This window comes from Podarcis raffonei, chromosome 5, assembly GCF_027172205.1.
Source record: "Podarcis raffonei isolate rPodRaf1 chromosome 5, rPodRaf1.pri, whole genome shotgun sequence".
NCBI lineage: Eukaryota > Metazoa > Chordata > Lepidosauria > Squamata > Lacertidae > Podarcis > Podarcis raffonei.
Window position 1 is genome coordinate 67,670,672 of NC_070606.1, and position 71,809 is coordinate 67,742,480.

General features: G+C 43.9%; 2 protein-coding genes and 1 pseudogene across 3 annotated transcripts in view; 2 read left to right on the forward strand and 1 right to left on the reverse strand.

Annotated features, from left to right (window-relative positions):
• The first annotated feature begins 11,733 nt into the window (after window positions 1-11,733).
• ST6GAL1 (ST6 beta-galactoside alpha-2,6-sialyltransferase 1) lies at window positions 11,734-40,077 on the forward strand. Of its 2 annotated transcripts, none has more exons than XM_053389948.1 (6): window positions 11,734-11,860; window positions 21,876-22,569; window positions 24,213-24,310; window positions 31,625-31,726; window positions 32,607-32,781; window positions 36,012-40,077. In XM_053389948.1, exons 2-6 carry the CDS (start codon window positions 21,927-21,929, stop codon window positions 36,251-36,253), a joined length of 1,260 nt encoding a protein of 419 aa, XP_053245923.1. In that variant the 5' UTR covers window positions 11,734-11,860; window positions 21,876-21,926; the 3' UTR covers window positions 36,254-40,077. The 2 variants fall into 2 exon arrangements, with proteins under 2 accessions (XP_053245923.1, XP_053245925.1); XM_053389950.1 differs by lacking the exon at window positions 11,734-11,860 and adding an exon at window positions 17,358-17,411.
• A 4,391-nt stretch (window positions 40,078-44,468) lies between these two features.
• LOC128414536 (ATP synthase subunit e, mitochondrial-like) lies at window positions 44,469-44,877 on the forward strand (annotated as a pseudogene).
• A 21,573-nt stretch (window positions 44,878-66,450) lies between these two features.
• Window positions 66,451-71,809, reverse strand: part of LOC128414538 (vertebrate ancient opsin-like) — a 99,881-nt gene continuing 94,522 nt past the window's right edge. Inside the window, exon 4 of the mRNA XM_053389957.1 lies at window positions 66,451-71,491. Within this exon, the coding sequence (XP_053245932.1) occupies window positions 71,231-71,491 (261 nt within the window). The 3' untranslated portion in view covers window positions 66,451-71,230. The remainder of the gene's footprint in view (window positions 71,492-71,809) is intronic.

Consider the following 71,809-nt stretch of genomic DNA (forward strand, 5'->3'; position numbering starts at 1 on the left):
GGTCATACACTCTGCGTAGAGGCATCATTGCAGTCCCACCCTTTTTCTGTGCCTTATGGGACTTATGGAGGGACGCCCTGGTTGCTGCTTCCATTCCTTCTGCCATTTCTTCCCTTGTGTTGGGGAACATCCTGCTGCTGCCAACAAATGGGAAATAACATCCACTTCTTTCGCATAGGGTTGTACATACTGTTGCAATCTCAATTGTCTGATACTGTGTCCACATTTTTCCTTTCTTTGCTAACTCAATTAGTCCCTTCATAAACTCCTCATCATCCTCTTCCTCTTCTCTCTAATTCATCAACCTTGGAGGGTTCAGGCTGAGGGCCGGCTCCTCCCTGGTCCTGGGGCCCTGGGCCTCGGGGATTCGCTAGAGGGGCAGTTGGTGGAGCATAGGGTGGCGGCGGTTTAATGACTTCCCCCTCTTCTCCTTCCTCTCCTTCCGGCTCTGATATCACCGGAGGCTTTTCTGACTTCCCTGCCGGTCAGACTGCACAAATTGTATTTTGTGGGGCGTCGCCTCGGCAGGCTTTCAGCCACGGTGGATTCTTTTCTACCAGGTAGAAATATAAGGGATCTGGTCTGGGTGGACGTTCAAGATATTTTGATATAGTGGGTTGATTAGTTGCAAATTAAATCTGCCCTCCAAGGGCCAATTAGTTCCTTGGGTGGGCCAATCAACCTCACATAATGTCCTCATCCTCTCTCTTCTCAATTTGAACCCAATCATCATGCTTCGTAGCTGCTTTCCAGTTGGTTAAAAAACATTTCAGAGGACTACGTTAGCTTGCCCCAGACCCCATTTTTTTTTTTTTTTTCAGATACTCCGCTCCTAACCGGGCTTAAGATCCTTTCACACACCAACCACTACAGACTGTGACTTGGCGAACTCGCGTTGCTAAGAAATGCACAGCCCTGCAATCGCTCGGCCAAGGGGACGCTAAGCCCCGGCCCACACTTGACAATTAAGCCACTGGAGTATCTGACATGCAACACACAAAACACACCCCAATATAATTCCAACATGCAACACACAAAACACACCAAAATAATTTTCCCTCTGTTTCCCCTTTCCCCAACCTTACTGGCGGCACTCTACTGCCACCTCTGTTTCCCCTTTTCCCTTTTCCCGTCTGGCGGGGCGGCACCTTATTGCCACGGCCAGTTCCTTTGTTCCTTTTCTGGCGGCACTCTACTGCTCACAGCCAGACCCTTTATCCCTTTTCTGGCGGCACTCTACTGCTCACAGCCAGACCCTTTATCCCTTTTCTGGCGGCACTCTACTGCTCACGGCCAGGGGAAGCTGATCAGGCTTCCTACCACGCCCTTTCCCTTGGGCTTACCTGTTCCGCTGCGGACCCCTCCTTCGGCCGTCCTCTTTTCTCTCCCGACTGGGTGTCTCGGCTCAGGCACAGCGTGGCGATCTCCCCCTACGAACTGGCAGGGTGCGCGCTGGAGATTGCGAGCGCTGGTCCCGGTTGCTCACCCGGTCGAGTCTGGCCCCTCGGTCCACCTTTCGTGGGGTGGGGACCCATCCCGGACACGAGCCCCCAAAATGAAGCCTTAGATTAGCAGTACCCGGAGGTCCAGCGGTCCGCCAACCCCGTGGCCAGAGGGGAAAAACAATTCCAGAGACTTCTTGGTCAGAGAAAAGAGATTTATTGAGATCTGCGCAGAGGCAGCCAGTGGAGTCCTCTCCAAAGACTGGCTACGCCCAATTTCACATTTGCAAACTTTCTTATACCTTGAAAACACCCTTCCCTCCCCCAAGCTTCCCCAAAACCTTCTCCAATCAGCTGGCAAGTTTTAGCTTACTCCCTAATACGGCATATGGCTAGCTAAGCGCCCCTCCTTCCCTTGTTCGTGTGTTCTTCTCTTGCGTTACTGCATCAGAGAGCATGTGCAGAACGCAACTGCAGTTTCTGCTTAGCTGAGAGAAAAAAGAGGAAGTGGGCTTCCCTGCTAGCCAGCAGAAAGAGGAAGCTGGCCTTTCTGCAAAGCCGCTGCTCGCTGTCTGCTAGCCGGCAGAAAGAGGAAGTGGGCCTCTTCCCAATTCAGCAAAGCAGGATAGTATGCAATTTTAACAGAGCAATTTATCAGAGCAGAGCAATTTACTTTAGAAAACAATTTATCAGAGCAATTTACTTAAATATAAAATACAGGGAATACCTTCCCTGTCCCTTCAATTTTGGTTTACACCATGCCCCCATAGCAGCTATTTTGTGACTGGCAGCACCCTCTCAACATTCAACATGTGCCTACTGGTCCAAAAAGGTTAAGTGCCCCCCTGCCCAAAGTGCTTGGTTGATCGTTGTTTGCAAATGCTATGGCTAGTTGATTCCCACAGGTACATGGTGGTCTGCACTGGCAAAGCAATGTGGTCTCTTCTGGCTGCCCATTTCTGCATTGTGCATGTAGGGAGCATATATACTGGGTACACTAGCATCAATGTGACATTAATATTGTTGCCACACATTGGCTGATGAGGTCCATGCATGGCTGATGTGTATTACCATTAGTTAGCAACCTCAGGATTGCTGGGTGGTGGCAAAGTTTGCAGGGATGCTGTGGGCATTTCAGTTAGTGCAGCAATTGCGCTTTTTGCTCCTGGCGAGTCTAACTATGTTATGGTAACCTTGGCGGAACCGTAGGGTTGACCTGCCAGTTTTTGTACAACAAAAAGAAAAAAGACATTTGTGATTTGATTTATTCTTCTTCTAGGCCTCTTTCCATTCAGATGAACCCCAAAAGGGCATGCAAACAATGGCACAACAGTATACAGTGGTACCTCGGTTTAAGAACAGTCCGGTTTAAGAACGATTTCGTTTACAAACTCCCCAAAACTGGAAATAGTGTCCCGGTTTGAGAACTTTACCTCAGTCTAAGAACAGAATCTGAACGGTGGAAGGGCACCAGCGGCGGGAGGCCTCATTAGGGAAAGCGTGCCTCGGTTTAAGAACAGTTTTGGTTTAAGAACGGACTTCTGGAACGGATTAAGTTCGTAAACCAAGGTACCACTGTTTGTCTACATTAGCCCTGCCAAGCATACCTATCAGTGGTAGTTAGGCTTTGGTTGAAAAACTGTCATTGTAGCATTCTAGACAATACTCCTTTTTTATTGTTTGTTTATGCACTTTCAAGTTACAATTGGTTAAATTTGTTCCAGTTACATACACCATCTCCTATCCCATCTCGCCTAGACTTCCCAACCTATCTTTCCTTGACATCCTAGCCCAATCCCTTTGGTTTGCTGCAACTCCTAAAGTCCTCCACTCTTTCCCATCTCTATCTTTCGCTCTTTGTTTTGTTTGCTGGTGTTCATGTCTTTAACCCTACTTGTAGGGTAGGGTTATACTACTTCTTCTTAGATACTCTTCTAGTTGTTCCCCCTTGCTTAAGACTATATTTCTCTTTGTATTTCTTATTTTGGCCGTCATAGTGGCCCAATTCTACATATTCTGTTAGTTTAAGCAACCACTGTTTTTTGTCAGGATTTCCCTCTCCTTCCACATTTTAGCGTTTTGCTGCTGTTGCGTAAAGGAAAAGGTTTTTTTTACTTTATCTGGAATTTCCTGTCCTATTACAGCTAACAGGAATGCTTCTGGCTTCTTGGGAAAGGAATATTGAAGCATCTTCTTTAGTTCTTCATAAATCATTCCCCAGAATTGTTTTTTTGGGGGGGCAAGTTTGCATTGCCGCTACATAAGGATTAACGAACCCTCCTTATCTCAACATTTCCAACATATTGGATCCTTCTAGACAGTACTTCTGTAGCTGTAAGTCCTGACATTCTCCTTGGCTATTAAACTGGGATATCACTGCAAACTGCTGCGTTATCCATGGGAAGAAACCTCTTGAAATTTTAGAGAAGCTGTGGAGGGTAGCTACTGATGGGGGCAGCTGTGTATTACTAGCATCTAAAATAAACAGCAATGCAGCCTCTGCAACCACTGCAGAGCTCACATTCCTTGTACCTATTCAATGGATGGAAGGATAATCTGTAGGTGAAGTGCTAAATTTCCCAAATGCTGAAGCCATTGCGGGGATGAGGAGAGAACCGTAATTTTGGGGAGAAGCCGTAATTTTGGGGAGAAGCAATCATATGCATGTAAGGCTGTCTGTTTAGTGGTGCTTCCCTGCCCCGCCCTCCAGCTAAGTGTGCATAGGATTGCTGCCTGAAAAACTATAAATGCCTCTGTATAATCCTATACATTGCAAGCCCAGGTGAGTTCAGTGGAAATGGCTTTCAGATAAGTATGAATAGTCTGTGCAAGGAAAAGGAAACCAGATACAGGACATTTGCTTCTAGTATCTCCATACTAGATCAGAATTCACCAGAAAAATATATGGAACAATTCACAGGAAAAAGGACTCTGTGCACTCCTCTCATGCAAATGGCAGCAACCTCTAGTTGCAGAAATTTTACATTTGAATGATGAACATGTCTACAATATACACAGGAACTGTCCTTTTCTAATGTAGCAGAAGGGGACGCGGGTGGCGTTGTGGGTTAAACCACAGAGCCTAGGACTTGCCGATCAGAAGGTCAGCAGTTCGAATCCCCGCGACGGGGTGAGCTCCCGTTGTTCTGTCCCAGCTCCTGCCAACCTAGCAGTTTGAAAGCACGTCAAAGTGCAAGTAGATAAATAGGTACCGCTCCGGTGGGAAGGTAAACGGCATTTCCATGCACTGCTCTGGTTCGCCAGAAGTGGCTTAGTCATGCTGGCCACATGACCCGTAAGCTGTACGCCGGCTCCCTTGGCCAATAAAGCGAGATGAGTGCCGCAACCCCAGAGTCGGCCACTACTGGACCTAATGGTCAGGGGTCCCTTTACCTTTTAATGTGGTAGAACTCAGGGGGAGCTAATGTGATGCAGAGCTAGCTGGATGGGACAAAGGCCAGTGATGGGCTGATCCTGCATTATAGGGGGTTGGACTAGATGACCCTCTAGTCCCTTCCAACTCTACAATTCTGTGCTTAAGACTGCCAGGCAAAGGGAAGTGGGGCCCCTTCTTTGCTGGGTGCTAGTGGGTGGAGGCAGAGACAAGGTTTAGGGTCTCAACTTTGAATGACGTAGGTGGCGGAGAGGTCCTTGGAGTGGGTTATCAGCAAGAAGGAAGGGCAGAACTGCATGTGAGCTGGGAATGACAGCCCAAACGTCATGTTGCAAAACAAAATAGTGGGCCACCCTAGCAAGTGAATATGAACTTGTGAGTCCCCATATCAAAACAAAACCTGGGAACTGCCGCTGTAGACCATACTGATCTAGATGGCTCAGTGGTCTACCTCAGTTTAAGGCAGCTTCCTGCAGAGTTGGATTGCAGACATTTGAAAACAGCGAGATTGATGACGCTGATTCTACAGGGCCCATGCGGTTTTTCTTATCATTTGCTTAGGCTGGTTGCCGCTTCTTTGCTTTTCACTTGAGAGGTTTCTTGTTGCTTCTGTTCTGCTGAGCAGCTGCCTTTCAGCTGTGACATTTTGTCACCTCTCGGATGGCACCTGTTCTATCCCCACCCATCCCTTTTCTGAGTTTTATGCAAAGCTCATGGACCGTTTTCTCCTCCTAAGAGTAAAATAGATAAACCACCACCATCAGCCAGATGAATCACAGAACAAGCCTGCAATTTAAATTTAGAGACACAAACTAAGGAACCCAACTTTTTTCCTCTTCTCGGTTCACATTTAGTTATATATAGTTAGTAAAAGTAAAGGTACCCCTGCCCGTACGGGCCAGTCGTGTCCGACTCTAGGGTTGTGCGCCCATCTCACTTAAGAGGCCGGGGGCCAGCGCTGTCCGGAGACACTTCTGGGTCACGTGGCCAGCGTGACGAAGCTGCTCTGGCGAGCCAGCACCAGCGCAGCACACGGAAACGCCGTTTATATATATAGTTATTAGAAACACTTAAATTGAGCTGCTCTGCAGCTGTTTGTTTCCATGCAAGTTGAATTCAGAAAAAGCCCACCAAGCAACTATTCCTATAGCCTCAGTTCCCCAGTTGTAAAATGGCAGAAAGGTAGTTGATTGTTATTGAGCTAATGTTACCTAGTGAGAGCTGGGACTAAAAAAAGAGGAAGATGAAAAATATAAATTTAGAATAGGGCTAGAAGTTTTTGCAGTCTGTAATTTTGGAAACACAGGGCTGCATCTGCTCTCTGCACTGTATATATCATACCCCTTTAAACAGTCTTAGGTAAAGGGACCCCTGACCATTAGGTCCAGTCGTGTCTGACTCTGGGGTTGCGGCGCTCATCTCGCTTTATTGGCCGAGGGAGCCGGCACACAGCTTCCGGGTCATGTGGCCAGCATGACTAAGCCGCTTCTGGCGAAACCAGAGCAGCGCACGGAAGTACCATTTACCTTCCTGCCGCAGCGGTACGTATTTATCTACTTGCACTTTGAGGTGCTTTTGAACTGCTAGGTTAGCAGGAGCTGGGACCGAGCAACGGGAGCTCACCCCGTCGTGGGGATTCGAACCACCCACCTTCTGATCGGCAAGCCCTAGCTCTGTGGTTTAGACCACAGTGCCACCCGCGTCCCTTTAAACAGTCTTGGCTTCCCTCAAATAATCTTGGGAACTGTAAAGGGTGCTGAGAGTACCCTTTCTCACAGCTATCATTACAGAGTTCCCCAGGAAGAAGGATTGCCTGTTAAACCACTTTGGGAATTGTAGCTCTGCGATGGGGCCTTCATTACCTGTACCAGTGTGATTTATTTCTGAGGTATATATATATATACATAGTAAGATTCATGACAATAGCCCAGTTACTTTTGGGGTCCAGGATAATAGAATGTAATTCTTCAAGATGTGGCAGTGAGCAATAATATCAGCAATAGAAGTTTGGCAGTAGTTTTAGGTAAAACGAATAGAACTGCTGGAGCAGGCCAGTTGCTTTTTTAGTGATGCCTTCTGTGAGACCTGAGGATAAAGGAAAACAAGTCCAAAAAATGATTTTGACTGTGTGGCAGATTCCCAATTTCCAGTAGCAAGCCTGTTCTGACACTGCAGTGCCAGTTTGACTTGGTGGGTAGTATGCTGCACTCTTCCTGTATTTCTGTTGAATTTTATGTCTTAATGTATTATATATTCAGAGGTTAGCCGTCCTGAGACCGGTTCTGGCCGGGGAGGGCAGGATATAAATAACATTTATTATTATTATTATTATTATTATTATTATTATTATTCCTGCAAAGATCTGAATATACCTTCCGAGTAGCATAGGAAGCTTCCTTAAGCTGATTTAGACCATTGGTCCATATATGCCAATACTGTTGACACGGACTGGCAGCAGCTCTCTAAAGTTTCAGGCAGGAGTTTCTTCCAGTCTAGTACGTTACACATGTATTGCTATTTTTTCCTCCGCTTCCTGAAGATTATAATCCCAAAGATGCTTATGAAATCTAAATTATTTAACCACATTATTAAGTATCATTCCATACCTATGAATCACAGCCTTTTCAGCACTTTGCAGTGGAGTCAGATAACATCAGACCCATAGGCATAGCTTTCAACCTTCCCTTTTTTTGCGGGAAGTTCCTTTATTCCAGTGCCGTTTCCCGCTGCTATCCCGGATTGTTAGATATCCCGTAGAATGTCCCCGGGACAGGTGAGGCTGCTGATCCCTTATTTTTGAATCTGAAAGTTGACAGCTATGCCCATAGGTACAGAACATGCTGCCAAGGGCTATCCCTTGCATATGTTGGCCAAGAAGGGATTGTTAGTGACCTCGTGGTATTTTCCATATACCTATGGGTCAAGGGAAGTCTTCTTCAGGAGAGATTGCCCCAAAATATTGTGTGGTTACATAATATTTCTCTTCCTACAGAGCTTTCTGTCTCAGGATCGCAGCCTTGTCCTATAAGAAATATATATATATATATATAAAAGGAGACCTAGGAGGAAGGGCTAATAGAACTTAAAAGGAAGATCTGCTTAAATAATTTCATTCCTGTAACAATAAGTTCTGTAACTATTATCTTTCAGGTTTGTAAGGGAAACTCTTTCTCCTTACAATCTACCTTTCTTTTTTCAAGTAAAAAGGGTGGGGATTATACATGAAGATCTTAAATGAAATCCATGACTTGGAGCGATTGTTCAATTATTGTTTTTAATTGCATCCCCTGCCAGAAGTGAGTGAGATTATCTCGGAGCACTGATGAGATCTGTAAAGGTTATTTTAATTGCAGAGAATCTGCGTCGGAGACACTTGAGCATTCCAAAATGTTACGCTTAAAAGCAAATTACGAACCTACTATTAATTACAGCCCAGTGCAAAATGACAGCGGAATAGGAATGGAAGGAAGACGATTGGTGAGCTTGAGCAGGTTTGGGGAAACTTCTGTGGAAATAGTGGACTGATGGGAAGAATGCTGTTTCCTAGACTGGAATGTCGGTTACATTAAGGTTATTGCCCCTCAAAAAAGGATACTGTTGAGCTGAAAAAGCAGTAGAAAGGGGGCAACCAACAGGCCAAAGAGCTGGAGAAACTCTCTTGCAATGTTTGTGGCTTTTTAGTTTAGGAAATATTTAGAATGGGAAATATTCTTCATTAAGAATATGCTCATTGTGCTTTGCAGGTAAAATCTAGGCATATTTACTCAGAAATAAGCATCATGGAAGGGACGCGGATGGCGCTGTGGTCTAAACCACTGAGCCTAGGGCTTGCCAATCAGAAGGTCAGCGGTTCGAATCCCCGTGACGGGGTGAGTTCCCGTTGCTCGGTCCCTGCTCCTGCCCACCTAGCAGTTCAAAAGCACGTCAAATAGGTACCGCTGTGGCGGGAAGGTAAATGGCGTTTCCATGCGCTGCTCTGGTTTCGCCAGAAGCGGCTTAGTCATACTGGCCACATGACCTGGAAAAACTGTTTGCAGTCAAACGTTGGCTCCCTCGGCCTGTAAAGCGAGATGAGCGCCGCAACCCCAGAGTTGTTTGCGACTGGACTTAACTGTCAGGGGTCTTTTACCTTTAGCTTTTAAGCATCACGGAACTCAATGGCACTTCCAGGTAAATATGCACATGATTATAGTCTTATGCAGTGGAGGGGTTTTTGTGTAAAATATAAGGTAAAAGCGCTGAGTGCCAATACAAAATGGCAGCAAAAGAAAAGATGTGGTCGTACTCTGTGCTGGTGAGTACCATTGTTTCAAGTGTTGTTAATGATCACTAAGGATCAGGCAGGAGTAGTATAAAACAAAGACATTATTTAAACCTGCTTTCTTTAATTCCTAACTCTCTCTGGCTCTCATGCACGTGCTCTCTCCCTCCCTCTCCTTTCTGTGCTGAATCACTTCCCGGTAGCTGTCCCTTAAGTTGTGCCTCCCTCTCTGCGTTTCAAATTCCTTTCCCTAACTGCTCTCCAAGCCTCTTACAATGGTACCTCTGGTTGCAAATGGGATCCGTTCCGGAGCCCCGTTCGCAGCCTGAGCAGAACGCAACCCACGTCTGCGCGTGCGCGGGTCACGGTTCGCCGCTTCTGTGCATTCGTGTGATGTCATTTTGAGCGTCTGCGCAAGCGGCGAAACCTGGAAGTAACCCTTTCCAGTACTTCTGGGTCGCCGCGGGATGCAACCTGAAAAGATTTAACCCAAAGCGTCTTTAACCCGAGGCATGACTGTACTTAGTTCAGCATGCATTGATACAGCCACGACACATGCAAAAAGCACTGGTCTTAGAAGAATGTGCGGAAGAATCAAGTTTTGTAGTAAGGAAGCATCAAACATCAGGGGCAAATGACCATTGAGACTCGCTCCTCACGAGCCACGCTTCATACCCTTCTTGAGTATGTTTTCCTTTCCTGGCTAGAAACTTAGAGGGGGATATGCAAGTAAGAGCTGTTCAACCATGGAACTGTGTCCCTCGGGAGGTTGTGAAGGTTTTTAAGCAGAGGTTGGGTGGCCATCTGTCATGGATGCTTGAGCTGAGATTCCTGTCTTGCAGGGGGTTGGACTAGATGACCCTGGGGTCCCTTTCCAACACAATTCTATGATTCTTTGTGAGTGCGTGTAGAAAATAGTCTATTGTACAAAGGTAAAATGTACACTTGCTGCTTTGCACATTTTTGCCTCTGGTCCTGCCTACCAGTGGTGAGAGCCAGTGTGGTATAGTGGTTAAGAGCGGTGGACTCGTACTCTGGTGAACCGGGTTCGCTTCCCTGCTCCTCCACATGCAGCTGCTGGGTGGGTGACCTTGGGCTAGTCACACTTCTCTGAAGTATCTCAGCCCCACTCACCTCACAGAGTGTTTGTTGTGGGGGAGGAAGGGAAAGGAGATTGTGAGCTACTTTGAGACTCCTTTGGGTAGTGATAAAGCAGGATATCAAATTCAAACTCTTCTTCTTCTTCTTCTTCTACCACTGGGATGTAGACCCTTGGAAGATCACCCAGGTGGAAATGTGACCCTCAGCCTGAAAAACCCTGCTCTAGGCCCATTCAGGTGTTATTTAAATAGGTACCTCATCACACCTGGGTTGGGTGAAAGTGCTAGCCCCATTCTTCCTTCTGTTGCCTTCCAAGAGTTTACAGGTCCATATCGGATCCCCATATATTTTGGAACGCTAAAGCAAAAACGGACACCAAGGAGGCAGCAGAGTTAACTCATTTGTCCCTGCAAGAGCATCCCCAAATGTGATATTTTCCCCATTTAATGAATGCCCAGATAGGGTGCCCCTCAAACCACCTTCACCTGCCAATCCATCCATTCATTGTTACACACTGTTTGATTGTTTAAAAAACCCAAATGTAGTTTATAGAAGATCAAATAGTAAAATCAAGAAAAATGTACAGCCCTATTTCAAACACCCAAAGTTAAAATTACCTCAACTCACTAAGCACCTGGGTAGGCTTGTCTAAACAGGAATGTTTTTAGCGGGCGCCAAAAAGGGTATAGTGAGCAGATGCCTGCTTGATCTCAATAGGCAGGGAGTTCCAAAGTGCACTAATCAACCAAGTTCTTACAAATGTGAAATGGGCATTATGTAGCACCCAGCGTAGTGCCAGTTCTGCCGATCAAAGCAGTTGAATGAGCATGTGTAGGATAAGGTGATTTTGTGGGGATACTGTTCCCCAGTGGTTAAGGGCTAAAGATATCAATAAAAAGTATATCTTACTCCCCCCAGCTTTGCTGCCATTGAGGAAATGTAGTTCCTTCCTTCTTATGACTTCACACTGTCAAGTTCGGGTGTTCCAATTTCCCTCAGCTATGTCTCATCAGCCTCAAAAGTGGCTCCAGATGCCAGATTAGGCTTGTTCTTCTTTTCTGAGTTGTCTCAATTCCAAAAAGCAGTACATCAAAATAGAATATAGGTTGGGCGTGGGCTCTTTATACCTGCAGGAGATGAGCAGCGGGAGGTTTCTGGTTTCGTTGAGAAGTTGGAAGACAAAACGACAGATGAGGCTCCGCACAGTTTCTCCACATGAGAAGTAGTCTAATGTTCTTGGAAGGGCATTTGAATGTATTGTTGGAAGGGAGCTTTTAGTGATTTGGTTTGAATGAAATTGGATCCATGGATTTGTTTCAGGATAAGCCACTTTACGTAGCAGCGACCGGCAGTTGTTTGCATTTGTTTCTTTCAGGCCTCTCGGAAGGCTGTTAGCATGCTTTCCTTCATGCTTAAAAGGCTTGGCTCAGGCATCAGAAGTCTGTGTCTTTCACTTTCATCTCTGTATACTAAAAGCATGACGACTCCTGTGCTGTTGGTATTTTTTCTCTAATAAACTGTTTTTCATTTCACAGGTGGCCTTCAGCCTTCTCACTGCTTTGAGTGGCTGGGTCTCTAGGACAGCAAGAGCATTATGAGCAGCCCTGAAATCTTCTAACACCCTGCCGTGTCTGTTGCAACTTCAGTTTTCATCGACATCAGGTAACCAATCTGTCGTCAGATTAGCAAATGAAATTTAGGGACGCAGTAGCTGAAATAAGATTTCATTGGCTTGATTAGACGGATTGTCCCTAGTAATCACGCTTTCACAACTGTAAGGCTGTAGGATAGAGTGTTAAATCCTGAACCCATTTGTTTTATTGAATGCAGGGTGCTAGGCTCATGCTATTATCAGGCTGCTGTTGAGCATCTTTCTTGTTCGTCTCTGTGTTGGTGGTTTTTCACCAACATCAGTAATTTGTTCATAGCTGCAGTCCAAATGTCTTTTTATTCTGGGGTTTAATATCATGGTGGTTATACCAAGGATGTTATACAATTAAAGGGATGAGAGTGTATGCAAAAAGAGAGAATGGATATGGAAGCATTGCCAACTAAAAGCAGTGCTGTTTCAGTGGGCGTAGCCAAAATGCTTTTACCTCATGCCTGCTTTTATTACTGCTTTAAGCCATCATTTCTGGTGGTTTGCTGTTTCTTTTAATGTTTAAGCAAAACTTATAAGGTGCTTTGACTACATATTAATGTAGAAAAGTAGAGAATAAATTCTGTGCATACAGAAATATTATTGTTCAGAAGTACCTCACACCTGTGCTTGACATTAAAGCAAAATGTTTAGTTTGGAAGGTGTCACCCCCCAGTTTTGTTTAGTTTCAATCATTCTGGCATCTGCTTTGCATACAGGATCCTTACATTGTTGCAAACATTACATTTTTGCAAACATTATAAACAGTTTTTAAATGGTGTCTGGTTAGTTTGCTTTTTGTTTCTTCAGGAAAGCAAACTCTATTTTGCATGTACAGGGGAACTTGTAGCTTTTCAAATGCTGGAGAGGCACAAATTTCCCATCCCTGCTGTCATATTTTTAAAAAGCAAGTTAATAAGAATGTTATCCTGGAATCCTATACCCACTTATATGGCAGTAAATTCCATTAAAGTCAGTGGGAATTACTTTATGTATGGAATTGCACTGTCCTTACCAGAGTTACACTGTCAAAGGACTGCCTGAAACAGGAGGACTTAATCTGGTTATCTAGGACTTTTGGTTGATCAAGTATTCTATTTTAAATGTTTTGTAGCTGAAATGTACAAATAATCTGGACTGTCGTGTTTCAGATCTTATTTTCTCCCACAGCTCCATGATTATGATAATAACTTTAAATGTGCTGTCATATGCTTAGTGGAAAACAGAGGAGAAACAGCATTAAAGTTACAGGTCAGACATCTGCTGATGCCAGTCGTAGAGAGAAACTGCAACATTAAATTATGAGATGACTCTCTTGGATTTTAGCCAATTTTACATTGAATAAAATCTGCATTTGAGGGCAAAAGAACTGTTCGCACCATGTTCTATTACATTCCTTATGAGGCTTCCCCTCTGCATAAAGTGCAGATACGACATTGAAAATTAACTATTTCAATGCTTTTTTATGTCTCATACCTTCATATCTCTTTTACTGTAAGCTTGCATAGCTAGCTTGCATTCACTAGTCTTTGGCTAGAAACTATAAGGATCTTTATGGCTGCTCATCTGGATAGACAGATGCACTGCAGTTTTGAGCTAAACAATGATCGCCAAAAAATTTAAAAAATGGTTTTGTGCCATATGGAATTGAAGGCCTGACTGGTTTATTTTTTTATTTTTATTTTTATTAAAGATTTCTTAGTTTACAAAAATGCGTGTGTTGTCTTTTTTCAAGTTGTGTTTTCTACAAATCAGTTTCATTTGTTGTGAGGCAACAGTGTTGCATGCAATATTAGGTTGAGAAGAAAATAGGGGGAGGGGTAGTAATGCTTCTATTCTTTTACTTAGTATATGTGTGTGTTTTTGTGTCAGCATCACTTGTATGGGTTCTCTTACTATTTGCTTGTTGTATTTCTTTGGTGGCGAGAGAGGTTGGGGTAGCCTAGGGTGTGGTTGGTATTATTATTATTATTATTATTTATTTATCTGGCTGGGTTTCCCCAGCCACTCTGGGCAGCTTCCAGCAAAACATTAAAATACAATAATACATCAAATATTAAAAGCTTCCCTAAACAGGGCTGCCTTCAAATATCTTCTAAAAGCCAGATAGTTGCTTATTTCCTTGACATCTGGTGGGAGGGCGTTCCACAGGGCAGGCATCACTACCGAGAAGGCCCTCTGCCTGGTTCCCTGTAACCTCACTTCTCGCAATGAGGGAACCGCCCAAAGGGCCTCGGCACTGGACCTCAGTGCTTGGGCAGAATGATGGGGGTGGAGACGCTCCTTCAGGTATACTGGGCCGAGGCCGTTTAGGGCTTTAAAGGTCAGCACCAACACTTTGAATTGTACTCAGAAACAAACTGGGAGCCAATGCAGGTCTCTCAGGACCTGTGTTACAGTATATAGTCCCGGCGGCCGCTCCTAGTTACCAGTCTGGCTGCCGCATTCTGGATTAATTGCAGTTTCCAAGTCACCTTCAAACGTAGGCCCACGTAGAGCGCATTGCAGTAGTCCAAGCGGGAGATAACTAGAGCATGCACCAATCTGATGAGGCAGTCCACGGGCAGGTAGGGTCTCAGCCTGCATACCAGATGGAGCTGGTAAACAGCTGCCCTGGACACAGAATTGACCTGAGCCTCCATGAACAGCTGTGAGTCCAAAATGACTCCCAGACTGTGCACCTGGTCCTTCAGGGGCACTATTACCCCATTCAGGACCAGGGAGTCCCCCTAACCAGCCCACCCCCTGTCTTTGGTTGTCTTTGGTTGGCTGTAGTGAGATTGGTTTATGTGTGTGAAGGGGTAGATTTTTGGGACAGGTTAGCCAGATTGATTCATATCCTGTTGGTGGATTCTTCTTGTTGTCTTGTTGGGCTATGTATGTGTTAAAGGGAATCCATACTGGAGTGGAGGTGTCTTCTTCTATTTGTCCCCGACTGGTTTCTAAGAATTTCCAGTTGTTACTTTAAGAGCTAGATAGTCGTAAGGTGATGGCTCATGATGGGCCTTCATCAATACACAGATACTGTATGCCTGCTTACCCCTTTTGGTAATGAACGTTTTAAGTACATTTCCGTGCAAAGAGTGGGATGACAGCATATTTGCATTCAGAGCAAAAATGCAGCAAAACTGTCACACCAGCAAAGCTCTTGTCCATGGAAGTTTATGCAAAAGTAATACTAATTTATGGGACTCTTTTTGGTTAAATGATGTGCCTTTTCATGTCAGATGAGCCGGTGGAGTTGATGTATGTGCAGTTCCCAGGGGAGTTGTCTTCTCCTCTTTTTTGTTTCTGCATGCATGTGATGTTTTCAGTTCTAATGTTTTCTTCTGATGTATCCAAAAAGTTTAAAAACCACCCTTGAAGGAGAATTTCTGTGTACTGCCAGCTTTTTTTAATGAAGAGGGTATAAGCACTGTCTGTCCCTGTTGTAGATTTCCTATGATCTCACTGAGGTTGCCATAACCTTGCCTTCAGGCTTTCTTGGTGGTTTATGAAATCACCTTTTCCACAGCTTCTTATAAACAGTTGCAATTTTTAAAATGGCTGTCATCATCCTGGAAAAGCATAGGAAGTGACTCAAACAGTGAATACAGTCATACCTTGGTTCTCAAATGGCTTAGTTGTCGAACAAATCTTGAACGCCGAAAATCCGGAAGTAAGTGTTCTGGTTTTCAAACGTTTTTTGGAAGCCAAACATCTGACATGGCTTCTGCTTGAGTGCAGGAAGCTTCTGCAGCCAATCGGAAGCCGCACCTTGGTTTTTGAATGGTTTCAGGAGTTGAACGGACTTCCGGAATGGATTAAGTTCCAGAACCAAGGTATGACTGTATCTGTTTTGGTTACTGATGTTATCTGCCTCAAATGATCTCATATTTGATACCTTGATATCTGAGATCCTCTGATGAGGTGGGATTCAGCTGCATTTACGAGGGACTAACCCTTTAATGTATCAGTCCCTGTCCTGCGGAGCTCACTGTTTGTGGAGGTTCAGCAGCAACCAACCCTGCCTTCTTTCATCTTCTGAAAACTGTTTAGACAGGCCTTCACGATATGATTTTGTTTTCTTGCAACCAACCAGTGTCTACTGATGCTTAAAATTATGTTTCCTAGATATTTACAGACTGGTTTTATTGAATTTTATATACTGTACGCTGTCTTGATATATTTGATGTAAATACAAATTCTAAATTTTCAAATCTGGCAAGCAAGAATACTAACATTTGAAAAAGCAGTGCAGAGCAAGGAGATCTACAATCTCACCAAAAGGACATGATAATTCATGAGACAGGAAAGGGAAAAATGGTCATGCTTTTCATCTATTAATAGGCTTGTGGTTGTGGGTAACTCCACACCAGACGAGGAAGTGCCCACAGATAAGGTGCATGCGCATTAATGCCAATCTCTCTTATGCAACCAGCATCCCATTTGAAGTAGAGGCTTGCATGCATCTCCACAGCAAGAGCTGGAGGATGTGGGTATACTGCTAGAAGCTGCCTCTTGGTGATGCCTTAAATCCTATTGGCATTGCCAACCCAGCTGCCAGAGGAATAGCAGCAGTCTGGAACTCAGGGTTTCTACTTCCAGCTTTTGCCTATTTGTCCTTGGTCTGCACACACAAACCACTTTGCCACAATGGAGATTGCAGACTTCCCTCTTGGGATGAATGACTGGATAGCCAAGGCTGGAGATGGGGCTCTTGGCAGCCACAGGCAAAGTTAGAGCAAAGTAGGCAGCAGTGATTTGTGCAGGCTCCTCCAAGTGACCCCTTTCTTGAGCACGCAAGAGTAGTTTTCTGATTGTGGATATTTGTACGGTTGCCACATGCGTCTCTCCTCATACTTTGGTTAGCCCTATCAAATAGACTCATTTTTATTGGCTGATCCAGCCTTTTGGCAGGAAAGTTATCCGGGGCTTCTGTCGCAGTAGGTGAGGGAGCCCACACAGGTCTGAAGGAGCCTAGTAGGAATGTCCTCCATCCCTGTTTGGCAAAAATGGAATTTTCTGCTTCCTGTGAGTTTCTATTTTACTATAGGGATGAAGGGCATCTCTCCCACTTCTGCTTCACTGTCTATTTTCCACCTGGAGTGTGATTGGTGGCTTAGGGCTTCTGCTGGTGACCTACATGTCCCAGACTATTTGCCCTGTTTGTCGTCTTCATTTTCTTGTCTTTTTCATTATTGGTTCCTTGTTTGGAGTTGCCATTCCCAGTTGTCAAATTTGGGGTTTGAGGAGTTGTCTTCACTCTGCCAGTCTGGAAGGTGGAATGATTCCTCCCCCTGGAGAGCTTCTGAAGGACTTGCTTGCTGTAGCCAGCAAGAGGAGTCACTCCTGCCAGGAACATCCCATCACCAAGCAGACATTCGCTATAGCTAGACATTTCCACTCCCTCCCTCTGTGCAGCTGCAGCCCAAGCCCATGCAAGTTTCTTGGGACGTGAATTGCACTGCAGCAGGTTGATTGACAGTGCTGTGTGAAGTCACTGTGAATGACAGGTTGTAGAGTGTTGAGAGTGGCAGTTGAGGGAGTTGGAGGAGGTGTTGAGACGGAGTGAGAAGGAAGGCGATTGTATGTGTATGTTTTGGATACTTCTATCCTGCTTTATAGGGACGCGGGTGGCACTGTGGGTTAAACCACAGAGCCTAGGGCTTGCTGATCAGAAGGTTGGTGGTTCGAATCCCCACGACGGGGTGAGCTCCCATTGCTCGGTCCCTGCTCCTGCCAACCTAGCAGTTCGAAAGCACAAAGTGCAAGCAGATAAATAGGTACCGCTCCGGCGAGAAGGTAAACGGTGTTTCCGTGCGCTGCTCTGGTTCTCCAGAAGTGGCTTAGTCATGCTGGCCACATGACCCGTAAGCTGTACGCTGGCTTCCTCGGCCAATAAAGCGAGATGAGCACCGCAACCCCAGAGTTGGCCACGACTGGACCTAATGGTCAGGGGTCCTTTTATCCTGCTTTATAACCCCAAGTGCCCTTTGAAAGAAACTTACAGAAGATTTTCACAATAAAAAACCATGTCTAAGCCTGGTATCGGGAACAAAGATGAGAGAGGGGGGAAAAACATGAGCAACTAGGGGTAAGAGTTTGGGTAGCAATCAAAGAGGAGAGTTGCGTACTCCAGGCTGGGGTAGTAAAACTACTTATTGTTCTTTAGTTCTTTTTAAAAAAATAAATAAGTAAATAATGTTTAATATTCATCAGTTAATGAAGCTGTTTTGCTCTGTGTGGATTCTAGGAACAGCCTACTGGACTGCACGTGCCCTGTATTGATATACACAACTGCATAGATAGCATGCCTCACCCCACGTGCCTTTTATTGATATACACAGTTAAACATAGAGAGGGAGAGGCCCACTGCTATCTATCTGTCATTAAGGGAAATCTGGATCTATGGGACCAACTGAGTGACTGGTCCGGTGACTTGTGTAGGACAGAGCCTCACAAGAGACCCCCTGGAGCACCACAGACTGATTTTTGTGCAGTGTGCAGAGTACCGCGGGCTTTCCTGTTTTTCTCTTGCTTCTGTGCCCTGTTCTTCCTTACTTGCTTTTGTGTTTCATTGTCCACTCGCACTCCTCGTTTCCCCTTAATTTTAGTTCTGATGTTAGCCACCTTAAGCATAGTAAGGCAGCTTATAAATGAAAGGGGCACAATTGTGTATTTCTCTTTCCCTTCCATGCACTCCTCCTTGGATGTCACTCTCGGGTTCATGCTTCTTGTGTTGTCTCACAATCTCTCCCTCCAAAGATTGTGGCTGGAGAAGGAAGGCATAATTTTATTAATTTTATATATTAATTTCTATACAGCTCTATATTTTTAAGAAAAATCTCAAAGCGGTTTACAGCATATTAAATCAATAAAACATAAATAAAACATCCTGAAGAAAGTCAAATACAGTGGTACCTCGGGTTAAGTACTTAATTCATTCCGGAGGTCTGTTTTTAACCTGAAACTGTTCTTAACCTGAAGCACCACTTTTGCTAATGGGGCCTCCTGCTGCCGCGCTGCCAGAGCATGATTTCTGTTCTCATCCTGAATCAAAGTTCTTAACCCGAGGTACTATTTCTGGGTTAGCGGAGTCTGTAACCTGAAGCGTATGTAACCTGAAGCGTAACCCAAGGTACCACTGTATAGAGTATACAGTCAAAGCAACATAATAGAGAACTAAAGTATTATCTTAAAGATTTCAAAATAAAACATTACAAAGGAGGTCAACTACAGAATACATATTTAATATGTATAATGTTCCCTTCCAAGCATGCTGTGGTCTTGATGACATTCACCACCACCCTGACACAGGGATTTTATTTTATTTTTTGGTCTCTTATTTTTAAAGACCAACAATGAAGTTGCCAATCACAGTGTTAACATCACTTGTAGTTTGGTCCTTAGATATAAAAAGCATTGCTTGAAACTGTGTTAAAACAAGGACCCCTTCTAAGAGATTGCTGGTGCTGTTGTGGAACGTCCCTGCATCGAGTGCCAGAATGTTAAAATAGTGCAGGCTTCCTCAGCCTCAGCCCTCCAGATGTTTTGAGACTACAATTGCCATCATCCCTGTCCACTGTTCCTGCTAGCTAGGGATCATGGGAGTTGTAGGCCAAAAACATCTGGAGGGCTGAGGTTGAGGAAGCCTGAAATAGTGCATAGCAGACATGGTGGCTACAGTGAGGACAGGCGTGCCAGCTTGGCCCTACGACTGTGGCTGCCATGCAGCATGCATGTCCCTGGCACTGAAATTTGGGGTGCCCGGTCCCTTCATGAGGAATTTTGTGGGTGCTCAGACACCCAGGGCCCCAGAGAGTTGGCACCTATGAGCAAAGAGATATTATCACACCGTTTCCAGCAATAGCACCTGCTGTAGCTCTTAAGATGTACAAGTTCCAGATGAATACAGGGTGCAAAAATCTCACATTGGGGGGAGATGCATTGGAGGGGGCCAGAGCAATCCAAACTATAGGAAGACAGCGTAATTTATGCCAGGGTAAATTATGCTGGTGTAATTTCACCTACTCCTTTCAGGAGAAGGTTACTGCTAGCCGAGCTGGCTGAAGCCTGGCAGAGGGAAATCAAGCCCTTAAAATAGAATTGGACTTACAAACCTTCCTTTTTGCCGGTGTAACTTCTACTGGGTTGCTAGGTCATGTGACTGAGTTAAAAGGAGTTTCAAACAAGGGTAGGTTTTCCCCTACTCCACGCTTTTGGGGGGACTTACTCTGGCCTCAGCCAAACCAGTATGAAGGAACTTAACACTGAGATGGGGGACTTCAGCCACCTGAGTCTAGCTGATCCCAGGCCCAGCTACAGATCTGACTGTTCCCAATCCCCCTCATCTTGATGGGTCTTAGGTTTGGCTAAGGTTCTGCTTAGTGTCTCAGGTGTGCTGGAGGATGCTCTGCTTCCTGTGTATGAAGAGCAAGAAAGTGTAGCTCCATTAAGAGCTGTGCTAATAGTGTCACTTAAAGGTAGCAACGTCCATATGGGAAGCACTTTTGGAAAAGCATCTTTCTCTTAGCTGAGGTTGTGTTGCAAGCAAAGGTTCTCAGTCTGGTCTGTGGGTCACTGGTGATCTGCCAGTTTCATTCATGCGGTGTGCAGAAAAGTTGCAGAACAGTTGAGAATATCACTGCTTGACCTTGCACATTATTTTCTTTTCTTTTCTGGTGACTGAAATTGAGGCCATTTTGACCAAGTGCTGGATCAATAGATCAGGCTAAAAAGGCCCTGACCTATGGCCCATGGCCATCATAATACAACACTGGTTTTGATTATTATGTCAGCACAGAAGGAAAAAGGGTATTGAAATGTGAGTTACACGTGTGCTTTGATTTGTATAACAAGAAAACTTTATTAAGTGGTTGTTCAAGACTTGTAGCAATTTTCAAGTTTTGAGGGAGGAAGGTGGAGTTGTTGTCATCTTTGTTGTTGTTAATTAAATTTATATGCCACCGTTCATCCGAAGATCACAGGGCAGTTTACAATATACCGTATTTTTCGCCCTATAGGATGCACTTTTTCCCCTCCAAAAATGAAGGGGAAATGTGTGTGCATCCTATGGGGCGAATGCAGGCTTTCGCTGAAGCCTGGAGAGCGAGAGGGGTCGGTGCACACCGACCCCTCTCGCTCTCCAGGCTTCGCGGACCTTTCCGCAAGCAGCGGGAGCGCTCCCGCTGCTTGTGGAGAGTTGCCTGCATGCTGAAGCCTGCGCGCGCTGAGCTCAGCATGTCCAGGCTTCGCGGACCTCTCAGCAAGCAGCAGGAGCCAGCGCTGGGCTCCCACGGCTTGCAGAGAGCTGCCTGTTTGGGGGCTGGGATTGGGGGAAGCTCGGGCAGGCCTCCCCTGCCCCAGCCCCGCGCCTGGGGGGGGAAAAATATTTTTCCCCCTTTATTTCCCCCCCAAAAAACTAGGTGCGCCTTATGGGACGGTGCGTCCTATAGGGCGAAAAATACGGTAGAAGCACAAAAATACACACCATAATAACAAACAAAAATATACTCCCCACAGTTTAAAAGGCCAAAGATGGTTTAAATATTAGCCAAAGACCAGGAACAAGAGGGACTTTGTGTAACGGGCTGTTTATTTTGGTGATTTCAAATGATTAAAGGTAAAGGTAAAGGTACCCCTGCCCGTACGGGCCAGTCTTGCCAGACTCTAGGGTTGTGCGCTCATCTCACTCTATAGGCCGGGAGCCAGCGCTGTCCGCAGACACTTCCGGGTCACGTGGCCAGCGTGACAAGCTGCATCTGGCGAGCCAGCGCAGCACATGGAACGCCGTTTACCTTCCCGCTGGTAAGCGGTCCCTATTTATCTACTTGCACCCGGGGGTGCTTTCAAACTGCTAGGTTGGCAGGCGCTGGGACCGAACGACGGGAGCGCACCCCGCTGCGGGGATTCGAACCGCCGACCTTTCGATCGGCAAGTCCTAGGCGCTGAGGCTTTAACCCACAGCGCCACCCGCGTCCCTATGATTACACACCTTGAATTCTTTCCTCTCCCCATCCTGATTTTAAAAATGCATTTTTAATGCTTTTTTTTTAGGTACAACTTCCAACCTGAAGTTGATCTTCCTAACCTGATGCATCGTACATTATGGTTCATGTCAACTTTGTTAGAAAATGGATATACGTCCTCCTGGCATTTATTTTGGTTCTGACCATTTGTTTGTGGAAGGAATCGCGGAGAGGATTTTATGTTTCGTTTAAAACAGAAGACCAAGCCAATCATGGACCGTTGAGGCTGTGGAGGTGGAATAGCCTAAGACAAGAAACTGTCCAGGATGAAGCCGTCAATGGCACAGGCAAGCTCCATTTGCCCATCAACACATCTCAAGTTCATGTTGCCGTCACTACAGTGCCAGCAAGAAGTAAGTTAGTCATAAAACCTGTGAAATTGCCAAGTCCCATCAAAGTGTGGAACAAGGACAGTTTGTCCAGAAACCTCAACGCTAGACTGCAAAAGGTGAGGAAGAATTATTTGTATATGAACAAATACCGTGTGAAGTACAGTGGGCCAAAGTATGCTGCTAAATCTAGCCCCCAAAAAGTGTTGTGCCAGCTCCGGAAGCAACTGAACTTTGGGATGATCACCACATCAGATGGGCCCTTCAATACATCAGAATGGGAGACCTACCTGCCAAGGAAGAACATCAGCATGGAAGTGGGGCAGATGGGCCGGTGTGCAGTTGTGTCCTCTGCAGGATCCATGAAGTCATCTCATTTGGGGGAAGAAATAGGTTTGCATTATTCCTCTGCCATTTATTAAGCAACAAAATACAGTTTGAACTCTTTGACTTGGGGGTGGGGGGAGTTCAGTGTAACGGGGCTGGAAAAACATTTAATTTTGAATATAATCTGAAGAAGTATGCATGCACACAAAAGCATATACCCAGAACCAGCTTAGTTGGTCTCTAAGGTGCTACTGGACAATTTTTTACTTCATTTATTTATTTAATTTTGAATTTATTGAATTTGCCGGTAGGACTTTTCTCTTCTCTCTTCCTGCCTTTCATTGCTCAGTGACCACAGATGTCTCGTAGGAAGTGAGCATGGGATCCTGGAACATTAAAACTGGGTATTGAGTATTATATTTGAAATTTGTTGTTGTTTAGTCGTTTAGTCGTGTCCGACTCTTCGTGACCCCATGGACCAGAGCACGCCAGGCACCTCTGTCCTCCACTACCTCCCGCAGTTTGGTCAGACTCATATTTGAAATTAGGGCAAGGCATTGCTAGAATTGGCATAGTAACATGTTAAAAGTACTTGTGTGTTAAAACCTTGGGCTAGCTCAGGTCTAGCTCTAGAGCAGGTGTAATATTGCAGGCCTAAGTCTAAACCAGGCATCCCCAAACTTTGGCCCTCCAGGTGTTTTGGACTATAATTCCCATCATCCCTGACCACTGGTCCTGTTAGCTAGGGATCATGGGAGTTGTAGGCCAAAACATCTGGAGGGCTGCAGGTTGGGGATGCCTGGTCTAAACCTTGCATTGTAATCTCACTTCAGCCATGAAGTCACAAGGAGAGCTTAGAACAAGGGTAGCTAACATGACGCTCTCCATATGTTATCCCTGACCATTGGCCATACCAGCTGGGCTGATTGGAGGCATCTGGAAAGGATTATGTTTGTTACCCCTGCCTTACAGTATTTCAGCTTCTGCGGACATCCCCATCTGTAATTTGGAGATAATAATACTGATCTATCCTACAGGGTTGTTGTAAGGATGATTGAGATAATGTACATGCAACATTCTGAACTCAGCTTGAATGATTTTAAATACAATTATTCACCTGTCCAATAGGGATCCCCAGTGGTGATAGACAGTGTAAAAGAAAATCAATACAATACGTCAGCCTTATAAAAATCCATAAAATATAAACTAAGCCTGTCCAAAACAGACTCAGTACCTGCTCCCGCTTTTTCAGTACCCACAACCAATATTACCTCTGTCTGTGTTAAGCCTCAGTGTCTCATCCACTCCAAAACTCTTAAGCCGCTTCCATTCCAAAATGGCTGCCAGACATCAGCTTGAGAGCTCTCTCCTTCCTTTGGAAATGGAAGTGAAACAGCTGGTGCCCCCTTTCACAGCTTTCACATGTCCGCCTTTGCTGAAATTTTGTGTTCACAGTTCTCTGTTAACAGTGGATTTCTTTCAAATGGCATAAGAATTTCAGGAGCTAATTGGGATGTGGCAGGGCTGATGGAAAGTTTTCACATTCACAGTGGAGAGTTTGATTGTAGTAAGGCTAACGCTCCTCACTGTCTTCTTCCGAAGCAGTGGCACAGTTGGGTTCCAGAGCTCGAAACAGAAACTTTTGAGACTTCGGGGCTTTTGCTCGAGCAGGTGCCTTTCAATTTATATTTCCTCCTCGCTGCTTTCAGATCACCACGATGCAGTGCTGCGGTTTAATGGAGCCCCTACCAGAGGGTACCAGGCTGATGTAGGGCAGAAAACCACAATACGCCTTGTTAATTCCCAGGTAAGTTTGCATGGTATGCGCTGTGCTAAGGGAGCAACAGAAAGGAGTGCGTATTGAGGGCTTTAATGAGAGCTCCTTCAGCTCGTTTTTCTGCCTGAAAAGATTTGCAAGTAAGAATAGCAGCAAAAAGTAGAAGAATCACTTACGTCAGCTCTTTATGTTGCCATTGCTCAAGAACACAGCCGATGAACATAAAAGGCCTGCCTCTAAACCTTTCTTAGTGATATCTGAAAAGTGTCTTTTCACTGTGGAAAGGACAGCAGATTTTTTTAAAAAGCACCACCTGACAGTGTGTGGGGAGGAGGGTGAGAGGGAGAGAGAGAGAGAGAATAATAATTTTGTGCCCATGTTCTACAGAACATTTATTTACTCTACAGAACATTTATCTATTGAAACTTGAAAAACAAAGGGAAAAAATGATACATAAACGTTAACATCAAATGCCAAGCATCTTTTTAAACAACATGTATTACTATTAAAACAAAATAGTGGACATGCTTTTTAATGATGCTGTTTGCATCACAGCTAGTTTGATCTTAAGTGACTCTATATATTTCCCTCCCCATTGCTGCACCTTCACCACCATTGTGGCCTTCAGACTATTAAGATTTTACACTTGTGCACAGATTCTTCTTCTTTTTTAAGTTTTAAGGTATCTTTTTATGTTCCCTTTTGCAAAAGGGGAAAAAATTCAAGGTAGTGATGCCATTTTGGTGACACAAAGGTGATAAAAGGCCCAGGCCACATCAGAGGATTTCCTGCTGTGGCTTCTCCTCATACCAGCAATCCTTTGTTGGAGCATTGCTCTCCTTCACTTTGCTAGACTTCCTATATTGCCCATGCGCTGCACGAAAAATTTGTGCTGCAGCGGCTCACACACTGCAAAAGCAAGAAAGACCTTCAGAGTAGGCCACAGGGAAATGAGCAGTGCAGCATGATCCCTTTGCGTGTTTATTTAAAAGCAAACAACATGTGTTCAATAGGATTTACTCTAAGGAAAGTGCTCACTCATTCAAGAATGACTAGAATTGGAACTGGATGCTTTTAGGTGTTCTGAATGGGATTTCTGAATTCTCTGCCCAAGAATAAGACCAAGGGAGTTTATATAGGACTGAAATATTAAGAGAGATCACAGATTTTCCAGGTCCTTGTACAATCCTTAAGGGCACAATTGGAAGGAAAGCAGTAATTTATTGGTAAATAAATACCATTGCTCTTTTGTGATGATTTTAAACGGTGTCCCTGGCCAGTGATAAAAGGCAAGGAGAAAGAATGCAGACACACACTCTTGTCATTCATAGCACAGCATGGATTTTGCTTCACTTGCCCATCTAAAATACCTTTATCTTGGAAAGCTCAGTGGTAAAGCATCTGTTCTGAATGCAGAATGTCCCAGGTTCAGTCCCATGCATCTCCAGATAGGGCTCGATATGTCCCCTTGTCTGAAACCCTAGGCAGCCACTGCTGGTCAGTTTAAACAATGCTGGGTTAGATGGACCAGTGGTTTGACCAAGTATGAAATAGCATATTGTATTCCTATGCATCTATCACCATTTGAAAGTGTTATAAGAAAAACTGTTCCCTTTCCCTTATGGCAGGCATGTCCAAAATCTGTTTTGGGGGCCTAATCCGGCCTGTAGGTCAATTTAATCTGGCTTCCATGGCAGTATATGTCCTGGGGTAAAATCCTCTTTGAAAAAAGTTTGGGCACCCCTGTCTTACGGGGTATTCCGGAGCACATATAGCGTCCTTAAGTGGGTTCCCTATTGGTAGGAGAAAACAGAGGCCAAGCAGGGTATATTGAGAAGCAAAGCAGCTAGTAAGCCTGATCTTTATTAAAGGAGCTGTTGCAGCAGGGTCCCCACACACAGGAGGGAGGAGAACCCTGAACAATGGTGTGCAAGCCCTTACATACACATTTGAAATTGCCCACCCTGTAACCCAAGGCCACCCACCCAAAAAAAGATCATCACAGAAGGAGGCAGTCTACAGCAGAAATACTGTCTGCTAGGATCATGGTCACCGATTGCATTACCTGGGCAGTCTAGCTATTCTTTTGTAATGGTTAATACTTTAGTTCCTGAGTCCAGGTCACAGGCTCGCTCTATTCATACACAAATACGCCCTTAAGACAGGATTTGCAAGCAAAAAGACAATGGGAAGGCTTTCCCCATTTGCCTCCCTTACTGCAGAGGAATATTTGAGGCCAGTGGGAGAGTCAAAATGGCTTCAGGATTGCTCTTCCATACTATTTCAGACACATGGTTCATATATTTAGATATATGTGCATTGATGAATATTTATTCTATATTTGAGAGCTTAAAATTCTTCTAACAAAAGTGATCTCACTCTGGGGCACCATTCCATTTCAAAGTCTAAATCTGATGCAAGGAAGAGTCCATGTTCTCCAAACCATGTCTGCAGTTGTGAATGACCTCTTCACTGCAACATTTCAACCCTCTATGTCCGCAGTCCAGTTTGGACATGTGGTGTCGCCAAAGGGATGCCATGATCCCTGCAGCTGGCTCCGTCAGACAACTTGATTGATTGGAGCAGCAGGAAGAAGCGGAGGCCTTTTCCTAAAACTATGAAGGATGGTGGGAATGGAGCAGCTGAAAACTAATCCCTAGGCACTTCGTGTTCTCTGCCATAAAAGCCTCAATGTGGGAAGTGTCGCTTCCAGTATTGCCCCGTAGTCTGATGGGGGGACAACATGTGGTGGGATCTCTCTGTAAATCACACCTGTTGTCAGAAATACAAGAAAGCTAAACTGAAAATTAGCATTTACACAGAAGCCGGTTTATTTATATATATATATATATATATGAGATATGCCATTCATCCGTGTAATAGCTAACGCAGAATGAATTACAGAGGCAAATAAGTCCAGCGTTAGCAAGGCAGTCTAAAGCCCAAACAGTTAAGTAATGAAGTAGTTCATTAGGAGTCGTACAGGGGAACACAAGTAAATCTGGTAGCAATTTAGCCACAAGCTGATGGAGGGCAGAAAGGCACTGCAAGCGGGATTGTGAAGCTGCGGCAGTACTGGTGTGGACGTACTGTGCTAAAGATAGCCAGAAGTATTAGGTGGCAGGATACTAATGAGGCAGCGGAATTAATGGAGAAACACGTTTGCAGGTTTGTGCAGAACTGCCCCTGAACCTCAGTGTGCAGAAGCAGTGGAAAGTGAAGATGATGATGATGATGATGATGATGATGATGATGATAATAATTTATTATTTATACCCCGCCCATCTGGCGGAGTTTCCGCAGCCACCCTGGGTGGCTCCCAATTGAGTGTTAAAAACAATACAGCATTAAATCTTAAAAACTTCCCTAAACAGGGCTGCCTTCAGATGTTTCTTTGGCTTTTTGCTTGCCTGATCGGAGAAAGGGGCGTGACCGGCATGTGCACAGAAACCTCTGGCTTGGTTGTGTGACTTGAATGCAGCCTTCTGCCACACCTGTGGCCCCACCCACTTTTGCTTCTGCCTCACCCTTCTCTGGCATGTGCTCCCAGAAGGTTGTCTGTGAGGGCAAGTGGCCTTTGGGTACAAAAAGTTTCCCCATGCCTTGCCTTAGTACTGTAACTAAGCCAATTATATTGATTATCGTTAAAGCATTCCTGGGAACGTATAGAAACTCTAGGATGCATTGACATGAGCCAGGGAGATCAGACTGACTTGCTTTAGGAAGAGAAGGGGAGGTTGTCAGAGGAGGAAGGGGGTAGTACTTTTATGGGGTGTTGGGAAAGGTTTTAGGGAAGGATCAGAAGAAAGCAATTGGACGAGTTTGGGACATGACAAGGAGAATAAAGGGAGTGGGTCTCAAATTGGATCAAAATTAAAACAGAAGCAAAGACAACTCTTGTCTTCTTGGCCATGAAAGAGTGGTAAAGGATTTAAAGTGGTGCCAGCCAGGAAAAGTCTAAAGGCTTTAGAAATTGCTTCTAAAAAAACACCATTCTGTTTCTAGGTGAGTAGGGGATTAATGTAATCTTTTGGGCTCTACTGGAAGGAGCCTCAGGCCATTGACACTACTTGATTAATGTGGGAAGGAGTGAATAGGAAGGAGTGCCCGGTGCAGGTGATAATATCTTGCCTTAACACTTCCAGATTGAGTCAGATGCTGTTCTGTTTGTTTTAAACCCACAAGTGATAAGGGGAGATAGCAGAGATTTACAGTAAAGGAAACAATAGGTTTACAAGAAAGTGTTGCAACTCAGTTTGCGTCAACATGCATGATGAGCTTCCTGTAATGGGGTCTGTTGACCAAAATCCCCTTCTCAGGCACGGACTACCATAGAATAAGCAGAGGAGTGGGGTAACAAGCTCATTTCCCAGTAAGGATGATCCAGAATATAGGCCCTAGTAGAAAAATCGAAATCTAATCCAATTGTTTAACAACCCTAGATTGCTGATCGGTGGTGTCAGCGCTGCCCAAGGTCCCAGCTCACACAAGACCAACGCTGCTTCTTGCTCAAGTTAAAAAGTCTTTATTGAAGTTCAGTCTCATTTCCAGACGCGTAGCGCGCAACGCTACATCTATCCATCAGACCGTAGAAGTCCCATCTGAATCTCCTCCCCCCTGACACCAGCTTAAGATTCTAGCCTTACTCCACCTCTTCCTCTGTTCCTTCTTTCTCTGGGTCCTTCTGCTAGTCGGAGTCTCAGCCCTCCGAGATTCTTCTGACGCTGATTCTCCCGACTCCTCCCCCCCCCTCTTTCGGGCTTTAGGACCTGGCTCCCAATCCGGGTTTTCTGCTGTCCCGCGCTCCTCCACATTTGAACTTGGCGCGCGCGCGCAGCCTCCCACTTTCCTTCTGACCGTTACACTTGTGTCACTGCTCCCCCTTTCGGGGAGGCTAGCTGGACCTGGCCTTCCCTCCGTCTCCCCACTCCCCGATGGAGGAGAAGCTGGTCCTGACTCACGTGACTCTTCCCCCCCACTGTGCTCTGGTGAGGGAACTGGCCCTACTCCTCCGCTACTCCTTTGGTACTCCCCTCTGGTTCCTTGTTTATGGATCGTCCCTCCTGGGATTCGCCTCGCCCTTACCATAGGCGCCCCCTCCTGGGAATCTTCTGATTCGCTGGAGAAGCTCATGGAATCTCTCGGTCCACTGTCATATTCCCCTACGCTCCCCTCTGATTCCTCTCCTCCGCTCTCTATTTGCTCTCTCCCCTGCTCTTCTGCTCCTGAGCCTCTGACAGGTGGTTTACACAGGCATTCCCCTGTGTTTTAACGGGGCTGTTCCATTGCACATTTTAATAACGGTCATTTGTATTTTAATGTTTTAATGGGACTGTTTTATTATGCACTTTAATTATGGTGTGTTTCTAATTACACTGTATCTTAACAAAGATGTTCAATTGGTTTTTTTTATGCTTTGTAAACCATTTAGAGGCCATGTGGGGAATAAGGAGTATATAAATTATTAAAATAAGAACAGTATTTCCGTTCTCCTGTTGTAAACAAAAATCTGCCCTTTTCCCCTTATGGGTTATCCAAGAGCCCATATAGAGTCCTTACATAGGTTCCCTATTGGTAGGAGAAAATAACAGAGGCCAATCAGAGAATATTGAGAAGCAAAGCAGCTAGTAAGCTTGATCTTTATTGAACTGTTGCAACAGGGTGGTCGCCTTACCCGCAGGAAAGGAGGAAGAACCCAGAACAATAGTGTGCAAGGCCTTATATGGACTTTTGAAATTGCCACCCTATAGATCAAGACCACCCCCAGAAACATACATACATCACAGAAGGGGTGTAACCTAAGACCACCCCCCAGATACATCATACCTACATCACAGAAAAGGGGGTCTAAAACAGAAATTTGAATGTTGTTTTTCTCCTGTCCTTGTTTATCTCCTGTCTGGCAGGTTACTTGATTGGATTGCCTGGGTAGCCTGGCCAGTCTTTTGTAATGATAAATACTTAGTTCCTGGGCCATGTCACAGGCTCACACCCTATTGAAACACAGACATACCCTTAAGACAGGATTTGTGAAGGAAAAGACAATGGGGAGGCTTTTCCATTTTCCTTTGACCTTGCAGAGAAAACATTTGGTCAGTTTGGGAATCAAAATGGTTCCAGGTCAGTCTTCCTGTGCTGATCTATGTAAGTGGTTGGTTGGTACACTTATGAACATTTAACATATATCTAAGACCTCAAAATTCCTATCACACTTACATGGATTTTGAGCTTGACGGTGAAAAGAACTTGCAGGTGCCTTTTGCAAGGCTTTGTGAGTTGGCTACCTGTGTATAACCCACCTTCATGGTCATGAAAAAGTTGGGAGATGGTGGGAGGCTGTGCCATCAAGTGCATATGAAGTGGAGGACAGACTGGTCTTGTTCGCATGTCACGGTAAACCATGTCTTATGGATTACTGCGAAAGAGATTGTTCCCACTTTGCTTCTCCCATCAGGTGAGCTGAAGCGACAAGCCATGAGGTTTGTGAACCCTGGATTGTCACTAGTTTCTCCTGAAGCAAAACAAACCTTAGCTTCAGATCATGGTTTGTTTCCCATGATCATGCATTTGCATGTTACAACAGGCCAAACTTTGGCTTGTCGCTGCTGCTTGCGCTAGTAGATGACCCATGGGTTCCCAATTCTATGATATGAAAGCCATTGACCATTGTGTGCAAAGAAGGGCACTGTCTGGAGAATATAGGTGCTTGGTACCTGCTGCAATCAAAGATGTGCAGAGGATATTTTCTGTACAGGTGTAAGGTGTTTTTGAATTCATTTTTTCACTATAGATGCTCCAATAAACTTGAGCATCAGGTTTTTAAACTATATAAAATTAACGAATTGTTATAAAAAAAAGAAGAAGAAATCCATGATAATCTTGTTTGGATCAATAGTGAGGATGATATCTAGGAAAGGGATGTGTGAATTTTTGATGCTGCTATTGCACAGCATTTCATAGTTGGGTGAACAGAGCTGACCTTGTTTTTAAATTGCTCCAAGCATTCTTTGCCACTGGGCCAGAAGAGAGATATGTGCACTACCTCATGGTCTTTAGCCTGATTTGAGAATAATTCAAGAGAATGTGTGGCTAGGTCATTTAACCCTACTGCATGACTAGATCTGTCTAGATTTGGAGCCACTGTTTTCACCGATCCTGCCCTGGTTATCAAGATCATTGCCCTTGGTTTCAAAAGGAACTGCAGCTTAAAAGTTGCAGTTCTCATGGAACAGTGTCCTGCAACAGTCAGTGACATTTGCCACCAGTAAAGCCTTGCAGTCTGACCTCCCTGTGCTTTTCAGAGTGGCAACATGTATTAATCACCACCTCTTTTGTCATTCCCAGCTTATTACTGTAGAAGAACAGAAGTTTGTTACAGATCCGCAGTATAATTCTGGAATCTTAATTGTGTGGGATCCAGCACCATATCACTCAGGTATCCACGAGGTACGTTTGAGCTATGTGCATATTAAAATAATTGCCTGGAATTGCAGTGGATTCTGGGAGAAGGTTGTGGTCATCCTGGAAATGCATGGTTCTGTGGTTGTAAAGACTAGTACAGGGGAAGACAGCCTAAGGCCCGTGGGCCGGATGTGGCCCAATCACCTTCTCAATCCGGCCCACGGACAGTCTGGGAATCAGCGTGTCTTTACATGAGTAGAATGTGTGCTTTTATTTAAAATGCATCTCTGGGTTATTTGTGGGGCATAGGAATCCGTTCATTTCCCCCCAAAAAATATAGTCCGGCCCACCACATGGTCTGAGGGTCCACGGCTGAAAAACGTTGCTGACTCCTTCTCTAGTATCTCCTCACACCTGACACCAGAAGCACCAGGTACCTGAAATCGGCCTAATCCTCAAATCAAAACACTTTGATGCTCCATGTACAGTTCCACCAAGGCTTAGGGCAGCTATTGAATTATTGCCTACAAAGAAAACCAAAGGATAAAAGCACATCCCTTTAATTATTTCCACAACCCCCCAAAAAATCAATTTAAAAACAAACAACCCCTGGATCTATTTCTCTGCAGTTCAGCAAGCTTCTTGTCTAGCAGCATCTCTCTCATGTCTACAATTTTCAAGCCAATTGCCCGCAAAACACTTGAGATTTAAGTGATGCACCTCAGAGCTGCAAAGGCAGCCCTCACGGAACCACTGCAGCTGTTCTTCTGAAATTCGGCACGGTTCTTCTGCTTGGTGTGGGGACATGAATTTTTTTTTTATTTTTTTATTTTTGAGAACATCTCTGAATCAGGCTTCTCTGTTTGGAGACAGTTTTGCTAGTATTCGTAGAAGAGCCACAATTCTTTTTTGCTTTTGGTTTCAGTGGTACCAAAAACCGGATTACAATTTCTTTAAAAGCTACAAGAACTATCGGAAAAGGCACCCGGAACAACCTTTTTATATCCTGAATCCCCACATGCAGTGGCAGCTCTGGGATATCCTTCAAGAAAACTCACCAGAGGATATTCAGCCAAATCCTCCATCTTCAGGGATGCTTGGTACGTTGTTTTCAGGACAAGTCCTGGGTTTCTTCTGTGGACTGTGAGTGGGTGTTACCTATCTTTTCATATAACAGTGAACTTGGCCAGTTGAGTGCCTATCAATAAGAGAAGGGTTTCTACATACTTGGGGAGCTCAGTTTGCAGAAGTATATAGATTTGTAAATTCAAGGAAAAGCAGCCAAAACGGCCAGGTAAGAACCTCTGAGCTAACAAAACGTTGGTGGCAGTTGAGCTGAGGGAGTAAAAAAGGGACCCACAAATTCAGTAGAATCAAGTCTCTGGCTGAGAGCAGCTGAGACATGGAAGAGAAAAAAGAGGTCAATCCATTGCTCTCATTTATCCCTTTCCTCATAAAATAGACTGCTAGATTTCTTAACAAATGCTCATTCTACAACTTCAGTCTATCCCTGGCCTCTGTTATAAGGTGCTGCCACCCCTCTTGCCTCCCTCACTTGTTTAGTGAAGCCTTTGACATCACCCTTTAGCATACCTTACTGCTGGGGTAGTCGTCCTGGTGCCCCCAGACGTTGTTGCCTCCCAATTCTCATCAGGCCCAACCGGTTTGGCCACCAACATCTGGAGGACACTATATTGAGCAAACATGTTATTCTCCTGTTGGCACTTGTCTCCATCTTTTGACTGCAAACCAAGGATGGGTGATATGTGTTCCTCCAGATGTTGTTGGATTCCAATTCCTACCAAGCCCTGCCAGCCTGCCCAGTGGTTAAGGAGGACGGGAGTTGTGCTGTGTCATCTGGAGGGCCACAGGTGCTTTTTCCTTAGTGTAAACACTATTGGGTCAAGGATCTGCCTCTTGTACTTGCACAATGCACAGAGGGAATTATTATTTTCTTCTTCTTCCTCCTCCTCTTCTTCTTCTTCTTCTTCTTCTTCTTCTTCTTCTTCTTCTTCTTCTTCTTCTTCTTCCACCCTACAGCATGTTCCACATGACAGCTCTGTGAAGCTTCTCTTCTGCCTCGGGATAAAAATAATCTGTTTTTTCGCTGTTAATTGTCAGAACAGCACCTTTTCCAGTAATGCGTTATGAATATAAATCATAAATGGCTTTGAGGAATTGTGGAAAATAAATCTGCCAGGAACTGCTATTCACGGAAGCCCGTGGTACAGATTGTATCGTCATCCTCAGCAGCATCATTTTATAGTACTAACAGTATGCATGGCAATTTGCAAATGACAAGAGGAGAGGATCCCACCTGAATGGAACTTTGCAATCAGAAATTTGACACAAGGAAAATGGAGAAAGGCAAAGAGGCATGTGTGTGTGTTGTGTGTAAACAGTGAAAGAACATGCAGTTGCATGGGCTTGGGCTTATTTAGAGGCTCACTCCCATTATTATTATTAAAAGTAATTTATTAATTGTCTTCTAAGCCACTGTCTCAAGCTGATTTACACATAAAATAATTAAAAAACTCTTAAAAACACAACAAATATGTTTAAAGCAAGACTAAAAACCCTCACAAATGGACACTTGTGATATAGTCCCGTTGATCCAATTGGAAAAACTTGCCAGAACAAAAATATCTTCAACTATTTCCACAACCAACCCCCCCCCAAAAAAGTGTAAATAGTCAAGTCATATCTTGATAGGAATGCTATTTTCCAGGACAGGGGCAGCCACACTAAAAACCCTGCTCCGAGCTATTGCAGAGTGAGTGTCTGCTATTTTTGAAACTTGTGGGAGACCTCTCCTGCAAACCACAGTAATCTACTGAGTTTGTAACAGATAGGGTGGTCTCTCGAGTAACCTGGTCCCAAACTAGCCTGGTAGCAAATTGGTTGCCAGTACAAATCCCCAAAGAAAGCTGGCCGTCGTCTTCTGCACCAGCTGCCCCCTCCAGATCAACTCCAAGGGTAGCCCCACACACAGCATGTTGCAGTAATCCAACTGTGAGGTTAGCAGTGCATGGAGAACTGTGGTCCAGCTGTCCCAACCCAGGAATGGCCGTAGCTGTCTTATCAACCAATGTTGATCTCAGGTGCAGGAAATGTGGGCGTAGTCACACAAAATGGCCACTCGCTGGGCCTGGTAGGTTGAAGGTTCCCCACCTCTGTTTGAGGAAAGGAACTTTCCTCCTCTGGCCATTAGTCAGCCTCAATGGAAATGCTTCAGCTAGGCAGATGAAAAGCAGTGCCAATGGTTGCGTTTGATTTACCAACATTGTGATAAGTCATGAGTATGCAGCTGACCTTTCCGTCTCCAAAGACCCCCGTCCCCCTGCCCTGAGCATCTTGGGGCTCTCAGCAAAGTCTTGCGATGTGGAGGGAGGGAGGAATAGAGGAGGGAGCTAGGGCAGAGGAAGATTGTATGAATGCCTCCCCCCACTCAGACAAGCAGCCTCCTCCGGATTTCCGCCTCACGCTCAAAACTGCTCATGCCACAGGATTTTTACGAGGGCCAAAGGACAACAGCTGTCGGTGGAGAGGAGTGGGGAGGGAATCCCCCCTGCACAAGTTCAGCACGTGATACAACCAGCTTCATTCGTATTGTGGTGTATTGTTTTTATGTACAGGCCTGAGTGAGAAAACCTGGTAATTGTGGCTCATTAAGAGAATGTCTGTCACTACACGTACCTGTGGGGAGTTTTGTACATCTAAGGGGAAAGGCCACTAGATGGCAGCACAGCTCCAGCTTGGGAATAAAAATAGTACAAGCAATTCCACTTCTGCTTTATGTTACCATTTGCTCTCATCCTGTTTCCGACATACAGCAGAGAAATCACTTCTATCCATATTCCGGTGCAATCTTAGCCATAGAACAGTGTTCAGTTACAGCAATCAAGGGTGGGGAAGAGGCTATCTTCAACAATATCTATCAGGCCAGGGGGATCTGTAGCCTTCTGGGTTCCCAGATCCCATTATTCCTCACCACTGGCCATGCTACTTGGGCAGAAAGGTGGTTGGAATCTAACAACATCTGGATTGCCACAGCTTCCCCATCCCTGCTGTAGAGCCTTTAACTCCTTTTGTCTAGGCTTCTAGTCAAAAGAAAACATCAGGAAGACCTCCTTTCTTCCCTCTGCGTTGCTAAGGATTTCCCTCTCTCTCTCTCTCTCTCTCTCTCTCTCTCTCTCTCTCTCTCTCTCACACACACACACACACACACACACACCCCTCATGATTTTTAAACTCTGCCTTCAGGCCACCCATTCTGCTGTGTCTTTTAATGGATCCTTTGTCTCTCTCTCTCTCTCTCCTCCCTTTCTAGGCATTGCTCTTATGATGAACTTCTGCGACGAAGTGGATATTTACGAGTTTCTCCCTTCCAAAAGGCAGACAGACGTTTGCCATTATTACCAGAAGTTCTTTGACCAAGCCTGCACTATGGGCGCCTACCACCCGCTGCTCTTTGAGAAAAATATGGTGAAGCACCTTAATCGAGGCACAGATGAAGACATCTACACTCACGGGAAAGTCACTCTAACTGGCCTGAGGAATGTGCAGTGTTAGACTTGTGAATCCCCTCTTCTGGGCTTGGAAAAACCCTTCTTGAATCACAAGGCACTTTGTAATTTTTTAAAAAAGAAATTCTAAAGTTGGGCAAGCTGTTCACAATTAACAATTCTTCCGTTCAGTACGCCTTAATTTGTGACTGCAGGGTGGGTTGTTTCTACTAAAAAGCAGGCACAAGAAAGCTCTAGCTGAGGCCTCTAGTGTTTACGAACATCTTCATGTTTCATTGCTCTGTCTCAGAACACTCCAGTCCTTAACTCAGGAACACATAAAATCAGGGCTGTGAATTAAAAGTTAGTTTTGGACTGAGAATTCTGCATTTCTGAGAATCTGTTTCTCTCGCCGCCGCCACCCACATTTGACGAGTTTCTATCTCTCAAGGTGGGAGGATAGATTGTGTGCACACAATCGATGCAAAATGAATTTAGAAAGTAGGGATGCGGAATATGTCCGGTGATTAGGAGTCAGGGCATCTGTGACTATCAATCTCTTAGCAATGTCTGCTCTTGGTTGTTGGATGCCAAGGCAAAACCTCAATGAAGCTTGCTCCCAGGTAAGTTGGCAGAAGATTGCTGCCATAGTTCTCCCCCTCCCCCCCAACTCTAAATACATTATCTGATGTAGCATTTCAAAATGCTCCAGAGAAATCTGTGGGGAAGGGCAAGGCACCAGAAGTCAACTGCTGAACCGTCACAGTGACTGAAGGTTCAGACTAATGAGCGAATTTTGAGGCCAAGGCTTTATAGGCCTGGGTGAGGCCTGTGAAGCCAGTATCGCAGCCTAGGTGCAAAGCTTAGCCAGGTTTTCAGCAGTGGTCTGAGCAGCACAGGACAATAGGTCTTGACCCTTGGGTCCCTCTGACACCTTACCTCTGTCATAGCTAAGAGCCCTTTGTAAGACACACAGAAGTAGAGAAAGTGTGAAAGAAGCAAATGCACAAATTGGTTTCATTTGCCTCATTTACCCTGGTTGCAGAATTCTGCTTTTCTGGGCATGGAAATTTGAAGTTGCTTTTCCAGCGTAGAGTCTATTCTGAGCCTGCATGTAGCTAAGTAAACCTGAGGATTCCTCTTTCTTAACTATCCCATGCCTGGACTAAAAACCACACATTCTACAAATCCGTGTCAAAACATGAAAAAGTTGTGTGGTTAGGAATACATTTGAGCTACTTTTAGTGGGTTGTGTATTTTATTCCCTCTGCAAATTTTTGAGTGTTGTGGTTACAGAAGGGATATTCTGGGTATCCAAGACATCCCTGTCCATGGAAATTAAGAGAGTATATTGTACTGTGAACGGACACCTGGAAGACACTGAACAGTCATGTTGGCTGGATGCTGGAGATGCTATAAAGTGCCAAACTCTGTTGAGTGCTTATGATATGATATATTAATAGCACTTCATATGTTGGTCAGATGAACTCAGTGTGGTACACAGGGGAAAGAATTGTGACCAGGGTTTAAACACACTGCTCCTAAGTGTATCTATCCACTCCTGACGTCCCTGAAGACAGAGCCAAGAAAAAGTTACCAAGGGAATTGTTTTCCTATGTCTTTCCGCAGCAAAGATGCTCTTTAAACAATCTACTAGTTTCATTTTTAAAATACTAATTTAGTATAATTTCTCCCCAGGCTTGTCTTTCCACAGCAAAAGAGTATCCAAAATTTACAGCTACCTGTTTCAGAAAACCTGGCAATTGCAATGACAGAGTTATAGCCATGCCAGAGGACTAAGGGCTAGCTAAGTTGCTGTTTGGAAGTGTGCCATTCCAGCTCTAGTTGCTTTTGGGTGGCATAATACCCCATGCCTGCGACTGGAAATTAACCCTTGACAGATATGCCGCCATGTGCGTTGGGGAGATAAAATCTTAAAAGCCATGGCAGCCTTGTTATTTTTTGCAAATAAGTGAATCCACATGAAGATGCCATTTAATCTTGAGCCTCCAGTACACTGCAAGTGTAACAGCTAGGATGCTGCTGGGTTCTGATGTGATTTATAGAAGATAATACCTCCTGCCGCCACCTCTAATACGGCAAAAAATCATGCCATTTAAAACCAACTGGGTAAAGTCCTGCTGTTGATTAGAGCTGTTTCTATTTTCCTTAATCAGGTTAAATTTTAGATTTGGTCATTGCATTATTCAAGATACAATCAGTTTCATCATCAAGGGTCTGTTGCTTAGATAATTTTACTTTGTTGCCTCTTCTCCCATCTTTTACAACGTTCCATACTTTTCTTCCTCCTCTTCCTATTTCTTTCAGTGCTCTTCATCTCTTCCAGTCCCTGGAGAGTTCTCAGTAGGGTTAGACCTTTGTCTTTGACTTTTCTCATTCCACTGTCACTTTCTGGCTACTCTCATTCAGTCAAAAGTCTTTGGCTGCCTCCATTGTGCTGATAACTCCCCAATCTGCTTTTCTGATCTGATCTCCCTCTCCAAACCTCATCTAACCTGTAGATGTCTGGGCACAAAGGTGACAAGCCTTGTTCCAGTTTCTCTGCTGGAATTCTGCCTCACATCTCCCAAGACCAGTGAATGGTGACCTTGGTGTTTACTTTTTCAATACAATCCTCTTTGCTCTAGGATTTGACATGAATGGGAACTTTGTTCCTAAGCCTAATTGCCACCTAAGAGGGGCAGTTTGTGGGGGCAGGTGGGAGGGTTTAGAAAAAAATGGGTCCCATTTGCACTTGAACAACAATTCACAGGACTGGAGAAAGAGAAGGGGGAGGATGATAACTTGAGAAGGGAAAAAACAGTGCAAGAGAGCAGGGAAGGTTTCAGAGGCTGTGTGACTGGGAGGGCAGGGTGTGGATATGAGAGAACAGTGTGTGTATATTTGTGTGAGTGGGTTGTGTATTTGGTATTAGCCCCCTCCACCTCTGGCATGCGCCCCACAGAAGTTTCTCTGTGAGGAAATGTGGCCCTCAGACTGAAAATATTTCACCACTACTTGTTCCTTCTCAGCATCAGCATGCCCTCCCCCCTTTTTTTGCAACCACTACTAGACCTCTTTTCCATATCTAGTAGTAACCTTGTAACTGCTGTGAAAATGAGCCTTTTTTAAAGGGGGGGGGTGTGTCTCATTTTCAATGCCTCTCTTAAAACCGCCATGATTCCTTCTAGCCAGTGCTATTTTTCTAGAAAAAGAGGTGCTGGAACTCACCACGAATTCCTCCCTTGTTCTCTTAGAATAGCAATGGCACCCACCTGAGAGGTGCCAGAACTGAGTTTTGGTGAGTTCCGGCTGAAAAAAAGCTCTGCTTTTTGCTATGATCAAATTGGCCTTCTCCTCAGCCTCTGTATTGGTTCAGTTTGAAGCCCCTGGTACTTATTTGAAAGCTGTTTGCTGCTTCTCAAAGCATATATCATGCATAAGAATGTACACCAAGTGAATTCATGATATATGGTATCTGAATATCAGAGAGAAGCAGTTGAGGTTTGGTTCAGTGCATGTATGCACACATACTGCTTCAGCTTTCTGAACAATGCCTGGCAGACCAAGGATAGTCACAATTTACTAGCAACAACAGTAGAAGACTCTACCTGGACAGAGATATTGAGTGGCTTTCCATTAATCTCAGATGATTCAGCAGCAGGATAGAAGCCACCTTATTAGAAGCACTGTTTAGAGAAGCCAGTTTTGAGTATCTGCATAATGTGACTCTCCCTTATTTTGCCGACCATGTGAAGGAAATGATGTGACTTGATCATAACACTGTAAATTTGACTAACCCCCCTCAAGTCAATTTCTGAATCCCAAGCTCCAAATTCAGGCTTGTACTGAAAATAACTCTCTCTATTTAATTGTGGCTCCACACACACACACACACATACACACACACACACACACACGCATTTGGAATAACTACTTATTTTGAAATAACCCTGCTCCCAGGGTTGTGTTTGCCAGTTTTATATACATGTATAGACTACTTTTCTCAAGAAATGTTTGCTTTTTTTCCAATGTGAAATGAAAACACAGAACCTCGTCTATGTGATTTGTCAACAATGATCTTTGAAATCGATTGAAATAATTCTGAAGGACCCAAAGATGTAAAATTTGTAATAAAGATTTTGTAAAGTGATTGTTTCTGTACCTCATGCCAACTCATTTAATCATTCAGTATTCATTGTTGTTGTTTTTCTCTTTTCCAATTCCATCAGTCTGATTGTTTTAGTCACACAGATGGCAATAGACCAGAAATGGGGAACTGAGGCCCAAATGCGGCCCACCAAGCCTCTTTTCCCGCCACACACCCTCCTCACCCACACCATTACTCGACCTCCTTCGCATCCTCTTTGAGAGCTTTTGCCTGGCTGGAACACCTCTTTCTTCCCTGGATGGAGAACAGAGGGGAATATTACGTATGTGCAGAAACTAGCCTAATGTACAAGGGTAAAAATGAGCTACTTTTGCCTCTGGCCCTGACCACAACTGGCATGTGGCCCCTAAAAGTTTGCCAAGAAGGCAATGTGACCCTCAGGATGGAAGAAGCCCCTCACCCCTGCAGCAGATGCTTAGGACCCCCATCACAATCCATTTTTGCATTCAGCCAATTCCCTGTATAAATTATTTCCAAAGCAGTTCGGTTTGAACCCTTTAAATACATCCTATGGCGCTTACATTAGTTGCGGAGATTTTCAATATTGGTGCTGAAGTTACTTGAGGGTCATGTTTGGATGGATCTAACCAACAAGCATGCTGTACTCTTATTTTAAATCACCTTTGTCCTTTGATGCCCCATGACTCATTTCATACTTCTGTCAGGAGTTCAGCCTACACTCGAGTAGGACCCTGGTAGAGACACATGCCCGACTGGTCAATCGTTCAGGAGCTTCATAAGCTTTCTTCTGCCCGAATATCACAGCAACTGATGCCAACTGACACTGGCACACTTAGGGATCTGCAGAGTTTGCGCAGTTTTGCATAACAGACCTCAGCAACGCACTTTGGCTAATCTAATTTATTTACATATAAACACACATGGAGCACTGCAACATGGCTCCCTTTCTCTCTAGCATCGGACAGCAAAGAGAAAAAGAACAAAGGACAATAGTTCCACTTCTCAGAACACAGTAACATAAACATCTTGTCTCCATCACATCCCAATCTGTGGAGTCAAAACATATACTGTCATGCGATAGACATGACTGCAATCATGGAGCAGGAATTCTAACATCTTCCTGTAAATATGCATGCACTTCTGAAATCGTAGAGGAACACCCAAAACACCCACAAAATTTTAATATACTTGTCAGAAAGGAAGGAAGCCTTGAGTTAGGCTTGAAGTACTAGCTCCTGGGTTGTGAAAGACGCTGGCTTAAGCTTCTGCTACAAACATATGAGTAGCTAAAACTGCAAGGTGCCTTCATAGAATCATACATATAATTTGTAGGGTTGTTCATGCTTTATTCTCTATTAATAAAGGTGGTAGACCACAAACAGAAACCAGGAAATCCTGGAATAAATGGGTGGTAGTCAACTATGTTTCACTCAGAATGGACCCAACTTACTCCTGTTAATTAATTTCAGTCTGTGTACTCAAACTTAATTGATTACAACCCCTGGCACTACCAGCCAGTGAGCCAGGACCGTGCCTTGGGAAACGTAATGGAAACTCAGTCCAGATTTGCCTCCTCCATAATCCTGGCCTGCATATTCCTCCGTAGCTGGGCCTAAGGCTAGTGGTGCAGATTGGGCTCCGATCAGGTGGTTAGAAGGGGTCTGATTTGGGAGGCAAAGACCACCAGGGGCCCAGGACTTTTAGCTTTGTTTTTTGTTTTTTAAAGGAGGTTTATGGGTGCTCTGGTTCAAGAGAGAAATGTCAAAATGTAAGGCCCCCCCAAGCTGTAATTTCTGTTTTCAAAGCTAGACTGGCTGATAGTCCCAGCCTTTACCTCACAGTGTTTTAACCAGTGAGTGAAGTTAGAGCTGTGATTGCCAAATGACCTTTTAGGATTTTACACAACAGCTGTGAATTCCTAGAGCTTTCTCTTTCTACCTCTATCTTCTGCCCTCAAATTTAAATGAAGCTTATTATCAATCCTGGGAGTGTTTATCACATATTCTGCTTTTTCTGGCTGGCTTAAATAACAGCAAACTCCCTCCTACAATTATGTAAAGACCGTGCAATCCCTTTCAAATTAGAAAATACTTGTGCTGCTCAGGAGCATAAAAACCTATTATTCTACAAGTATGGACTACACCATTGTTTAAATGGCACAAAAACTACCATGTATTTGTGAAATTACATCTCTCTACAGCTCTAGAAAAGTTTGTCCTCTTCCATTTGTTCTCGTCAAATACTGTAATTGTCTGAAAGCATGCAAAAGCTGCGTTCTGATGTATTTCAAGATCCTCTTTATCTTTTGATAATGTGATCTTTTCAAGCTATGACTATTCATGGCTTTCAGTAAAATAGAACATAAATAATGTTCTGTCTAGCAATTCCACTTGTGAAGTGGAAATTCAATAGACCAGTTACGAGACAGGAATTGGAAACAAATCTTAGGTTTCATCAATATTTAGGTTTGTGATTGTGTTCTCCAAGGGCAGATAAAAAATGCCATCATTCAGCCATGCATGCAAGAGGAGAAAGGCAAGGCAGGTATACTGAATTTCTACTAGGCTCTTGTAGACTGCTGCAGATTATGTTTAAACATAACAATCTCAGACTAATAAACCCATGTTTCTTATGGTAAAGGAGCCCTGTTCCTATTTGTTCCCCCACATGCACTCCATCCCACACTCAGCTCCAATTATAAGATCACGGTGCACCACAGTTCCCTATTACTTTTGAAGTAGGAAACTATGGTTCAATCCAACCTACTAACAAGGACACAAAAAGGGAAGTAGGAAATCCCACAAGAGCTCCTCCTCCCTGGCAGTAAAAATGCAGTAATCAATTAAATAGCCAAGAATTTGCTGCCTTTTCATGACATAAAAAACCTGCCTGAGGTAGCTGTATCACTCTACCTAATGGCAGGCTGGCAAGTAGGCAGAGATTAAACGATAGTTTCGCAATGCAAATATATGTGATCTCGGTGCCAAGTCGGGGGAAAGTGTGCATGGTTCATTGCTGGGTCTATAAACCACATCTTATCAGCCCATTACTTTGATGTATAAATCAGACCTATGTGTGTGCAAATTTATGAATTTTATGAAAGCTGCAGCATTACAAAGGAAGAAACATTCATTCTTTGGCAACTGGGGGATGAACTGTGAAAGAAAATGTGATTTTAGAGTAAGTTTCTTACTAGCCAGCTTCCATTACCAAGACCTGCCTATCATTTATCTACTATCTGGAAGTGAGAGCTGGACCATAAAGAAGGCTGATCGCCGAAGAATTGATGCTTTTGAATTATGGTGCTGGAGGAGACTCTTGAGAGTCCCATGGACTGCAAGAAGATCAAACCTATCCATTCTTAAGGAAATCAGCCCTGAGTGCTCACTGGAAGGACAGATCCTGAAGCTGAGGCTCCAATACTTTGGCGACCTCATGAGAAGAGAAGACTCCCTGGAAAAGACCCTGATGTTGGGAAAGATGGAGGGCACCAGGAGAAGGGGGCAACAGAGGACGAGATGGTTGGACAGCGTTCTCTAAGCTACTAACATGAGTTTGACCAAACTGCAGGAGGCAGTGGAAGACAGAAGTGCCTGGCGTGCTCTGGTCTATGGGGTCATGAAGAGTCAGACATGACTAAACAACAACAACAACAAAGTAGCATTTGGAGAGGGTGATCTGCAGGGGAGAAGTGACAGATAGAAGATATGTTTAATTCCTCTTAAGTTGGACAACTCCCCATTCAGCCATTCCCCACCCCCATCTGAAGTTTTAGACTTGTGTTTCTATCACACATCACAAGTGTTCTGCCAGTGGTGGTTCTTCAGTAACATTCAAAACTACTCTCAATATGGAAAATTCATTTGAATGTCATTGGAAAACTTCAATTGGCCCTGGCCATCATGGCCAATGGCCAGGGATGGTGAGAGTTGATGTCCCAAAATGTACTGTGATTACTGATTCCTGCTTTTGGAGAAATTTCTTGCCACGCAGCTTTCAGCCACACAAACATGGAAATAACTGGATGATTCTCTAGGGCTTACATCCAAGCAACATTAGGCCTGTTCCAGGTAAAAATAAATGCAGTTCACTAAATTCCATTTTATGTTCAATAATATATTATATCTCTTTTGGTTTAGTGGAACTCTTAGTGGTGTGGGTTTCATCAAACGTCTCAATTAAGCAAGGCTACTTGAAAGTTTTTTCAGCCAAATCCATTAAAGCAAAGATAGGAAATCTGAAAGCTGTATTGGACAGCTCAGTTTGGTCTCCAGCCAGCTCTGTTTTCTATTATCATAACTGGCCTCGTGGTCACTGCCTTCTTAGTGGTCAGACGAGGAGGCAAGATGATTCCGCCGGTGGATGTTTCCCCTCTGAACAAGTTTGGCAGGCATTCATTGCTCATGGGAATAGTCCATGGAAAGAAAAGATATGACCATTCAAAGCCTATTGCTGAGGAGGAAAGGAGAATAGCAGCAGAGGAGAAAAAGAAGTGTGAGGAAATGTAACGAATTGCAAGAGCACTGGCAGAAGCTAACAAAGATTCAGTACTAAAATAAACCTGCTTGATCATCTTCACCTTTTAATATCCAGTGCATGAAATTTTGAAGCAGTGTCAAACACAAACTTATTTACCTCAATAAACAGTTGCTGGGGGAAAGGGAAAAAATAACTGGCCTGACAAAAAACCTGACTTCAAAACACAGAATAATTTCTGAATCCCAAATCGAAAGAGAAACGAGACTGTATTTCTTCCCCCTCTCTGGGTGTGCCTATCCAAAATGTTTCCAAAAGGAGAATTGGATTTATCTGATGGTGTTTCCCATAAAAAATGGGCAGCCACATTATTGGAAAAATCCACATGGAGTTTGGCCTTGTGTCCAGAGGCTCCCGTGTGCCCTTTGTCATCCTTCCCCTCTAACTGCTGGAGGAGAACAGCGAACTTGACTGTTACATCACACCCAGTTTGTGAGCTGCACATGGAGTATTTTGTTTATTTCACAAATATGGCTGGACACTATGAGTGGCAAGGTGAAAATTGTTTAAGGGGCAAAAATGAAGAAGCCTGCCCTGTGAAGAAAAGAAAGCTACATTAAGTTTCTTTCATTGTTTAATTGCTCATGCAGTAACAGCTTGCACAATTATTTCTTTCATGTCAAACTAAGCAAATTAGTAACTGGAGCCTTGTTTTACTCACTACGAAACGTTCAGGTTATCCAGAAATTTTAAAAGCAACAACTGATAACCTTCCCTTTTTTTGTTTTCTTTCCATAGAGAAACAGAGTCTCTGTGGATCTAATTAACTGTGTAGCTTAACAAGTGAAAGCCTTCTGTAATCCCTGATTTGTTGACATATTGCTTCAGATTTGAAACAATCAGCCCAGATCATATTATTGTTCAGAGATTCATTAACTTGGTCTGGTGATGGTAGCTGCTTGATTTGCCTTTGGGGACTCTGGGATCATTGCCCTAACCCCTTTATTGTTGCTTGATGTGCAATCATAAACAGATGACTTCAATGTGTGTACACTGAAATGCCCTGTCCAAGTAGTACAATTAAGGGTTTTATTTTTTATTTATTTTATTTATGGGACATCTAAGCTTTCGCACTGTTCCCCATTACGACATGTGGGCTTGTGGGAATGAGCATGCTAGCTATGCCCTTGGTTGCCATTCAGTTATCTTCCACAGGTCAGCCCTAGGGGTCTGGAAACCCTAACTGAGACCATGGCATTAAGGAAGGGGGTTCAATTCACCGCTCCCCCGATTGCCCCCAGTCTGTTCTCAGCTAGGGATGAGCAAATGTTTTCTGTTTCTCATTTTGCCCTCCCACCAGGTAGCAGGGAGAGGGCTTGAATCTCCAGATGGGTGACAGCACCTTTAAATGCACATGGTACCAATTAGCAAGTGCATCGTTAACACCAACTCTTCACAAAAGCAGTTCACATAGAGCATAGGGACACACCCTTTATGTGAATGACATGCTCTCAGTGAGTCTGGTTGATGCTTAAAATGGATAATGCTTAATGACATTCCTAGGGCCTGCCCCCATGACATCATCAGAAGTGGCTCCTAGGTTTGTGCCTTCAAATCTCAGGGCCTCAAACACTCCTGATCCGGCAACCCTAGTTCCAATCCAATCTGCAGTTGCCATTAGAGTCATACCTCATGTCCACTTCATGTTACGTTCTTTCAGGTTATGTCCTGCGGCGACCCGGAAGTACCGGAAAGGGTTACTTCCAGGTTTCACCACTCGCGCATGCGCAAAAGCGCAAAATGACGTCATGCACATGTGCAGAAGCGGCAAATCACAACCCGCATGTGCACAGATGCACCGCTGCACACTTTTCATGTTGCGAACAGGCCTCCGGAACAGATCAAGTTCGCAACCAGAGGTAGCTCTGTAAATAAAAAATAATTAATAAATTCAATTCACAGATCTCTTTAACAAGAAGGTGAAGGCGGGGTTAAATCACCAGTCTTTCACTCCCTTGTCTAGGCATACCAACTCTAGGGGGCTGAGGTGTCTTCAACCCCCTCAGTAATTGTTTGAAGAGGGCCCAGTCCTCTCAGTGTAGGTAGATGATGCGAAGACCGGTGTGACCTAGCGGAAGGCTGCACCGGCCTCCATCAGGAGACACTGTGGGGACTGGTGCGGCCTGGCGCAAGGTAACACTGGCCTGTGCAGTGTTGAGAGATGCAAGTGATGCCTGTGTGACATGCCCTGTGCCCTCTCAATCTTGGTGGCACCTCTGCTAAGAAGAAACACCTCAAAACTGGGGAAAGCAAGATATTTTGGGACATGTTGGGATGCACTTCCCAAAAGTGGATGTTTTATGAAAGTGAATGTTTATATAAGAATGCCTCTGAATGCCAGATCTTGGAACCACAATTGGAGATACAGTGGTACCTCTGGTTACATACTTAATTCGTTCCGGAGGTCTGTTTTAAACCTGAAACTGTTCTTAACCTGAAGCACCACTTTAGCTAATGGGGCCTCCCACTGCGCCACCACCACACGATTTCTGTTCTCACCCTGAAGCCAAGTTCTTAACCCGAGGTACTATTTCTGGTTTAGCGGAGTCTGTAACCTGAAGCATCTGTAACCTGAAACGTATGTAACCCGAGGTATCACTGTAGTGTTATTGTGACCCTTCTTATGGGCTTCCCTCGGGCAACTGGTTGGCCACTGTGAGCATAGGATGCTGGAATAAATGAGCAATTGGGCTGATCCGCCAGTGCTCTTCTCATGTTCTTAAAAGGTAAAGGTAAAGGACCCCTGACAGCTAAGTCCAGTCGCAAACGACTCTGGGGTTGCGGCGCTCATCTCGCTTTACTGGCCGAGGGAGCCGACATTTGTCCACATACAGTTTTTCCGGATCATGTGGCCAGCATGACTACGCCGCTTCTGGCGAAACCAGAGCAGTGCACAGAAAAGCCGTTTGCCCTTTTATGTTCTCATGTTCTCATGTTCTTATGTTTTCTAATTAGACACCAATGGAGAGGCACCAAGACTGCTCACATGATTCTTTGTAATTCTAACAGAAATGTGCTACTTATGTAAACTAGGTCAGTTTCAATCAGAGACTCATGGTTGCTGTGTTTCCCACTCTTGATTTGGAGCCCTCAGAACAGGACCAGCTGACTCAATCAATTTTTTCCTTCTCCCAAAACCATTTACAATCAAATGTTTCACAAGTACTCACATTTCTACCCAGGGAGAGTTACAGATTTCTGCCATAGTTTTCTGGGTCATGGTGGCTCATTTTAATGGCCCGTTGGGTTTTATTATAAGAACATGCGGAACAAATGTGCAAAGCCATCATATATGTGTATCAATACTGTTTTATTTTCATATTGCAAATTAATTCTAAAGTTGTGATGAAACCACATGCCAGGATACAAAACTCAGCGTTTTTTGATATGTGATTCTTGGTGACATTAGTATATGTAAGCAAATGCCCTTTCCAACTTCCCACATGTTCTTGGCTTTGATAAATTTGTATAATTGTATCTGAATTAAGATCTAATTAGGGAAACCCAGCTGGCCGCCAAGGACTGTCACAAAGATTGATAATAACCCCACTGAGAGATTATAGTAATTAAGCAGCGTATAAATGGTCAAAACAAATAAAAATATGATATATATGTAAAAACAGGTCACTTAATTTTGAACTTTATTCTGAGTCTTCTGTTTTCAGTTGCAAGATTTCAGGCTCATATTCACACGTTATGCCTACTAAGGGTTTGCTACTGAGTGTAAACCCAACTTGAAGCAGCAGCCAATCACAACTCACCAGCAAAATTCACACATTTGCAAACCCACCTTAAATTTGTAGGTGTACAATGAAAAGTTCTGAGGTACAGTGGTACCTCAGGTTAAGTACTTAATTCGTTCCAGAGGTCCGTTCTTAACCTGAAACTGTTCTTAACCTGAAGCACCACTTTAGCTAATGGGGCCTCCTGCTGCCGCCGCGCTGCCGGAGCATGATTTCTGTTCTCATCCTGAAGCAAAGTTCTTAACCTGAAGCACTATTTCTGGGTTAGCGGAGTCTGTAACCTGAAGCATATGTAACCTGAAGCGTATGTAACTTGAGGTGCCACTGTATACACAAAAAAGGCAGGGTAACATATGAAATAACCAGTAGCTTATGTTAGCATTTAAACAGGATAAAAACAGAGTAGTATCCAGTGGTGTCAGTCCTCTTATGGAATGGACTTCCATTTGTGTGATGGGACTTCCCCTTCCTCTCATTCTCACCTGCCAGCCTTCTGTGTGTCCCCAAAATCTTCTCTGGAGGGTTGGGGGGTTCATCTAGAGCAGCATTGGTGGAACACAGGGAGCAGAGAGGGGAAAGTCTTCAAGGGGGGGAAACTCTATTTTTCAAGAGGGGGTTAACATAAGAACATAAGGGCCTCGTGAATCAGGCCAATGGCCCACTTAGCTGAGCCTCAGGTTCTCAACTTGCCACTGCTGTTGTTGTCAACAACTGGTATTCAAGTGTGGAGGCAGAGCTGAGCCATCATGGCTAGGAGCCCTCAATAGCCCTGTCCCGAGTTGCTGCCTTTTCACACAATCTGCCTTTGGATATACAGTGGTACCTTGGGTTAAGAACTTCATTCGTTCTGGAGGTCCATTCTTAACCTGAAACTGTTCTTAACCCGAGGTACCACTTTAGCTAATGGGGCCTCCCACTGCCACTATGCTGCTGGAGCACAATTTCTGTTCTCATCCTGAAGCAAAGTTCTTAACCCAAGGTACTATTTCTGGGTTAGCGGAGTCTGTAACCTGAAGCATCTGTAACCTGAGGTACCACTGTATTATTGCTTTTGCTAGTCTGCTCCAGTGAGGTTGAAATGATGCTTCCTTGAACATACTGTATACGTCAGTGCTTATGTTAGTGAAATCAATGTTTACGCACGACCCAGTCCCTGAACAATTATTTTCCCCAGCTGTCATTTTGTCACTTGAATGGCAATGCTATCAGACAGCCTGCAGCCCTGAAAGAGTGTGTGTGTGTGTGTGTGTGAGAGAGAGAGAGAGAGAGAGAGAGATCACCAAGCAAAACACCTGGGACTCTGGCATCTGAACTTGCCTACTCCAATGCCAATTTTCATGGCAGATGTTTCAGACCTTTTTGCGTTTCCCATACCTGCGATGACATTATGCTGCCTCATGATGTGTCAATGCAGACGTCAGTTCTTCTGTCTTCCTGGACTATTGCAGACATCACTTTCATGTACTCATAGCAGAATGGAATGTTTCTTTGTTGAGAGAGAGAGAACTAAGAAGCCAGTGGTAGACTCATACCCATCCCTAAAAGACAACACACATGACGCATGAAACTTGTGAATTTTAGCTCCCTTCTGCTTGTTCTGGAATCATGTGCAACAAACTCCCAGTGTACCTCTTGCTCTAGTACAAATGGGACTGAGTGGTGACATTGGCAAGGGCAGGTGTGTTCACCTCTGGTGAGAAGAAGCTGCCGCTGCTGCCACACATAGATCCAGCCCCATCATAGCTGCCAGTCACAGCACCAAGTTTGTGTTTTTTGTTTTGAAGACAGACGTGCTTTGCTTTGCTATTCGAAGAGAACCCCAATTTTTATATATCTATAAAAAAACAGCAGTTAGGGATGTGCTAGCAGGTAAGAAGCTTTGCAAATAATCCAATCTTCTTATCTTTTCAAAAAGCCAAATAAAGAATTAGAAGCGATGGGTTAAAAGAAAACGACAAACGAAGGAACTGCATAAGGAAATGTCATATGTTGGAAAATTAGGGGAAAGAGAAAGGTGGAGTGGTTTCACATGTACCCGTATTTTTGAACAGATTTCTCTTTTTATTTGATGAAAAGTTCTCTTTGAGCCACAGGAGCTGTAGGAGGAATCTGAAGAAAAACTCAATGAACTGGGCAAGATCCCCAAGCGAAAGGTGTCATAGGTATGTCTTTCTCATCTCTGCACAGAAGACAAAGTCTGAAGAAAATGAAGGAATGAGGTACTTTAATGTTATTTTGCAATTCTTTCTGTAGTGCTTGGTTTTCTTCAAGGCTTCTTTTTAAGTTTCGCTGTTGAAAATGGATCCACAAAAGTCTGCCTCAGTATTAAAACAGCTTCCTGCATTGCCATGTTACATCTGCTCATGTAGAGTCCATGCAGATATTTAACTGAATGTATATGGACCTGACACCATTATCCTGTCTCGCCTCTCAACTTCCTCCATCACAGTACATACAAGTGTTTGTGTCTGAACAAGCTTCTTATGTATATTAGGCCCTGAAATCTCAGGTGTTCCAGGTCCTACTATGAAGCAGAAAGGGCTGTCACGCTCAATATTTTGCCTAAGACATCAAAATGCTTAAAACCAGTGTCAAGCTGTCAGCAACTAATAGTTTTCTTCAATGCATTAGTTTGATGGATGAAGGCCACAGATCACTGACTACTGCGTGCTCATCCAGTTTCAGCACCCAAAGGATAAATATTTGACCTACTCATAAGCTTCTTCTAAAAAGCCAGTAAGAGAGCTGTTCCTATTAGACTGGATCAGGAAGTATGTGAAAGATGAAGCTGAGCAGAAACACACACAAAACAAACAGCTGGACCCTATATAGCAGAAAAGCTGTTTCAGACACATTTTGAGTTGATTGCTATGTTTGCAATGCAAGGTAAGTACATTTTTGCATGACCAGATCTGGAAGCTAATGTAAGAAAATGGCCAGTTCAGGTAATTAGTACATCTGCTGTCAGATGTTTACCGCTGGAGTGGGCTCTGCTGAGCAAATGTATGTTAACCATAAAGGCCTAACTCATCATATTATGAGATATGTAAGGGGCCAGTGAATGCAAACAGTTCTCCATGGTGATTTAACCTCAAACCGAATGCTGAGCAGTTGAGGGAGCAAAACTTATTTAGCCAGAATATTGAGATCTTTGTTTAAGTTAAATTTATGCCAATTAATATTTTTTAAAATCTCTTGGGGATACTTCCCAGCCTTGATTGTAGTAAAAATAAATTCATTTTGCTATGTTTTCATTTTCATACGGTTTCCTTCTACTGGGTGTTTGGCTGTACTCAACCACAGTTAACTAGGAGGGATGAGAGGAGATCATAATGTTGATGCCGTCATAGTTTCTGACCAATTTTAGATGATTTATACTTCTAAAATATGCCTGTAGTATAAATGTGGCTGTCAGTGCTTTGGGAAAAGCTTATTTGCCTGATGGAAACATCTTAGTGACAAAGAGGAACCCCTTTCTTTATGTATTGTTTATGTATGTCATGAATTTAGGCCTTTATTGTTATAGTAAACCAATGGCACATGTTACAATCATGCTCTCAATGCATTTCCCCATTTATCTTGCATAGTTTTTCACTCCTCAGACTGTTCCAGCTTTGTCAGATAACTTGAAACTATTTGAAACAGGACCTGTAGCATTCCTGTATTCCCTCTTCACACTTCTGTGGAGACTATATATTTACCCTTTAGCATCAATTGTAAATGTTGCAAGAACTTTGCATGCTGACATTTGCATTTCAGCATTTCACACATCAGTTAGAAAATATGACAAGCGAAGACTTCTTGATCTGCACAGCCTTTTGTTCAGTTTTTGTTATAAAGCAGGGCCCTGGGCATTTCATACTCTGCTTGAGAGCCTCTTTTCTGAAGACTTTATTGCTAGCAACCAGTTAACTTGGGTTGATCTTCTCCCTCACCCCCACCCACATCCCTGGCTGCTGTGAGAATGTGAGGAAAGCCTGGCAGCTATTTGTCTGAGAGTTTTGGAGGGGTTTTGTTTCTTTTTCATCAGCTTCAAATGGGTGGTGTCAAATGTCTTTTCCTTATGACCCATCACAGCACATTGTTTTGCTGGTTTAGAATTTGCTTTTGTGTTTAGTTCCGAATAATTGCTGTAGCTTAAGGTCACAGAGAAGAACACTGTCTGGGCCAAGCTTTCTTTTATATAGAGTGGTGAGGAAATTCTCTGTGGCAGCTTTACCGGGAAGGAAACTTTTCAGCATTAGTGAAAGTGCTAAGACAGCGCAGCTGAGGGAGCCCCTGGGATGGAAACTTTCTTCTCACACCTAAAGTGCAAAGAGAGTTACCTCAGGACGAGAGGAAACAATTCTGCAGGGCGAGTATTTTGTACAACAAACTGAGTGCTTGAAAAATTGACAAGCAACTTTTTATGCACCTTCTGTGAGACGGCCTAAACCTTGTACACACCAGCAGAGAAAGCTTTTTGTGGCAAGGACATCTTTCTAAACTTAAGAATACGCTGTAATCAATATCAGCAGTAGCTGGCAGGGGTGCTTACCTGACCAACCGCAAGTGTTATTGGGAGGGTGAGGTGGTGGCAGGTTTGTGCTGTGCAAATGCACTGGCAGAGCCAACATGGCACCTCTGCTGGTGCATCTGCAGTCACCCACCACTGCCTCACGCATCCTCCTCTTCCTCCCAGTAAGCAGATGCTGGTAATGGAAGGTCAGATAAGCACCACCACCCTGGTCAGCATTACTCAGCTCAGCAACTGGTCTGTGGCTTTCATAAAACATAAGAATAGCACTGCTGTATTAGGCCAAAGGCCCATCTAGTCCAGCATCCTGTTGTGTGTTTAGACCTTTAAACCTCCCCCTTAAATAAATTCAGACAAGACTCAAATTTTGGTTTGGTTTAGAATCATAGAATCATAGAATCATAGAATCATAGAGTTGGAAGAGACCACAAGGGCCATCGAGTCCAACCCCCTGCCAAGCAGGAAACACCATCAGAGCACTCCTGACATATGGTTGTCAAGCCTCTGCTTAAAGACCTCCAAAGAAGGAGACTCCACCACACTCCTTGGCAGCAAATTCCACTGTCGAACAGCTCTTACTGTCAGGAAGTTCTTCCTAATGTTTAGGTGGAATCTTCGTTCTTGTAGTTTGGATCCATTGCTCCGTGTCCGCTTCTCTGGAGCAGCAGAAAACAACCTTTCTCCCTCCTCTATGTGACATCCTTTTATATATTTGAACATGGCTATCATATCACCCCTTAACCTCCTCTTCTCCAGGCTAAACATGCCCAGCTCCCTTAGCCGTTCCTCATAAGGCATCGTTTCCAGGCCTTTGACCATTTTGGTTGCCCTCCTCTGGACACGTTCCAGTTTGTCAATGTCCTTCTTGAACTGTGGTGCCCAGAACTGGACACAGTACTCCAGGTGAGGTCTGACCAGAGCAGAATACAGTGGCACTATTACTTCCCTTGATCTAGATGCTATACTCCTATTGATGCAGCCCAGAATTGCATTGGCTTTTTTAGCTGCCGCGTCACACTGTTGGCTCATGTCAAGTTTGTGGTCGACCAAGACTCCTAGATCCTTTTCACATGTAGTGCTCTCAAGCCAGGTGTCACCCATCTTGTATTTGTGCCTCTCATTTTTTTTGCCCAAGTGCAATACTTTACATTTCTCCCTGTTAAAATTCATCTTGTTTGTTTTGGCCCAGTTCTCTAATCTGTCAAGGTCGTTTTGAAGTGTGATCCTGTCCTCTGGGGTGTTAGCCACCCCTCCCAGTTTGGTGTCATCTGCAAATTTGATCAGGATGCCCTTGAGTCCATCATCCAAGTCGTTGATAAAGATGTTGAATAAGACCGGGCCCAAGACAGAACCCTGTGGCACCCCACTAGTCACTCTTCTCCAGGATGAAGAGGAACCATTGATGAGCACCCTTTGGGTTCGGTCAGTCAGCCAGTTACAAATCCACTGAGTGGTAGCATAGTCAAGACCGCATTTTACCAGCTTCTTTACAAGAATATCATGGGGCACCTTGTCAAATGCCTTGCTGAAATCAAGGTAGGCTACATCCACTGCGTTCCCTTCATCTACCAGGCTTGTAATTCTGTCAAAAAACGAGATCAGGTTAGTCTGACATGACTTATTTTTCAGAAATCCATGCTGACTATTGGTGATCACAGCATTCCTTTCTAGGTGCTCACAGACTGTTTGCTTAATGATCTGCTCCAGAATCTTCCCTGGTATTGATGTCAGACTGACTGGGCGGTAATTATTTGGGTTTAGGTACATTCTTTCACCTTTGGTGGACGTGCCCAAAGACTAAGGCTTTCTGGGAGATGATATATAATGAAATGAAAAAGGTATTTAAATATACCTTCCTGAAGAAACCAGAGACCTTTCTCCTGGGCATAGTCGGCCAATTGGTGCCAAAGAAGGATAGAACTTTCTTTATGTATGCAACAACAGCAGCAAGAATACTTATTGCAAAGTATTGGAAGACACAAGAGTTACCCACCCTGGAAGAGTGGCAGATGAAGGTGATGGACTATATGGAATTGGCGGAAATGACTGGCAGAATCCGAGACCTGGGAGAAGAGTTGGTGGAAGAAGACTGGAAGAAATTTAAAGACTATCTGCAGAAACACTGTAAAATTAATGAATGTTAAAATGATGTTGGATTGAAAATAAGTGGCATTAGCAACAAAGTTAATAAGAATATGCAAAAATGAATTGATAATGGATGAAAATATAGAGTTATAATATGTTAAGATATAGAGTTAAGATAAACGAAAGAGGGTAAGGATTTGCTGATTTGATTATTTAAATGGGAATACAAAAAGGGGAGGTGTGAGGAGGCCAAGGAAACAAGCTAATGAGCTTAAAGTTACAAAAAACGGATTTGTTTTTAATTCTTTTTTATCTATTTGTTTTTTGTATTTTGTATTTTTATTCTTTTTTCTTCTTTATGTATTTTTGTATGTTCTCTTTTTTCATCTTTTTCTTTCTATATGACTTTTTTCTATTTTGTAAACTTATGTTTTTGTAAAATCTCAATAAATATCTTATAAAAACAAACAAACAAATTTTGGTTTGGTTTTTGGCAGAATTTAGACCACAACTTTATTGATTACAGCAAGTGACTGGTTGCATCGGCTCTGGTTCAACTAGCTCCCTGCCATACAGGTAGCGCTGACCCAGGGTTCCAGCATAGGTCAGTCAAGGGTGAACACCTGGATAAACGGAAAACCGGGAACAAGCTATCTCTGCCACCCAAATGCTCCCCTGGACTTAGGCACGGGCACAACCCCCTCAGAGGGGTTGATCAAACCATCGAGTACCTGGATTCCTTTAACAGAATACTCTTCACATAGGGATGGCGAGAGTGTTCTTCCATCCCTATCACCTGAACCAGAGCCTATCCGCAACCTTACAACTTCTGACGATTTGCTATGTGGCAGGCGAAACCCAAATGGCAACAGCCAATCAGCCAAGTGGGGAAATTCCTGCCATGCACCTGTCCCAACAACAGACGACACACAATGGCATAGCGAGGTCAAGCGTGCAAGCCCTAAATATAGGGAGAGGTGGGCCAGTGTTCCGATGCACGCACCGAAAGAGGAAGCTCTGGGTCACATGCCTAGGTATATATAGGTACCTTGATCCGTTTAGCCTGCGTCCCATTGACCTGATTGAACCCAGCATCAAGGGACCTACCAATCAGGTGTTGTGGCTATCCAAACGTACCCACCCACAACACAGGGTTAGGTTGCCAGGTCTCACCACAACACGTGCCCTCTTTAAGAGAGGACCTGATTTTTCACAACGGCTAAACAAATGCTTGCAGGAAACCCACAAGAAGGATTCAAGCACTAGAGCACTCTTCTCTCCTCCTATGGTTCCCAGCTACTGTTTTTCAGAAGCATTACTGCCTCTGACTGTGGAGGCAGAGGATCACCACTGTGGCCAGTAGCAGTCGTTGACAGCCTTCTCCCCCATGAATTTGTCCAATTCTCCTTTAAAGCTATTCAACCTGGCAGCCATCACTGCCTCCTGTGGGAGAAAGCTTTTACCATGTACCGCATGAAGACTCTTCCAACACTTAGCTTCATTGGCCCTGGAAGGCCTTAATAAAGCCGTCAAGCATATTGCCATTTGCATTCCTACAGTCTGTCAGTCAGCTTAACCTAGCCTTGTCAGAAGGGTTTCTCCGAAGAAGACTCTTTCTTCTCCCTGGTTAATAGGTACAGCGGTGGAGCTCGGTGTCTCAAATTTCAGCAGCGCACTGTGGAACACCAAAATTTGCAGCCCTCACCTCTCATGCTCCATTCTAAATCATAGTTGTGGTGTCCCCTGTGGTATCCCCAAGGCTCTGCACGCAGCACTCCCCTAAATCTGCCTCTGATGAGGAAAATGTGTTGGATTTGAACATCTGATAATTTCTACCTGCAGCTTTTTCATACAGTTCCAGTAAGTGACGAAAAGAAGAAATGAACACTGCCTGCTTCCCAAGACATTGTTGAGTGCCATGCTTTACCTGCAGAGCTGTCGTGCTGAATCATTGTCATCGCTGTCATTCCCATGGTAACTGACACTCATGTCCCGCCTCAGGAAGGTGGCCTTTCATGTCTGTGCAGGAACTGGCAAGAGCCGAAGCAGAACGCAAAGGGGACCGTTTACCTCAGACGCCATTGCACACATTGGGCTTCTTTCCAGGCGCTCCTGTTGGAGGTGTTTCTGTACCTTTGCAGGGTGGAGATGGAGGGAGAGTTGCCTGTTCATTTTTATTCCAGAGAAAGCCAGTAACAACAGCACTAGTCTTCCCTCTTTCTTTGCCAGCAGCATTCAAGCCAAGCCGAACATGACATTAACAAAGCACTATTGTATTTAAGATGCATAATTATGTTTAAAATGCAAAAAAAAACCCACTTCATTTGAAGCTGCTATTTGCATTGGGAGAAAATTCCCAATGGTGCCTGCTGAGATAATTACCAGCCCTTCGCCCTCAACATCTGCTTTCTGCATTTTTTAAAAAAAATACAAAACTAAGTTTCACAACTCTTCTAGCTGGGCCATTAGGCTCTGTCCTGGGGCAGAATTTCTGTTGGGACAGCACACCCTTAATCAAAAATGCCACAAACACCACTGGAGGTGGAAAGCAATGGAAATAAACTTGCCTACTCCCAAGGAGTCTTATGCTGCAATCCTATCTCAATTTACCATTGAGCAAGCCCCATGGAACTTAATGGGTCTTACTCCTGGGCAAACATGTAGACTATTATTATTTTCCACAACTGAGCTCTGCTTTAAGCTTGAATAAGTGTGAGCTAAGGGATTGGCTTTTCTGGATAGAATCCAAGATGGACTTGCAACTAATCAGAAACACCAATTTCCCCCCTTGGTATGCACTGTTGAGAACAGAGCATTTTGGAGCTACTTATCTGTCCAAACTCTCACCAGCTTCCTTAAGAAATGCCTCTATTGAGCTGTGTTTCCATGGGATACCCACTGCAGTCTTGGACAGCCACTTCAACAGGGTCCAGACTGCAGGTTGTAGTCAACCTCAAGTGGAAGAAAGCAATCATTATCTGTTAGTCTGCCCCATATAGAGACCCAAGAGATCACTTTCTGAAACCTTTGTTCACAAACGCAAGTAGGTTCAGCCTGACAGAAACAGTCCAGTTTCTTTTGAGTGACAATAATAGCTTCATAACACAGAGTGGTGCTCTGTGCACTGGCTGCAAAAACAAAACAAAAACCAGGAAAAAGGATAAAATCACTATAAATTGTTGTGGTGATTCAGAGGTTTAATTTGAAATCAAGCTGGGTTTGAGCTTGTTGGTATCTCTGGTATCTCTCTTACATCAGAGATATTGGCTCATGTTATGGATGTGTGATCTGTATTGCTTTATTGGTACTCTTGCTGCATGGCTAGAACAAGAATCTTATATTGTATTGATTACATGGCAATTTTTTTCAGATCGCCTCAGTTTAAGACCCAAATAGTTAAGGACTGCATGTGTTGCTGTACACACCTTTCTTATATTTTATGGATTGGCAGCATATACCGTAAATGCTTTTAAAAAGAAAGAAAATCTATCCATCTAGCCATCTCTCTACAGACCTTTACTACTAACATCTTCCACTTTGAATAGATCCATGCAGAGACGTGTACTGTTTGGCAGGCAGGCACTTTGCTGGGTGCTGTGACCTTGTCAGATTGCTACTGCTGGTCCAGTTCTCAAGTAAGAACAAGGAACATTGAACACCAAAGAAATGGGTTTTATGCTTTCATACTCAGCATCTTCTTTCTGCACCAGCTAGACATAGTTAGTGGGGAGATGACATTTTGACTTGGTTTCAGTTCTGTGATTCTATGAGTCCACATAGATGGAGCAGCATGTTGTATCTATGCCAAAGGATGGATATGGAAAATATATGTTTTATGAACACCAGGTAAAATGCAGGGTAGGTGACTGATTCCTAAGACCCACTATAATCAGTGAGACTTAATCATACAATACTTCCATTGGCTAGGCTTGCCAACCTTTCTCAGTTTCAAATGTCTGGGCTGGAATCATATGAAGGGACATGCAGTCAGGAGAAAGACCCTTTGGATTACTTAAGAACATAAGAAAAGCCTTGCTGGATCAAGCCAAGACCCCATCTAATCCTTCACGGTGGCTGCTCAGATGCCCATGGGAAGCAGATCCTGAGTCCAATTGTATTGCTGTTTGTGCCACTGGTGAAGAATCAAGATTCTGGTTTAAAAAGTATGTTGTGGGAACTGCTGCAACAAAGTAGGAAGTGGAAGCATCAGCTAGGCATGTGGTTACAAGGACACGGTGTGCGCAGTGTGTATTGTGAAAGGTGATTGATCAAAAGGATGGATGGCTCATTCTATTCACTACATAGAATCATAGAATCATAGAATCATAGAATCATAGAGTTGGAAGAGACCACAAGGGCCATCAAGTCCAACCCCCTGCCAAGCAGGAAACACCATCAGAGCACTCCTGACATATGGTTGTCAAGCCTCTGCTTAAAGACCTCCAAAGAAGGAGACTCCACCACACTCCTTGGCAGCAAATTCCACTGTCGAACAGCTCTTACTGTCAGGAAGTTCTTCCTAATGTTTAGGTGGAATCTTCTTTCTTGTAGTTTGTATCCATTGCTCCGTGTCCGCTTCTCTGGAGCAGCAGAAAACAACCTTTCTCCCTCCTCTATGTGACATCCTTTTATATATTTGAACATGGCTATCATATCACCCCTTAACCTCCTCTTCTCCAGGCTAAACATGCCCAGCTCCCTTAGCCGTTCCTCATAAGGCATCGTTTCCAGGCCTTTGACCATTTTGGTTGCCCTCCTCTGGACACGTTCCAGTTTGTCAATGTCCTTCTTGAACTGTGGTGCCCAGAACTGGACACAGTACTCCAGGTGAGGTCTGACCAGAGCAGAATACAGTGGCACTATTACTTCCCTTGATCTAGATGCTATACTCCTATTGATGCAGCCCAGAATTGCATTGGCTTTTTTAGCTGCCGCGTCACACTGTTGGCTCATGTCAAGTTTGTGGTCAACCAAGACTCCTAGATCCTTTTCACATGTAGTGCTCTCAAGCCAGGTGTCACCCATCTTGTATTTGTGCCTCTCATTTTTTTTGCCCAAGTGCAATACTTTACATTTCTCCCTGTTAAAATTCATCTTGTTTGTTTTGGCCCAGTTCTCTAATCTGTCAAGGTCGTTTTGAAGTGTGTTCCTGTCCTCTGGGGTGTTAGCCACCCCTCCCAGTTTGGTGTCATCTGCAAATTTGATCAGGATGCCCTTGAGTCCATCATCCAAGTCGTTGATAAAGATGTTGAATAAGACCGGGCCCAAGACAGAACCCTGTGGCACCCCACTAGTCACTCTTCTCCAGGATGAAGAGGAACCATTGATGAGCACCCTTTGGGTTCGGTCAGTCAGCCAGTTACAAATCCACTGAGTGGTAGCATAGTCAAGACCGCATTTTACCAGCTTCTTTACAAGAATATCATGGGGCACCTTGTCAAATGCCTTGCTGAAATCAAGGTAGGCTACATCCACTGCGTTCCCTTCATCTACCAGGCTTGTAATTCTGTCAAAAAACGAGATCAGGTTAGTCTGACATGACTTATTTTTCAGAAATCCATGCTGACTATTGGTGATCACAGCATTCCTTTCCAGGTGCTCACAGACTGTTTGCTTAATGATCTGCTCCAGAATCTTCCCTGGTATTGATGTCAGACTGACTGGGCGGTAATTATTTGGGTCCTCTCTTTCCCCCTTTTTGAAAATAGGGACAACATTTGCCCTCCTCCAGTCTGCCGGGACTTCGCCTGTTCTCCAGGAATTCTCAAAGATGACTGCCAGTGGTTCTGAAATCACATCTGCCAGTTCTTTTAATACTCTTGGATGCAGTTCATCTGGACCTGGAGACTTGAATACATCTAGACTAGCCAAGTATTCTTGTACTATCTCCTTAGTTATTCTGGGCTGTGTTTCCTCTGCTGAATCATTTGCTCCAAATTCTTCAGGTCGGGCATTGTTTTCTTTATCGGAGAAGACTGAGGCAAAGAAGGCATTGAGGAGTTCAGCCCTTTCTGTGTCCCCTGTTTGCATTTCACCATCTTCTCCTCTGAGTGACCCCACTGTTTCTTTGTTCTTCCTTTTGCTACGAACATACCCATAAAAGCCTTTTTTGTTGCTTTTAACCTCTCTAGCAAGCCTGAGTTCATTCTGTGCTTTAGCTTTTCTGACTTTGTGTCTACACGTGCTGGCTATTTGTTTGAATTCCTCTTTGGTGGTTTCCCCCCTTTTCCATTTTTTGTACACATCCTTTTTTAATCTTAACTCAGTTAAAAGTTCTTTAGATAGCCACCCTGGCTTCTTTAGGCACCTTCCATGTTTCCGTCTCATTGGTATTGCCTGAAGTTGTGCTTTTACTATCTCCCTCTTAACAAACTCCCAGCCATCATGAACTCCCTTTCCTTTTAGTATTACTGTCCATGGGATCTCACCCAGCACTTCCCTAAGTTTTATGAAGTCGGCTTTCTTAAAGTCGAGAAATTGAGTCCTAGTATGCTTGGCTGCTCCTTTCCGCTGTATAGTAAACTTCAGAAGAGCATGATCACTCGCGCCTAATGATCCTTCCACTTCTACCCCACTAACCAGGTCATCAACATTGGTTAGGACCAGATCTAAAATGGCTGTTCCTCTTGTAGCTTCTCCCACTTTCTGGACAATGAAGTTGTCTGCAAGGCCAGTGAGGAATCTGTTTGACCTTATGCTCTTGGCTGAGTTTGACATCCAACAAATATCCGGGTAATTGAAGTCCCCCATTACTACTATCTCCCTTCCTTTTGCATGCTTGGCCATCTGTTCCAGGAAGGCATCATCTATGTCCTCCGTTTGGCTTGGGGATCTATAGTAAACTCCCACAATGAGGTCACTGTTATTCTTCTCTCCCTTAATTTTGACCCAAATGCTCTCACTTTGGCTTTGAGGTTCTAAATCTTGGATCTCTTCACAGGTATACACATCCCTGACATATAACGCCACTCCTCCTCCTTTCTTGTCTGGTCTGTTTCTCTGAAATAGATTGTATCCCTCCATTATTACATTCCAATCGTGGGACTTATCCCACCAGGTTTCAGTGATGCCTATTATGTCATATTTAGTTTGCTGTACCAAGAGCTCAAGCTCATCTTGTTTATTTCCCATACTTTGCGCATTAGTGTACAGACATTGAAGTCCATTAATCATTCCCCCGTGTCTCTTATTTAAGGATTTTTTCCTCCCACCACTAGGTCTGCGTGCTGTTTGCTCCATTCGGTCTATGACATTTGGATGATCATCTTCATCAATTGATAGACTCCTACCTTCAGGAGCACTGTCTCCCTCCCCCACATTAGTCAGTTTAAAGCCCTCCTGATGAGGTTTCTGAGATTTTTTGCAAAAACATTCCTACCAACCGTTGTGAGGTGCAGCCCATCGCTTGCCAGAAGTCCATCTTCAAGAAACTGCATTCCGTGATCTAAGAATCCAAACCGTTCCTGTTTACACCATTTGCGAAGCCAGTTGTTCACTTCCACTATTTTTCCCTCTCTCCCTGGGCCACGTCGTTCAACTGGGAGGACAGATGAGATGACAATTTGTGCATTTAATTGCTTCAATTTCCTGCCCAGAGCCTCGTAATCTCTTTTGATCTTCTGGAGGCTATTGCTTGCAGTGTCATTGGTTCCCACATGAACCAAGAGGAAGGGGTATTTGTCAGTGGGTTTTATGATTCCTTGCAGTCGTTCAGTTACATCTTGGATCTTAGCCCCGGGGAGACAGCACACTTCCCGAGACATCTTGTCAGGCCCACAGATCACTGCTTCTGTTCCCCTCAGTAGGGAATCCCCTATCACCACTACACGCCTCCTCTTAGGTCTGGTCGGGGTTCTTCCGTGAGCTGTCCGTTCCAAGGTCACCTGCACATTCCCTGAAGACTGCCTTTGCTGCTCGTCTTCATATACCTGATCGACTGTAATGAGGGAGAGATCCTCAAATGGAGTCTGCTCTTCGTCTTCCATGCTAGGGGAAAGGACCTCAAAGCGATTGCGTATTTCTAAACAATCAGAGCGAACCCTGGGCCTCCTACTTCTTTGAGTCACGTTTCTCCATATATCTGGCTCCTGTGTTGGTGAACTAGCCTCCTTCTCAGGGGAGTCCCCTGTCTCCTCCTTGGTGGAGACGGTGTGCTCTGTTGCTTCCAAGAAGAGCTCCAGCTCTCTAATTCTTTGGAGCGTAGCTACACGTTCCTCCAGTTGCTGGACTTTGTCTTTTAAGAGGGCAATCAACATGCAATTGCTGCAGGTAAAGCTGCCTGCAACCTTTGGCAAGATGGCAAACATTGCGCAGGAACCACAGGCGACTGCAGCTGTTCCCTCACCCTCCATCTTGAGAAGGTGTCGTTGGGGGTGACTACAGCGGTCCTCCATCATAAAAAGCGTGAAGACAGGACAAATAAATCCCCCCAAATAAACCTATATCTCCCCCAACAAACGTTTGAGACTAGCTCCCCTAAATCTAAAAGATGGATCAAACTGCGCGCCGCTGCCCTACAAGCTCTGACAAGCTCCTCCCACAGCTAATCCCCTACCTCAACAGAAGCCCTGCCCCCTCTGACCTTTGCACAGAGAAAGCAGCTAATCAGCCACAAGAAACTCACACAAGAAAACCCTTTTTGTTCCTTCTTCAGCCGCTGCCCTACAAGCTCTGACAAGCTCCTCCCACAGCTAATCCCCTACCTCAACAGAAGCCCTGCCCCCTCTGACCTTTGCACAGAGAAAGCAGCTAATCAGCCACAAGAAACTCACACAAGAAAACCCTTTTTGTTCCTTCTTCAGCCGCTGCCCTCATCTGGATGCCTCCATCATCTGGAGCTGTGATTGGGACCAGAATTTATGGAGAATTTTTATCTCTGAAGGGGCTGGGCCCCTGCTCTGCAGTCAGCACTCTCTCCGTATCAGTTTAACAACACTTCTGCTAAAGCTGGACCCAAGTCTATAGTTTAGTTAACATACTACTACTACTACTACTACTACTAATAATAATAATATCTTTATTGTCATTGCCCCCTCTCAGGGACAACGAAATTACTTGACTGCTCCATAAAAACACTAATTAAAACAATACAATATAGTACAGCAAGGAAGATTAGATGACTTTCAAAGTCCAGGCTTCCCATTCAGGGCTGAGATCGCTCTGGAGAAGAAGCTGTTCTTAAGACGGCTCGTTCTTGTCTTCATCGTCCTGTATCTCCGTCCCGACGGCAGGAGCTCGAAGAGACAGTGACCAGGATGCGATGGATCTTTTACTATGTCCAGTGCCTTCCTATGGCACCTTGTGGCATAAATCTTCTCTAAGGTGGAGAGTGGGCAGCCAACAATGCTCTCTGCTGCCTTAACAACTCTGCACAACCCCATCCTGTCCTGGGTAGTACAGCTTCCGTACCACACACATAAGCCATAAGTGAGCACGCTCTCAATGGCACAGTGATAGAAGGCAAGCAGCAGTTTCTGCGGGAGATGGTTTTTCCTTAGAATTCTCAAAAAGTACAGTCTCTGCTGCGCCTTCTTCACAAGCCCCCTTGTGTTGACACTCCAGGACAGATCCTCTTGTAATTCAATGCCCAAAAATCTGAATGTTGTTACCCTCTCCACACAGACCCCATCAATCAAAAGTGGCTGGATATTGCTCTTCTGTCTCCTGAAGTCCACCACAAGCTCCTTTGTCTTCCTTGTATTTATGAGCAAGTTGTTAGCTCTGCACCACTCTGTCAGCCGCTCCACCTCATCTCTATAGTGCGTTTCACCCTCCCTTTCAGGGATGAGCCCAATCACGGTTGTGTCATCTGCAAATTTGACAACCCTATTACTAGGGTGAGCAGCGACACAATCGTACGTGTAGAGAATATAAAGGAGCGGACTGAGTACGCATCCCTGTGGTGTTCCTATGTTAGTCTTAAGCATTTTAGAGGTATAAGGGCCCAACCGAACCCTCTGGGAGCGGTCTGACAAAAAGTCCAATATCCACCCACAAAGTGATAACGGAAGCCCCAGATCTTCCAGTTTAGACATCAGACGCTGTGGTAGAATGGTATTAAATGCCGAGCTGAAATCTAAAAAAAGCAGTCTGGCATAACCCCCCCGCTGCTCCAAATGTGCAAGGACGGCATGGAGGGCAATCGCCACAGCGTCCTCTGTCGATCTTTTCATTTTATAAGCAAATTGGAATGTGTCCAGTCCCTCTGGTAGGCAGGCAATGACATGATTTCGTACCAGCTTTTCAAAGCACTTCATGATTATAGGTGTGAGTGCTACTACTACTACTACTAATAATAATGGTTTCTTCCATCTATCTGTCTGGTCATTTTAACTGTATCTCGTTTTGAGATTGTTTTGTGGGTCTTTGGACCACAATAAAGTATTGAATTGAAAAATTGAATTGAATAATAATAATAGTAACAGCACTGAGAAGAAAATAATTTATTCATTATTTCAACATGACAGTAATTCAGTCACTGACAGTAATTCAGTCATTCAGTTATGAGAGAACCTTGAAACAACGAACCATTTGAAACACTTCAAAGTACCTAATCCCAAAAGAAGGAATGAAAATGTCAGCTGGGATTTTCACAGCTTGGGTGCCCAGAGTTTGACATTAAAGGCAAAAATGGCACTTAGATATCTAGCAATCATTGATTTTCAGCTGAATAGATATGTTTTTGTTAGGGATGGATGACCCTGTCAATTTTTGCTTCTCTCAGTTTCTCATATGTCCAATCTTAAATTCAGTTGGCCACATTTCTCTCATCAGTTTGCAAATTATTTTTAACAGCCCTCATGAAAATTCACCAGCATCTTAGTTTGCATTTCTCCTGACATACACAGTTTCGTGTATGATTTTTCTCTGATAGAATGCATTTTGCCATGTTATTTTTATTAATACATACATTTAAACACAAACTCTTTCCCCCTCATGTACATATTTTGTACACATTTTTAGGTCGGAAAACAGCATCAGAAACTTTGAGGAGGTATGATTTTCAAAGGAACACTGTGTTTCGGTTTATGTATTGTATCAGGAAGTGTGAATTAGGTAGGATGAAATTCTCTTCCATCTAAGTTTTAGTTCTGTGCTTGCTCTTAGATGGTTTATTTCCCCAATTCCAGTATTAAAAATGATAAAAAGTAATAAACAGTTTTTAAAGTTGATGGAACTAGCACACTACCTAAAGTATTTAAAGTAGGAAATGGCTACCCATGGCAGTGTCTCTCGCATTGATTTTATCAACAAAACACTTGTAATATTGTTGGGGTTCTTTTTGTAAGAATTGAATGAAATTTGCTGGCACATTAACCCCTTCTTTGGCAATGAAACCTGTGAAATTTCAGACAAATTGGTGTAGGGACTTTCATGTCAGGCACCTTCAAAATATGAGGTGTTTTAGTTGTGTGTGAGGGTTTTTTTATCCCCTGAAAGGAATATCAGCAAACACAAACCATTTTTTGGGGAGGGGGGCAATTGTCATGTAAGGGGAACTTTCAAAACCATGTGATAATAGACCAAGGTTTTTTTTCTGTTTTTTAAGAAAAACGAAATCCCACTCAGCACGTGTGAACCACCATGGATGCCTAACTCTGGACTCATTTAATGTGTGCTAAATGTCAGTGGTGGTTGATGCGGTGTGGCAAATTGGCTCCATTGGGGCATCTGTGCAGCCCTGGTTTCCTGCCACTCTGCCTCAGCTCATCCAGGTAAGTTGTATCAATGCTGATGATAGGAGGGTGACTCCATGGCTCTGCCACGGTTCCTGCTGTTGCTGCTGAGGGTATATTTTTGTTCAAGGCTCCTAAATCGCTTCAAGGCTTACACACTTATTTTCAAAAACTAGATTTCCCCCCACTCACTGGATGCATTTGAAAATGCATCCAGTGCCTGGGTGAGTGGCCGACTTCTGAATTTTATACATGTTAACTCCAAAATAAATCCTGCCAAGTTCAGTGGGACTTACTCCCTAGTAAGTGTGCTTAGAACAGCAACCTCATTTCTGAAGGCAGTTCTGCAGGTGTGATATGCCTTCATCCTCTGTGAAGTAAAAAAAAAAAATCTCAGCTGACAGGTTTTTAAAAAAATAAAAACAAAACTTGAGGCTATGAATATAATTTGAAACAATAGCTTCTTGTCAAAAACAAGAAATACAATACCATTCTGTAACATCTTAAGCAGCCTAGAGAAATACACTTGAAGCTGAAATATATTCACATATGGGGTGGGAGGAATCACAGAAAATACAGACATTCTAGAAATGTAAAATCAAAGAATATTATCTTCAATGGTTATTTAGAAATAGATTTCCAACACTGATGAATCCAATTATTTATAAAGTTCAGTCAAAAGAACACAAAGAGGAAAGGGAGAGGGAGTCCTTAAAAGGACAAAATAGCCTTTTGAAACACAAGCAGAACCAACCATATGATATCATTAAGCGCAACGATGCATGGCTACCTCAAATAGCTCAGTCGGTAGAGCATGAGATGTTTTATTCCAGGTTGATGGATTCGAGCCCCACATTGGACAAAAGATTCCTGCATTGCAGGTGGTTGGACTGTTTTCCGACTACAGTTCCCATCATCCCTGACCACTGGTCTTGCTAGCTAGGGATGATGGGAGTTGTAGTCCAAAAACAGCTGGAGACCCAAGGCTGGGAAACACTGGACTAGATGACCCTCATTGTCCCAACTCTTCTATAATTCTATATGACATTCCATGTGAGATTTTTAAACAGTGCCTTGGAAATTTAGAATGCTGATTTTCCAGAGTTCTATACCGGAGGAGAGGGGGAACTACCCAATCTCATCTGCAGAAGTCCAGACCTCAACAGGGGAAGAGTTGTGGGATAAAGTGGGTGATATGACAGAAGGAGAAGGGACAACAAGGAATTACATGGGGAGAGGGGGAAGAATGCCTGAATAGGGCCATAGGTAAAGGTAAAGGCACCCCTGACCATTAGGTCCAGTCGTGGCCGACTCTGGGGTTGCGGCGCTCATCTCGCTTTACTGGCTGAGGGAGCCGGGGTACAGCTTCCGGGTCATGTGGCCAGCATGACTAAGCCGCTTCTGGCGAACCAGAGCCGCGCATGGAAACGCCGTTTACCTTCCCGCCGGAGCGGTACCTATTTATCTACTTGCACTTTGACGTACTTTCGAACTGCTAGGTTGGCAGGAGTTGGGACTTAGCAATGGGAGCTCACCCCGTCGCAGGGATTCGAACCGCCGACCTTCTGATCGGCAAGTCCTAGACCCTGTGGTTTAACCCACAGCGCCACCCGTGTCCCGAATAGGGCCATACAAGGCCCATTATTAGTTTCAGACTATGGGAGGGATCCAAGGAACTTGTTCCCCTTAGTACAGAGATTTACGCTCGTGCAATGGAACCCTTCCCATTCTCCTTTCCCTGTCCTCCCCAAATCTGTTTGGGGGGTTTGGAGAACCCAACACATATTTATGTGGCACATGGTGGGAGGAGGAGAAATTTTGTTGCACAAGAGTAAAATATTTGTGCTAAGGGAACAAGAGACTCAGTGCTACTTCGGATACAAGCCTGTCCCATCATCCTTTGACAATGGACTCCACAGATTGTGAGCAACTGCATCTTTGTTCTCTGATATTCTCTTAGCCTTTCTGTTTGGCTTTTATTATACCGAGACTCAATGTTATAAAGTTATGCTCCTCATAATCTAGTGCTAATGGGACTGAGGTTTGTCCCTTTCAACTCTAAAATTATTCATTCTGGGGGAGAAAGAATTGATGGACCTGAAACCCACAAGGCAGGTTTCATCCAGATGCATTCTATTCTTAAATAGACTAGGGCTTCTCCCACAGACTGTCATTGTTAGACTATTTTTCTTTAAATGAGGAGAAAATGTCAAGAGACTTCTGGAAGGGAACATCTTCCTTTCCCCTCATTGCTGAAAAGATCATGTCATCAAACTGTTGGTGAAGAAACTGCTGGTGTAGCAGGAGCAGATGAAGAAGCACTCAGTTGAGCTCTGCCTTAATCTCAGTGTTTTTGCTCTTGCCCTAGACTATCTTATGGGAGAATACTGGATCATGGACTAAGTGCTGGAATGGTTTAATCCTGTACCTTCACCTATAAGGTATAAAATCCCCGTAAGACTCCAGTGACCTCCTTCAAAAGAAAACCAAACCTGAGTAAGCGCTGTATCCCAAAACCTTGAACCCTTGGATTTTTCAAGTACACATAACAATGTAGTTATTGTATATACGAATCCATTGTGAGGAATAGGATGGTGACGTTGCCAATTCAATGCATGATTGTTTTCATGTGGGATTTTGAATTTTTTACAACAAATAAAATGTCTGCTATAAATAAATAAATAAATGATAGCTTCTATGATTATTTAATTTCTTTAGCCTAAAGAGTATTCGGGATACACTATCAATAAATAACTGATTCAGAGAACCAAATTATTCTTTCATTCTAAAGAACATTCTCCTTTTATTCTAATGTAACCATTAATTTGTCATTACCTTAAGAAACCAATTACAACCCTTACGTACATTACCTCACGATGGATCTTGAAAGAGATAGTGAAATCTATTTGTGTCTAATTCCACTTTCTGTCTTCTGGAGATATCCAATATTCCCCAGTCAAGTGATAGCCATGTGTTCTGCTTTTATTTCAGTTGAATTACAACCAATTGTCCATTGCTGATTGAAGTAATTTGACATTCATAAACCCGAGAATGTAAATTGTTAGGAAAGTTTCTGTTGTTTGTAAGGACACATCAGTTTTGACCATTGTTGGTTATGCTTTCAAATGTGCAAACTGAACCATTTTAGTATAATTTTTAGTGTAAGGATTTTCATTTGGTACACATGAAGAATTTGATAGTTGTATCTACATATATACACTCAGGTCTGGGGAAATGTAAAAAATGAAAATGAAATGAAATGTACTGTCCTTTCCTAGGGAAAATAAACGTTTTTATGAAACCATTCTTGTTTAATGTTACTTTAAGCTGACTCTGTAATTCTCCTTTCTTAATTGGAGTTGTTCAAATTTCCTAACCTACTTTCTTATCAGAATTATAGGGTTTCAGTTATTTTGCATTAGCCAGCTGAGAGAGAAAAAAAGAAACTTTTAACCCAAACCCTGTATGTTGAGCTTAGATATGAATTAGTCACAAAATATCCAGCACTGTGTGCAACACTTTCAAAATTCTATTGTAGTTTTGAGGTGAAATATAATTAAAAACTGTCTGGGGGGAAATTATTGTGTGCTCTGGCCAATGCTGATAGTTCATGCTGGGAGGGATGATTAGTAGTTGCAATATAGTAAGTAACAAAAAGAGAAATTAACTTCTCCCCATATCCAATATGAACCTTGATTGCACGATGTGAAATTGAAACTTCCACTTATGTGGTCACAGATGACACAAGACCGTCAGTCCCTCTGCTTTAACAGTGTCCAACTGTTTTGGCAAGGCCGGCAGTGCCAAAAGTCCAGTTCAGAGTAAGACATAATGGCTCTCCATGCACAATGCCTACAGGTATCTCCATATGACTTAAGATGGTTTTCCCTGTAATCTGCTTAGCTAGAAAGTGGGCAGCATTCTTGAGCAGAAAGTGGGACTGAACGATGCCAGAGGCAAAGCCAGAAGGTTACCTGTGCTGTGCGTACGTGCACATTATTATTATTTTTTATTAGATTTATATACCACCCTTCAACATAAGACTTTGGGGCAGTTCACATGCTTATGTTGTAGATTGACCACCAATGCTGTGTTTTGAGCATGGTTAAAATCTAGAGCATTTTCTCCTCTAGAAGAAAGAGTTTACCATACTATTTTCTGCATTCGGACTCTCCAAACACAGAATTAATACTTCAGTACCTCGAAGATCGAGTATTACCTTTCTGAGGGACACATAACATGCTGTCTGTGCCCCGGAGACAGACACCAATTTATGTTCATTAGGCACTCCCCAAGTCCTGCTCCTCTTCAGTTCTACCTGCTTCTCAGTCTGAAAGGGCAAAGAGTTTGCTTCCACTCAAGCACTGTAATGAGCTACAAGCAACACTGTTTGTTTTGCCTTGGGGCCATTGGGGGCTGTGGGTTCCGGATTCCGGAGGTTGACAGTTGCTTCTGGGTGTTCTGAGGACGGCTGTCCGGCTGAAGCAGCAACAAACGTGAAGTTATTGTCCTGTCTCGGGACAGTGCAGCACATTCGAGTAGACCTCAAGGAGCCTTTGTTGCTGGAAAGGCCTGTTTTCCTGTCACATTTCAGGAGAGAGCAAAAGCACCTGTAAAACTGAAACACAAAGACAGGCGTTAAATAGAAATCTGCTGTGTGGTTGATTTGTTCTGCCATTGCACCGAGAGCGATGTGGTCCTCCTCTTCGATGTTCAATAGAGAAATGATATTCCGAGCTACTGTAATGGGCAGGAATTATAAAATGAAATAAATTAGCAGATGCATTTAGAGTTCAATTTAGCAGCCAAATATTATTTCAATGAAATTTGACTGCATTTGTAGTAATGCAGAGTTACCGAGTTAAATATTGTCTCTGGTTATTAGGGGTTGGAGCTAAGACTCCATGCTTTAGCTTGTCCTTAATTGTAGTTACTT

Bases quoted from the DNA above. Each gene is read 5' to 3' on its own strand.
- ST6GAL1 (XM_053389948.1), top strand. From the start codon at position 21,927: ATGGTTCATGTCAACTTTGTTAGAAAATGGATATACGTCCTCCTGGCA. The intron at 24,311-31,624 runs GTAAGTTTGCAT...TGTCATTCCCAG, and splicing joins TACGCCTTGTTAATTCCCAG to CTTATTACTGTAGAAGAACA. The intron at 32,782-36,011 runs GTACGTTGTTTT...CTCCCTTTCTAG, and splicing joins TCCATCTTCAGGGATGCTTG to GCATTGCTCTTATGATGAAC.